Genomic DNA, 72,089 nt, shown 5'->3' with positions numbered 1-72,089 from the left:
CTGCTGTTTGGCTAAATGTGATTCCCCATTATCCTGGCTCCCTGAATGTGGGCTTTCCATCTCCTTTACCTTCCCTACACACTTGCCTGTGAGTGCAAGCTTCCAGCTGTCTACACTTTTTTCCTCCATCTGGGAGCGCTCATGTATTTGCACATATTTAATTAATACATCCAAGAAAATGTCCACATGCTCAATAGGAGCCAACAGACTGAAGCGGTGGCCAAAAAAGACAGGAGAAAATTAAGCTGTATTAGTAAAAACAGGGCTGTGGCCAGGGCAAGGAAGCTACCAGATGCTGTGTGCTCAGGACTGCCCAGGCTACATCAGAGTCTGGGGCCATTTGGGACCCCACAGGGTAAAGGAGATCCGTAGTCAGACGACAGCCCCAAACATGGTGACCTAATAAAAGAGAACTGCAAGTGTCAACTTGGAGAAGAGAAAGCATCCAGTGAGTTTAGGGGAAATCTTAACTTTTCCAAATATTAGGTTGCAAATGAAAGAGGAAATAACCTTAGTAATTGTTGCATCAGTTACTAGGTGCAGGTTAAAAAAAAAAACTTAAAAAAATAGAACATGGGCGCCTGGGTGGCTCAGATGGTTAAGCGTCTGCCTTCGGCTCAGGTCATGATCCCAGAGTCCTGGGTTCGAGTCCCGCATCGGGCTTCCCGCTCCTTGGGAGCCTGCTTCTCCCTCTGTTTCTCTCTGTCTCTCATGAATAAATAAATAAAATGTTTAAAAATAAAATAAAATAAAAAAATAGAACATAATGAAAATTAGATTATAAATGAAAAGATCTCACATAAAACATAACAAGCAATTAGCCCGTAAAGTGTTCAAGGAGGGAACAGCTGACCATAGGTCATGAAACTGGGAAGGACTTGTCCTGGGTGACCCCGTGAGGCTGTGATACCTAACCCTGTCTCTAACTAGGTATTGCTTTTCAAGCTCAGGTGCTACATCCTCACAGCATCAATCTGTCCAATATTAAAGTCGTTCTTTTTCTCTTGTCTTCATTTTTGCAGATCAATATTCCAGTCCATTTTAGTTATTAATCATCTTCTATTTGGACACCAATAGAAGGTTTTTTTTCTTTGTAATGTTTTTCTCTGGCGTAATCCAAACCCAAGTGATTACATCTCAGTCTTAGACACTGCAACATCCTCCTAGCTATTCTTTCTTACCACTATTCTTCCTAAACTGTTGATTTTTATTTTGTTGATCCCTTGCTCATAAACCTTCACTAGCTCTTCATCCTTTGCAAAATAAAACCAAATTCTTTACCCTCGAGTTTCAGGTCTACAGCTCTCCAGCACTCTGTATGTGTGTGAGAACCCCAATTAGATATGAGGTCCCTGCCCCACCACTCCACGCCCCCTTCTATGCCCCTGCAGGACTATTGCCTCTATCATCCCATGAGTCATCAGGTATTGCTTAGTACATGTGGCACACAGCCCAATTTCCTACATGTCCCCGTCCCTCAATTAATACCTCTTATTTTCATTTCATATTACTCACCAGTTCATATTACTGACCAGGCTTATGTCATGGTGTTGTCAATTTTATCTCACCCTACAATTTGGAAGTGGAGAGAAAGTATGTTATTTATTTTGTGTATAATTGTTCTGTTGCTCAAGCGCTCCTACCTGTGGGTTAATGCGAGGGAAGAGAGAGTGTGCAGAAATTAATTTAAAATCAGCCTGTTTAAACTTAAGTTTATCAAATCATTGTAATAGTTCTTTAAGTAAGTCCTTTAGTCTCTTTTGGGTAAAAACACTCAGATCCTCTCTCTCCTCTCTCTCCAAGATGGCATACAGGCACATGAGGCAATGGGGTATGGCTTATACCATCCACTACATATGATATACCGTATGTATAAACATGGCTTCCACCACAGTGGAGGGGAAGATGTGGAATCCTCAGACATGCATGGGCAATGTTGCTTGACCACTTGCATGCTATCCACCCTGCTTGTATCCTAAGATGAAGTCTCTGGTTACCATAGCTTAAGATCAGCCCAGTACAGTCTTGGTTGGGGCCCAGTGGTGCTTCAGTCTCTCTTGGCTCTCAAAGACAATTTAGACCCCTCTGTGTTTGAGTATGACTCACATTTGTCCATAGTGTACATGTTCCATCTATGTGGCTCCTTTAAGAGCCACCCCACAACCCTCCACAGTGATACCTTCTGGAAAGTTCCTGACCAGACTCTCAGACACTTTCATATCTACCCTGTGCCACACAAATACTGTGAGTGGCATGGGCAAAGTCGCTGTCAACCCCTTTTTCTTTTTGACCACATTGTTCTGCCAAGCTTATTGCAACTTGGCTGCACCTCAGGTTGGCAAAGTACAGCCTATGAAGCAGCCTCTTTACAGACTACCCCCCCACCAAAAGGACAAATTGAGATACATGTATAAACACTTTACTTTCCTTCTTCACTTTCTCTTTTGCATCCCATTATCACTTGAGGACTTTCTTTATCTAGATCTCCATTACTTAAACTTTATGACTTAGAACTGTAGTTCTCAAATATAGTCTACAGACCAGCAGCTATCAACATCAGCTGGGAAATGTTATTAAATGCAAACACTAGAGCCCCATCCCAGATCTACTGGATCAGAAACTCTGGCCATTGGTTCCAACAATTTTTATTTTATCAAGCCTTCCGAATGGTTCTGATAAATGCTAAATTTGGGAACTATTGATCTGAACTATCAAATTTGGTTTATTACATGACAAACAGGGAAGAAAAGAAAATTAGTGAATCCTTTTTCTGACAATAGCTGGGTTTGCAACACTTGCTGCAAATCCTTTGTTTGAATGTCAGAAGCTGAGTATTACCTAGATTAATCTATTTGTCCATTTTCTGAAAACAGGGGACAAAAAGAAGAAATGAAAAGAAAAAGAAAATTTTCCTCTAGGCAGATGAATACCTCTGAAGACCAGGGCAAGAACACACACACACATACACACACAGAAAGGGAGAGAGAGAGAGAATAATTATTTTTTAAAATACGAACTCCATTTCACTTGCAATGACTTACACAAGAAGAGGACAGCATTTTTTTTTTTTGCTAAAAATATTACTATTATCAATTTGCATTTAAACATCTTATTGTTTGGTGTGGTATTCACAAAAATTTTAATAGTGAACTTTCCACTTTTAGTCCAAATATTTGTCTTTGTCTCAACAACAAATAATGTTGTCATTGAGATTTTAACCATGATTTCAATTTCTTTTATTTTAGCAATTATGTTTCTATGTTTAGGAAGGACCACTCTTGAATCATATGCTCCTTAAATTCAGGTCCTCCTTCAAAATTGGGCCCTAATCTACATTTCCAAATTTATTTCTTATTCACTTCTTTAGGATTTCTCTATTCAAACCACAAAGTTTTATTCATATTATCTTTCAAATGTTTCCTGTTTCCAGACATTTGAATATGCCACTTTTTCTTAAAATATCCTCTCTACTTTCCTATCACATATCTGGACCCTACCCATCCTTCAAACCTTTTTCATTCTTTATCCATGAAACTTGCTTTGACCATTCCAAAATTATCTCTACCAACAAACTTCTATTGAGTTAATAGTCTTTCTCTTAAGCATCTGGTGGGTAATTGTTTTTAAATTGCTTGGGAATTATTAATTTTTAAAAATGTAACATAAAATAATACTTTATGTTGAAAATTACACTTTAGCAGGAAGAAAAAAACAAAGACAATATTGCTCTTCAAAATCCTGGTAAGAGAAGAAATCAAGAACCAGCACCTAAAGAAAACATTGCCCAGGAAAGAGAAAAAAACTTGTCCATTCTTGGAGCCAATGAAAATAACCAAAGTAGCAAAACCCAAACTCTTTTTGAAAACAGACAGACAACAAATGAAGATGATAGTATTAATAACAAAGGAAATGCCCACAGTGACCTAAAGATGTCCATTTATCCTGAATCCACCGGGAAAAATGGGGCTGAGGATGGAGACAATGCTATCAACAAACTACGTGACCAAGAAGAATATGGTACAGCTCTCATCAGAAATAATATGCAACATATAATGGAGCCAAGGACTCTGACTGAACTCTTGGCAGAAGAAAACAAAGAGAAGAAACCCAGGAACCTTCTAAGCAAAATTCCAGCAAGTGTGAACTATGTTAAAGTCCCCTCAAAAGATAGGAAGAATTATCAAAGAGATCCCCAAGCCCAGAATAGTCCAGTTAAAAGCAAAAGCACCTACCATACGCAACACAACATTGGCTATCCAAAACAGCTCCCCAAAGTCAAAAAAATCCCCAGTGATTTTGAAGGCAGTGGTTACCCAGATCTTCAAGAAAGGGGCGACAATGATATCTCTCCTTTCAGTGGAGATGGTCAACCTTTTAAGGACATTTCTGGTAAAGGAGAACCTATTGGTCCTGACCTAAAAGGTGCAGATATTCAAACAGAGTTTTCCGGCCCAAGTGAAACTGGTACTATCGGTCCTGATGCAAGAGGGCCAGGTTATAATGAGATCCCAGAAAAAGAAGAAGGTGGCAGAAGTACCATCGGAACCAGGGATGAAAATAGAAAAGGGACAAGCACTGCTGATGTAAGTCTAGTGGAGGGCAGCAACGGTATCATAGGTAGCACCAACTTTAAGCAACTCCCTGGAAAAGAAGGAAACAGAGTAGATGCCAACAGCCAAAATGCTCACCAAGGGAAAGTAGAATTTCATTACCCTCATCCACCCTCAAAACAGAAAAAGAAAGAAGGCAGTAGTGATGTTGCTGAAAGTGCTAATTATAATGAAATTCCAAAAAATGGCAAAGGTAGCAGCCGAAAAGATACGGAGCCTTCTAACCGGAATCAAGTAATCTCAACTGAAAAACAAAGATTTCCCAGTAAGGGCAAAAGTCGGGGCTGGCTCTCTCCTTCTCATGATCTTGATAATGAAATTAAAAATGAAATAGGTTCCCATAATGGCCTCAATAATGAGGAGACTATAATAACACCGAGCAGAAAAAATCATTATGTACCCCACAGACACAATTCTACACGGAATAAGGGTGTGCCACAGAGGAAAGGCTCCTGGGGTTACAGAAAACCCCACTCCAGGAGAAGGTTTAGCCCCTCTAGGAAGCATGACAGCAGTGAATCATCTGACAGTGGCAGTTCCAGTGAGAGTGATGGAGATTAGCCCACTAGAAATTCCCAGCGGGATAAAGCTTCAGATATCTAGTCATCTGTAACCTAACAGAAAAGGAGAGCCACCTGAGAGCAGACCAGATGAGAAAGGGCGGAGCAGAGAATTGAGTAAGCCAAGAAAACTGGCCTCCTGGGGAGATTTGTTGCTCTCGTGATGGTCACAGTATGAGGTTCTATTCAAAGTCATGACGCTTTTTTTCAAGAAGAAAAATTAATTAAGGTTATGTGGAATAGGTAACATTTGAATAGATGTCATTTAAAACTAGTTTGTGAGGGTCACAAAAGCCTTCGTTTGTTGTTTGCTTTATAGATATGAAAAGCAACAATATCGCTCATATGATAATCTGTAATTAAATCATCCATTAGAAAGTCTGTTGTCCGTGGTGCTTTATTTCAGAGGCAACAAGATTAGTTCTGCCTCTGGCAAAGGCGGTGTTATGAAGTTTATCTGTTGAAGAGAGCTTAACCGCATTCCCTCATCCCACTGCGCTTCAGCCGACATTTCCTTCTTCTTCTGACCTCCCTGTTTTCTAATGGAGATAGCCTGCTTCCTATCTTTCTACACTCCCTTCCTGTGTTGCACATTATAACTTCCTATAAGGCAAGTTTTATTCCTGGAACAAATTTCCATGTGATTACTTTTATTAGTTCTGCCTCCTTCTAGACAAAGAAGGGAAGGGGATGAAGGGAGGAACGAGGATAATTTGAGAAGGAGAAGCACAAGTGCAAAGACAAAACCAAACTTACTTTGGCAGGTGGTATTCATTGGCTGATCCCAAATCACTTCCAGTTTCTTTCTTTTTCCCAATCTTTCATATAGATGCTTTTCCAGCTAATGGCCTTAGGACACTGTTCTGGAAATTAGACCCAAGCTGCCTGGTAAGGGAGGGGAGTGAAATTCTGGAAGGCTTTTGCTCTTCCTGGTAAGAAAAGCTTTTACAGCTAGTACCATGCTTCCTCCTTTCTTACCCTAGTCTTCTTTGCTCGACATTAACATGATGCTCGAGGGTGCAGCAGTCATTTTGTAACCATGAAGAAAAGGTGACAGGTAACAGAAAATATACATTTTGGTCTCTGCCCCTGGTTCCTGGCATAGAACTCTGAAAACCCTTATAATTTCCTAAGTGATAAGAGCACTAGGAACATCTTTTGTTCTAATATTTGGTCTTTGACCCTGGTTCCTGACACAGAGCTCCTAAATGCCTTGGAATTTCCTGGGTCTTTTGTTCTAATGAGGTGACTCTTGGTGGGCTCCTAGATGGGGGCTGGTCATGAGATAGGCCAGATTAAAAGCTTGAAATTTTCAGTCCTATGCCCCCATTCTCCAGAGAGGGAGGAGGGACTGGAAATGGTTAATTATGCCTATGTGATGAAGCCTCCACAAATATCTCAGACGTCTGGTGTTCAGAGAGCTCTCAGGTTGGCGAACACGTGGAGGTGTCAGGAGATAGCCTACTCAGAGAGGGCATGGAAGCTCTGAGCCTCTTCCCACATACCTTACCCTTCACATGTCTTCCATCTGGATGTTCATCGGTATCCTTTATCATATCTTTTTACAATAAGCTGGCAAACAGAGAGTAAACTGTTTTCTTGAATGCTGTGAGCTCCTCTAGCAGATTAACCGAACCCAAGGAGAGGTTTGTGGGAAACTCTGATTTATAGCCAATAGGTCAGAATCATAGGTGACAACCTGGACATACAATTGGCATCTGAATTGGGGAAGGGGGCAGTCTTATGGAACTGAGGCCTTAACCCGTGGGATCTGATGCTATCTCTGGGTAGATAGTGTCAAAATTAAGATAAATTGTAGGACACACAGCTGGTGTCACAAAAGTGCTTAGTGTGAGGGGAAAACCCACATATCTTGTGTCAGAGGTGTTGTGAGTGTGGTAGAAGTGTGAGAGTAAAAGAGACACACAGGAGAATTGTAGGTTTTCTAACACAAAAAGACAAAATAATCACAGAGATACCACTAAACCAGCTCCATCAGTCTCCTGCCCCCAGAATGCTTGTTCTGTGAGTAAAATAATTCTCTATGTGTTAACTGTTCTTTTTTTTTTTTATAGCTGAGTTGAATTACTAATTCACATACCTCTCTATTTCTTACATTCTTCTAAATGAGAAGGGCCAAGAGAAGAAGAAAGAGGTAGAAGGCAGAGCAGGTTGTCTATTACTTCTCTTGTCTCTCTAAGATAGAAGTTTCCAGACAGTAGAAATAATGACTGGTACATTCTGGACGGCACCTAGACTATTGAGTTGAATAATGTATATAACACAAATGAAAAACATCAGTATCAATACAACATCATGGTGCCTTCAAAAAATCTAAACTGTACATTAGGTTGATAGAAGGTACTTTTTTTTGCTAAATAAAAGTTGCAATATAAGCTATGGAAAAAATCAGATTCTCCACATACACCCAAATAATAATGGCTAACATGTGCCGTGCTCTGTTACAACCTTTAATCTGCACACCGCCCAGTTATATGGGTACCATTACTATCCCCATTTTACAGCTGAGGAAACTGGGCCACAGAACTGTTAGTAAGTGTCCGGACAAGCTAGGATTTGATCCAGGCAGCCAGGCTCTTTGCTCTTAAACACTCACTGTACTACCATACATCATATAGATAGATATACATAATACAGAATACGCACTACATATATGGATGGAAGTATATATATAGACACATATACACGGAGAGTGTGTGTATATATCCATATACACATGTGGGCATGCGCGTGCGCACACACACACACACACACACACACACAGCAAGAGAGAACCTGAAAATAGAACCTGAAAACAAGGAATATCTTCTTTCCCTCACTTAGTGTCCATCTTTTAGGTATAACAGTAATAAGTGTCAATGAAAAGAGTTAACATATCACCTAATAAATTAGTCACCATTAGAATTCCAGAATAAACTCTTCCTAGTACTTCGCTTTTTTAAAGATAAATACAATTTTGGTGCACACGTACACACACACACACAACTTGAGGCAATTAATGAAATGAAGAAAGCTATATCAGAATTTAAATTGCAGAAAAATGAATTGAAATCAACCTGCTATTTACATTCTAGATTATAACAGACTTTTACATGTAAATGGTCTGATCACATGAAAAACACTTGGCATTGTAAAGAAAAAAAAAAAATGAAGTGATAGAGAAAACGAATGTTTTCTTTGGGTTTGCAGGCAGGACTTCCAAAGGCTGTCAGTCTTAGTCTGCTATCTAGTGGAGAAATTGTACATTTCAATTCTCTGGCCAGATGTTCTTTTTTCTCACCAAGCTTCAGTATTGTGCACATTCACTTAAAACACTGACAATGTTCAGATTTTCATCCATTTAAGGGAAACTGGAAATGTTTCAACATCTTCAATGCCTTGCCAAGGGATTCAGACATACAGGGTTGAGTCCAAAACTGAAGGACCAGATATCTGGAAGCCCAACCCACAGTCAGGCCGTGGGTCTGTGCTGTGTCCAAACACACATTTCAGCCAGCAAGCTGCACTGCTTCACTTTTTTAAAAAAAACAAACATAGATTTCCAAAACAGGGCAGAAAATTCCAGCTTCACAAAGCTGCCTTTTATGCAATGATTGAAATGTGCATATTCTGCCACCTTGTGCCCAAAAAGAAAAAATTGCTCCAGGCTCTGGCATTTATTTCAATGCTGGCTACTCCCTCCAACCTCACCCTCCTAGATTTCTCTGCTTATAAGTATCTACCTTGATTTTGCAGCTAGAGTTCTTCTGTTTTTACCAATCTAGCTAGTCGGGGCGATGTATCTGATTCTGTTTGGCATAACGTTCAGCTCTGTCGTAAAATGTTTACCGAATGACTACGTTTTACAAAATTCCATGGGGATCAGAAGGAGAGAAGAGATGCTTCTGGCCCTTATCGAGACTATTATTTAGTCAAGGAGAAAGGCATACAAAAGATACAAGGCGACTGTGGTAAAATCAATAATAGAAATATAAATAAAGAGATTATAGGAGTTCTGAGGAAAGAGATGAACTCTAGCTGAAGGTAAGTGCAAACATATAGTAAAGTTCATTTTCCTTAAGGTATTATACACGCAGAGGGGCTTCAGGCAGTCAGTTCCAACAGGAAAATGAGGGCCTGATAGTCAATAACCTTAAATGGTACTGTATATATTTTAGAGCTTAAGAAAGATCACTCCAACCATAGGGTGGGGAAGTGGTGGTGGGTGAGAGGCGTAGGGGGAATTGGAAGGCAGAAGATTAGCTGTAAGAATACCTAAGGACCATTTCTATAATCTAGAAGAAACATAACATTGTCTCTTCACTCAGTATATTAGGACCTGCTTTGAACTAAGTAGGTACTCAAGATGGTAACAGTTGCAAAGACACTTTGATGCTTTCAGAGAAGCCCACATTTCAAAAACAACTTCCAATAGGGTAAACTCTGCTAGTCAAGATATTGATACCTAGAATCACAGGTGTTAAAATATACTATTAGGGGCACCTGGGTGGTTCAGTCAGTTAAGTGTCCAACTCTTGATTTCGGCTCAGATCATGATCTCAGGGTTGTGAGACTGAGCCCTGCATCAGGCTCCACACTCAGCTTGGAATCTGATGGAGATTCTCTCCCTCTCCCTCTGTCCCTCCTCCTGCATGCTCTCTCTCTCTCTCAAATAATAAATAAATAAATCTTTTTAAAAAAACATAATATTAGACAGCCCAAAGGAAAAGGAGAAGAAATAGATGGGTCTGGATAAAAGTCATGGAAAGGGGATTGGGAACAGAAGGGTAAGTGGGGAATAAAGGCTTACAAAAAACTTACTGGAGAAATCTGGAAAAGAAGGAAAACAAAACTCCAATGTAATCTCAAGGCCAGAAACCCAGATGAGAAAAAACTAAAAATGATGAGTGGATTAACACAATAACTGCAAGAAAATCTACAAGAACATATGTGGTTTTAACTTTACAGAAGAAGGACAGGAAGAGCTGCAAGTGGACCATTTTATCGAATGGCTAGTACTTTAAAAATTCATGAGGGTAGTGTAGAATAGCATATGTGCTCCTTATTTAGAAATATGGTTATTGCTATATTTAATATTAAATAGATTTTTACTATTGTTAGATTAATAGATTAATAGAATTTAAGCAATTTTAATTTTACAATTTTTATTTAAAACAGTAAGATAGAGAAGACTCTGAAAGATCTGAGAGAGACAAAGAAAAGATTAAAAGTGTAAAGAAAACTGCTAAGGAAAATAAGAATAAAACACTGGGTAAAATATAAGATAAAAATGAAAACAATTTTATGAATATAAGTTAGAACATTTCTGTGAAGTAGTCCTTTCTGGGAACATACAAATCCTGAAAAATCTTAAAACCCAAATACGTCATTAACCAGGAAAGAAATTGGAAAATGTTTTCAAAGAATTACTTCTCAAAATATCCCCATTGCCACATGGCTTTGTTAGTATAGTCTCTCATACTTTCAATGAATAGATAACTGGCATGATACATGCACTGTGCACTGTTTTGGAAGTAATGAAAAAGATGGAAAGCTGCCCACTTCATTATATAAAGCTAAGATGAGCTTGATATCAACCCCGTAAAAAATGATCAAAATAAGAAAACAGGCAGACATCACTTATGAACACAAATTGGAAAAATCTAAGCAAATTGAATCGCAAAAGTACTTAAAAATTTGTTTTACCTTTTTAAATGAGTATGGTTGACACACGTTACATTAGTTTCAGAGGTACAACTTAGTGATTTGACAAGTTTATACATTATGCTATGCTCACCACCAGTGTACCTACCATCTGTCCTGTTACATTGCTATTACGATATCATTGACTATTTTCCTTATGCTGTGCATTTATTCCCTTAATTTATTCATTCGATAACTGGAAGCCTGTATCTCCTACTCCCCTTCACCCATTTTGCCCTCCCTCCACCCGCCTCCTCTCTGGCAACCATCGGTTTGTTCTCTTATTTATAAGTTTGATTCTGATTGTTGTTTGTTTATTCATTTGGGTTTTTTTTTCTTTTTCCATTCCACTTATGAGTGAGTGAAATCATTTGGTATTTGTTTTTTTTTTCAGTCTAATTTATTTGACTTAATATAATACCCTCTTGGTCTATTTATGTTGTCTCAAACGGTATGATCTCATCCTTTTTTGATGGTTGTGTAATATGCAACTCCATGTGTGTGTTTGTGTATAGATATACCACATTTTCCTTACCCATTCATCTATTGATGAACATTTAGGTTGCTTCCATGTCTTGGCTATTACAATAGTGCTGCAATAAACATAGAGTGCATATATCTTTTCCAATTAGTGTTTTCATTTTCTTTGGGTAAATGCCCAGTGGTGGAATTATTGAATCATATAGTATTTCTTTCTTTTTTTTTTTTTAAGATTTTATTTATTTATTTGACAGAGAGAGACAGTGAGAGAGGGAACACAAGCAGGGGGAGCGGGAGAGGGAGAAGCAGGCTTCCCGCCGAGCAGGGAGCCGGATGTGGGGCTCGATCCTAGGACCCTGGGATCATGACCCGAGCGGAAGGCAGACACTTAACGACTGAGCCACCCAGGTGCCCCTCATATAGTATTTCTATTTTTCATTTTTTGAGGAACCTCGATACTATTTTCCACAGTGGCTGTACCAATTTATATTGCTACAAACAGTGTGTGAGGGTTCCTTTTTCTCTACATGCTTGCCAACACTTGTTATTTCTTGCCATTTTGATTGTAGCCATTCTAACTGGTGTAAGATGATATCTCGTTGTGGTTTTGATTTGCACTTCCCTGGTGATTAGCATATTCTCATGTGTCTGTCATCTTATGTCTTCTTTGGGAAAGTGTCTGTTCAGGTCCTCTGCCCATTTTTTAATTGGATTGTTTGTTTTTTGGTATTGAGTTGTATAAGTTCTTTATATATCTTGGATATATCATTGAATATACCTTATTGGGTATATCATTTGCAAATATGTTGTTCCATTCAGTAGGTTGTCTTTTTGTTTTGTTGATGGTTTCCTTTGCTGTGCAAAAGCTTTTTATTTTGATGTAGCAAAAGTACTTTTTTTAAAAATTAGTTTCAGAGGTAGAATTTAGTGATTCATCAGTTGCATATAACACCCAGTGCTCATTTCATCAAGGGCCCTTAAAGAGTCATTCAGTACAATCAAAAAGAATTTATCCTGGAAGTACAAAAGGACTTCTTTAAATAATATTATAGGGCACCTGGGTGGCTCAGTCAGTTAAGCATCTGCCTTCACCTCAGGTAGTGATCCCAGTGTCCTGGGATCGAGTCCCGCATCTGTCTCCCTGCTCAGAGGGGAGTCTACTTCTCCCTCTCCCCCGCCCCCTCTCCTCTGATCATGCTCTCTTTCTCTCACTCTCTCTCTCAAATAAAAATAAATAAAATCTTTAAAAGATAAAAAATATTGTAAATATTTAATATTATAATATTAAAATATTAATGTTTAATATTCTAAAATATAATTCTATTATATATCACATCAATAGCTCCACTTTCATCAAAAAATAATGACATTATTATTCATTCAACAAATATTTGAGTAGAGTTGAGTTCAGTTCAGATCTGTTGACTACCTACAATGTGGCAGATACTGTCACTGGTGCTGAGGATGCCCTCACAGAACTGACATTCCAATGAAAGAAAGACAAGCAGTATACAGAAAAAAAATAAAAAGTATGTTAGATGGTGATAAATGTTGTAGAAAAAATAAAACAGGGAAGGGTGATAGGAATTGCTATTTTAAATTGAATGGTCTGAGAAGGCTGCATTGAGGTGACATTCAAGCAGAATCGAGGAAGAAGAGGGAGCTCACTATGTAGATATGAAGGAAAGAAGCTTTTCAGGCAGAATTAAGAGCAAGTATAAAGGCCCTGACACAGTATCCTGCCTGGTGTTCTCAGGAAAGCAAACATGGTTTGAGTGGATGTGCAAATGGGCAGTGGTAGGAGAGCAAGTCAAAGCAATGGGAGCATAAAAGACAGAGCCTTATAGATTAAGAAATGAGATAGAAATCTAGTTAGAGATTGTGGACAAAAAATGGATGGCCAGACTTATCTTAAAAGAATAATTCTGGCTACTGTGGTGGAGAACAGAATGTAGTCTGGTAAAGGTAGAAGCAGGGTAAAGTCTGAAGGCTGTCCTAAAAATCTAGATGAAGGAGGTGGTGAGAAGTGGTCAGATTCTGTGTGTGTGATCAAGTAGACACAATTCACTGATGACTGGATTTGAGGTTTTAAAAGAAAGAAAAAGGGCACAAGCGACTTTAAATTTTTGGACTGAGAAACTGGAAAAATACAAAATGCCATTTTCAAATACTCAACACCAATTTCTGATTTTCAGATTATTAGTAAACAAGGAATACCAGGAAGTGGTATACTCCTAAATATGATAAAGAATGTGTATTTTAAAAACAAATAATTTTATGAATAACAGTGAAATACCAGTGGCATTCAGACTTAATTTTAAAAACCAAAAAAGAGTTTATAATGGAGAAAAATCCAGAAAACACTAAATATCCTTCATAAATAAATTGAACAAATTGTGGTACAGTTACATAACGAAATTTTTTAATGGCTTAAAATATTTAAATCTGTGGTAAAAGGATACATTAAATTAACAGAACAGGATACCAAACAGAATATAAAGCCTGATACCAGTTCTCTTTTCTTTTTACATTAATGCTTATAGTAGCTTTATTCACAATTGCCAAAGCCTGGAAGCAACCAAGATGTCCTTCAATACGTGAATGAATACAGAAACTATGGCACATCCATACAATCAAATATTATATTTAATGATAAAAAGAAATGAGTTAATACCAGTTTTCTTAAAATGTATATAAATGTATGCCTGCGGGGCGCCTAGGTGGCTCAGTTGGTTAAGTGACTGCCTTTGGCTCAGGTCATGATCCCAGGGTCCTGGGATCGAGTCCCGCATCGGGCTCCCTGCTCAGCAGGGAGTCTGCTTCTCCCTCTGACCCTACCCCCTCTCATGTGCTCTTTCTCTCTCTCTCTCTCTCATTTTCTCTCTCTCAAATAAATAAATAAAATCTTTAAAAATAAATAATTAAATAAATAAATAAATGTATGCCTGCAAAAAGGACTGGAGGGAAAATGCATTGATGCATCTGTGATTTTTCCTTTACATTTTTCTATATTCTTTGTAAACTTACGTATTGAATTTTTCTTTTCTTTTTTTTTTTAAGATTTTATTTATTTATTTGAGAGAGAAACACACAGCGAGAGAGGGAACACAAGCAGGGGGAGTGGGAGAGGGAAAAGCAGGCTCTCTGCTGAGCAGGGAGCCCAATGTGGGGCTCGATCCCAGGACCCTGGGATCATGACCTGAGCCGAAGGCAGACGCTTAACGACTGAGCCACCCAGGCGCCCCTCTTTTCTTTTTTTTAAGGTTTTATTTATTTATTTATTTGAGAGCTAGAGAGAGTGCATGTGTGTACATGTGCAAGCAGGGAGGGGGCCGAGGGAGAGGGAGAGAATCTGAAGCAGACTCCACGCTGAGCACATATCTCGATGCAGGGCTCGATCCCAAGACCCTGAGAGTATAACCTGAAATCATGAGTCAGATGCTTAACCAACTGAGCCACCCAGGCACCCTGAATTTTTCTTTTCTTTTATGATTAGAAAAACTATAAACATTATTTGGACAAAGAAACACATGCAAACTGATTTAAGGCTTACTCTCACATGCTTTTAGTAAGTGATAGTAGAACAAGCAAGAGTAAGCTAAAGCTGAAATAATAAAATCTCATCTACTCAAAACTACATCATCCCTGTAAGACCATAAGTTGGAGAGTCAGAGTGGAGACTCATTTCCATTGGCTATAGGGAGGCTCGGGGAGGTCTGAGGGGGGCTCTCGCACCCAGATTTCTCTATCTTCAATGATTGCTCAATCTCCCACCTAAAACATGTTTGCCCAATTGAGGGGCCTTCCCTAGAAGGGGCTCATTCTTTCCAACAATCTGGGTCTCTGTGAAGAGAGAACTCCAGCACTAAACAGGTCATGAAAGCCAACTCTGTAGGAGAACACTACAGACTAATGGGTTATTGCTTACAAATTCTGCTAACTGAAAATTCTATTAAAAGGGGATAGTCTCCTAGGACCCAAACATTTGGGAAACGTAAAGTAGCAAACACATCTCAGATCAGCCCATTGTGACCTTTTGCTCTTTTTGCACTTTAAACTTTTCCTTCTTTGGTTCATTCTTTGTTTCCTTATTACACTTCCTGTCTCTTTTACAGAGACATAGGTTGCAGTCATATCCTGTTAGAATGACTGATATGTACATGACCTGATGGCTTGCCATAGCTCTAAAGCCACCAGATGACTTTCTACATTGTGGTGAATGAGGGAAGCCACGTCTACACACTGGGAACAAGTTCTGTTTCACAAGAGCTTGTCTCAGGTTCCACGTTTGAAGAGTGTCCTGTAAGTTGACTTTAAATCATATTTTCGTGGGCATTCTATCTCTTCAGTTTAGACTGAAAGCATTCCCACAATGCCAGATTAATACAGAGGAAATCTGGACTGGCCACAGACCTAGAGGAGACCTAGGAAGCTGATTTGAGGGTCACTGGGAAGACGCCCCTGCTGGTGATTTCAAACTTTGGTTGTATTAGAATCACTTCAAGAATATGTTAAAAATGAAAATCCTTAGGTCCCATCCATGGCCTTATGTCACAAACAATACTCTATCTACTCACTAATGCAGAGTTTCTAAGACTGACTCCAGACCATTGACTCAGAATCACCTCTTTGCTAAAAATACAGCAGCTTTTCTCACATGATACATTTAGGGTGTCAGGGTGTCAGCATATATAGAACTACCTCATTCTTTTTAAATGGTCATTTCAATGCTTGTATTTACTGTCATTTTTTTTAGCCAAACCCTATTGATGAACATGTGCATAGTTTTTAGTCAATCATTATTAAAACCAGTGTTACAGTAAACATCTTCGATTGTGTATCTTCGGATATTAGCAGGAGGGTAAATTCTAGCTGTGCCAAGCCTATTTTAGTATCAGAGATACAAAGATGCAGCATCAAGTTGCATATGCCTAAAACCCAGTTTTTAGAGCAAGTAGGTAAATATTGCACTTTACATAAATTTGCTTCTGCAACACTTCATCCCATACACAGTATGTTCCCAGGGCAGTTAATTCCAAACACTGGTGGTAGACTAGGCCCAGAGTAATCATCTGAAGATCTTTAAAATAAAGCAGAACCTCTGGAGCCCTGTCTCCAAAGATTCTGATTCCAGTCTCAGGTGGGTGTCAGGAATCCATAGTTGGGGAAAACTTCCAGGCCATACTAACGTACAGCGAGGTTTGAGAACCAGGAGCCTCCTAAGTTGAAAACCAGAAGACAATCACTAGATGGCAACCTTACTCACTTTTTTTTTTTTTTTAAGCACTGATGCAAAATTAAACAGAACACTTGAGTCTTTTTTCTTCTTATTCATGTTTAAATTTGCAGACATCTCCCTATAGGAAGTTATTTTTTAAAATATACAAGCAGGTGCCTCTCTTTTATAATGCCATATCCCATTATTTTTGAATTCCATAATCAAAACACAAGGCCTTTTTTGTTTGAATAATAATTCCCCTGGAAATTTTTAATCCAGCTTTCATTTGCACACATCTCTCCTATAAAACCCTGAATTTCCTGCTTCCTAAGATAATAGCTAGAGTTTATCTTAATGAAAAATATCTCTTTTCTTTTTTACTAATGTCTGGATCTCATTAACAACAAAGACAGCTGTGCTCTGTTTTGTGAGGTTAAAGCCCCTGATTAACACTTGCCATTCTCTTCCTAACTCAGCCTATAAAGGTGCATAGGTTCTTGGAAGGAATGACCTCAGAGGTCATCTAGTCCCAGTGCTCACCTAAAGCAGGATCACTTTCTTTTATCCCTGATAGCTGGTCATTTTGCCATTGCTTAAATACTTACAGTAACAGGGAACTCACTACCTTACACTTCTGGTTCTAGGCAGAGTGATTTATTCTTTTACCACGTGGCATTTTTCATGTTCTCTACCCTTTTCCTCATCAAATTAAACACTTTTCAATGACCTTTCATGTGACCCGTCACCATGCTTGTCACCTCCAATTAGTTGAGCACAATGCCCACATATCATCCACACGTCTTAGCATACAATGTGACAATTACCTCCCTTATTCTGGCCACTCCCTCCTATTAATATGGATTCTGTAGCATCTACAAGATGCTATGCCAGTGCTTGGCCCAAAATGCAAGCTGAATTAATACTGGTTTCCTTTGTTTTCTAAATTTCTAATCACATAAACACTACCCTCCTTCCATTCGTTGTTTGCTTGTTGCTTGCTCCATAAGAACCAACACCAGACCAGCACTGCTCCTTATACTATATTATATAATTTATTTCCTGAATCAAAATGCATAGAGTAATATTTATAATATTGTTTAATCAACACTTTTTGGATCTGGATTTTATGATCCTATATATCAACTATCGCTGCCAGTTTTTTGAGATGCAAATGTCAAGGAGCAAGAATTTCCTGTTCCCTTTCTAGCTGGACTAAGAATCATATTGACAGCAAAAAGTCGAATTTAATTTTGTATGTATGGGGAATCCACACACACATGGAAATTCCAAAGACAGGTAACATGAGGTATGGGGGTAGGGATCTGGGACTTCAAAGGGAAGGAATGCAATTTGCAGGAAGATGAAAAAGAGTAAATGTTTGGTAAACAAATGTTTGCTGGGCCACTGAGAAACAATGGCACACAGAGGACTTTGATCAACCAGGTGTAGCTAGGTTCCTCCCTGTCTACCATGCCTAGTTCATAACATAATGTAGTTATCTATTGTGATAGCTCTCTTCCTGGAGTAGGTCCTATATATCTCAATTCTTTTTAGGCAGTTGAAGAGGAAGTAAAGAGTGTTTCCTGAATCTGCTGGGTTTGATTACATTTTAACTCAAAATAATCTTCATGCTAAAGTGGCCCATCTTGCGGCCACCTGCTCTTGACCCCTACACAAATATATTATTGTCTTTTAACATTCATTTCAGTTATTTGTAAGAATTTTGAACAAGGCAGAAGCTAGGACAGTGCCCTGTTGCATGCTAATGTTGGCTCCCCTGTGCTCTTTGGTATTTTTTAAATCCATATGACCGGTAATACTATTAAAATTAGAATGGAAAAAAAAAATAGGATGGCAAAATCAGAATAGTGGCAAAGCTATGCAAAAAATGGTGATAATGTAGATTAAAAAAATCATAATATCCTCTTTCACCACTTTTTTCCAACATCATATGGGAAGTCCTTATTAATGCAATAAAGCAAAAAGGAGGAAAAGATATATATAGATATAGATATAGATATAGACATAGTTATACATATACACACACACACATACTGGAAAGAAAGAAAGAAAACTTTTTTGCTCACAGATGCCATGATCATCTGTATAGAAACCCAAAAGAATCAACCAAAAATCAAAACAAAAACTAACTGCTGAAACTACTAAGCAATGACAGCAAGGTTGCAGGATATAAGTTAATATACAGGAAATCAACTGCTTTCCTATATAGTAACAATGAACAAATGGAATTTGAAATTAAAAATGCTAATACAATTTACATTAGTACCCCCCCCTCAATTAAATACTTGGGTATAAACCTAACAAAATATGTACAGGTCTATATGAGGAAAACTACAAAACTCTGATGAACAAAATCAAAGAATAACTAAACAGATGGAGAAATATTCCGTGTTCATAAATAGGAAGACTTAATCTTGTCAAGATGTCAGTTCTTGGGGCGCCTGGGTGGCTCAGTTGGTTAAGCGACTGCCTTCGGCTCAGGTCATGATCCTGGAGTCCCGGGATCGAGTCCCGCATCGAGTCCCGCATCGGGCTCCCTGCTCAGCGGGGAGTTTGCTTCTCCCTCTGACCCTCCCCCCTCTCATGTGCTCTCTCTCTCGCTTTCTCTCTCAAATAAATAAATAAAATCTTAAAAAAAAAAAAAAGATGTCAGTTCTTCCCAACTTGATCTATGGAGTCAGTGCAATGTCAATCAAAATACCAGTCAGTTATTTTATGGGTATTAACAAACCGATCTTAAAATTTGTATGGGGAGGCAAAAGACCCAGAAAAACAAACACAATATTGAAGAAGAAGAACAAAGTGGAGGACTGACACCACCTGACTTCAAAATTTACCATAAAGCTACAGTAATCAAGACAGTGTGGTATGGCAAAAAAATAAAAAAATAAACAAATAGGTCAGTAGAAGAGAATAGAGAGCCCAGAAATAGACCCACATAAACATAGTCAAGTGAGTTTTGAAAAGGAATAAAGACAAAACAATGGAGCAAAGATAGTCTCTTCAACAAACGATGCTGGAAAACCTGGATACCCATATATAAAAAATTGAATCTAGACACAGGGTTTACACCCTTAACAAAAATTAACTCAAAATAAATCAGAGACTTACATGTAAAATGCAGAACTATAAAACTCCTAAAAGATAACAGAAGAGAAAACCCAGATGACCTTGGGTAGGGTGACTACTTTTTAGATACAACAGCAAAGGCATGATACATGAAAGGAGTAATTGATATGCTGGACTTCATTAAAATTAAAAACTTGTGCTTTACAAAAACTGTCAAGAGAGTTAAAAGACAAGACACAGACTGGGAAAAATATTTACAAAAAGACACATCTAATAAAGGACTGTTATCCAAAATAAGTAAAGAACTCTTAAAATTCAACATAAAAAAAACAAATGACATAATTAAAAAATGGGTCAAAGATCTTAACAGACACTTCACCAAGGAAGATATACAAGTGACATACAAGCATATGAAAAGATGTTCCAAACCACAGGGCATCAAGAAATGCAAATTAAAACAATGAGATACCGCTATGCACTTATTAGAATGGCCTAAATTTGGAACACTAATAATACCAAATGCTGGCCAGGATGTGGAGCAATAGGAACTCTCATATAATGCTGATAGAAATGCAAAATGGGGGGCACCTGGGTGGCTCAGTCGTTAAGCGTCTGCCTTCAGCTCAGGTCATGATCCTGGAAACGAGCCCCGCATCGGGCTCCCCGCTCTGCAGGAAGCCTGTTCTCCCTCTCCCACTCCCCCTGCTTGTGTTCCCTCTCTTGCTGTGTCTCTCTCTGTCAAAAGAATAAATAAGATCTTTAAAAAACAAAAACAAAAACAAAACCAGACTCTTACATACAGAGAACAAACTAGTGGTTACCAGACAGGAAGTAGGTGAGGGGATAGGTAAAATAGATAAAGAGGATTAAGAGTATACTTACTGTGTTGATCACTGAGTCATGTATAGAAATGCTGGATCATTATATCATGCACCTGAAACTATTATAAAACTGTATGTTATTATACTTCAATTAATAATTTTTTTAATTAAAAAAAGTAGAGTAGTGTGAATTTTATTCATTTATTCAACAAATACCTATTGTGAGCCAAAAAGATACCAAGCATTGAGGGTAAGCAAAAAATTCTGCTTGTAGGAGTTTAAGATCTAGGGTAGATACAGGCCATAAATAAAATAAATAAAATAAAATATATAGTTTGCTATATAGTGCCAAATACTAAGGAAAAAGACTAGGGAAGGAAGGTTAGGAATGTGTGGGAAGGGCTAACATTTTACATAGGGGGGCAAGGAAAATTCTCAATGAAAAAGTAACTTTTGACTAAAAAATGAAGGAAGTCAGGAAGCAAGCCAAGATGATATCAGGTGAAAGAACACTGCTGGCAGAGGGAACAGCAAATACAAAGGCAGGATTGTGCCTGCCTAGCATGTTTGAGGAACATCAAGTATGACTTACATGGCTGGTGAAAAGAGAGTAGTCAGAGTAAGAGAGGAGGTCAGAGATATAACGAATTTGGGGCAGGAAAGTGCCAATACATAACACTGTATCGGTCATAGGAAGTACTTCGACTTTCACTGAGTGGAATGGAAAGCCATCAGAGTGTTTGAGCAGTGAAGCTCCATCATCCAGACCTACATTTTAAAAGGACCTCTTGGCAGTCCGGTAGAGACGGGTGAAAAGGTAGAAGCAGTGCGACAGCTTAGGAAGCTATTGGGACAATCTAGACAAGAGGTGATGGTAGCTTGGAGTAGCCGTGGAGTGAAGGATTTGGATTCAGGGTGTATTCTGAAAGTAGAGTGGACAGAATTTGCTGGTTGATGGGATCTGGAGGATGAAAGACAGAAAAGACAGAAAATGACTCCAAGGTCTTCAGCCAGAGCAACGGAAAAAAAGAGCTGCACTTCTGAGATGGGCAATTCTGTTGGAAGAGAGGGTTTAGAAGTAGTGCGTATCAGAAGACAGGTTAAGTTTGAAGTGCCTGTGGCAGAAGTGGTTTATGTCCCTCATCTGTCCTCTTGTCCACTCCACTGCACACCTGCCCAACTTCCACTTCTGGAAATTTACATCTTTGCCTGAGGATGCTCTTTAGCCACAGGAGTCTGCTTTCCACCGAAAGTGGCTAGATGTGCTAGGGAATTAAGATCCTCCAGGAGCAGCTGTCAACCAGTAACTGACAGGATTTGGGGTATAAATACCCCAGTTCCCTCCCCCTTCAGCTGGAATAAGTGAGGCTTGTGTTTTACACTGGTCCCCAGAATTCTCTCAGCACTCCATTTGCCCAGAGGGTAGCTGGTTTGATAATGAATGCTTTATTGTATTTCTTCATTTCTCTGTCTCGTTTCCCCATTTCCTTACCTTTATCTCCCCTGCTCCAAAATAAAACATAACAACAAAAATATAACAACAGAAAAAAAAATCTGCTAGTGCCTGCATCCTTTCTGGTACAGCTGAAATGAAGATAATACCTATGAGACACCCAAAAGGCAATGTCATAGCAGCAGATGGACACCCAATCTCTAAAACTTACGGAAAAATCAGGCCAGAGATAAATCTGGAAGTCATCAGCATGTGGGCAGTTTGGAAGTCGTAAGAGTGGATGAGATCATTAAGAGTGAGTAAAAATAGAAAGAAAAGCAGAATGGGTTGGGACCTTTGGTCACACTCAAGTTTAAAGGTAGGAGAACTGGGGAGGAACCAGCCCAAAATGCTAAGAAGCAGCAGCCAGGGAGGTCAAGAAGAAATTTAGGCAAATGAAGAAAATATTTCCAGGAATTAATAGTACTGATTCCAGGGTCTCACTGCAGATCAAAAGAACCAGGGTCTCTGTCGGTTCACACAGGAAGCTTGCATTTTTGAAGCCTTATCAGATATTCCTTAAGCACAATAGGATTCAAGAAATACTGAACCTTAGAAACTCCTATCTTCTCAGGGGCACCTGGGTGGCTCAGTCGGTTAAGTGCCTGCCTTCAGCTCAGGTCATGATCCTGGAGTCCCGGGATCGAGCCCTGCATCGGGCTCCCTGCTCAGTGGGGAGCCTGCTTCTCCCTCTGCCCCTCACCTCTCTCTCTCGCAAGTAAATAAATAAAAATCTTTTTTTAAAAAAAGGAAACTCTTCTCTTCTCTTTTTTGGGGGGTGGGGGAGGCAGTTGTGGTGTAGCTAGCATGGCACAGATAAGCTTTTATTCTTTCTTGGTAAGTCCCCAACATTATAGGTGGGCATTTAAATTGACTTCTCAAAAGCTCACCTGCTACTTAAGCATATTGTGTCCTTGTAATTAGAGGTTACATCTATGTACAATTTTGAACTAGCTAAATATGGATCTTTTTCTCTGTAGTTGAGGTTATCCTGAGCTGATCATGTTAGTTGCTAGGTGTTTCACATTCTTGAACTAGATCATTTACCCAAAACAGGTCTATAGGAAATTTGCTCCTTTTTAAGATGTGAAATCAGATCAGATAGCAAGGTTTCAGCTTACTTTTGTTCTACAGATAATTTTTTTGCAATCATGACTAATAATTATACTAATAAGTCTGATTTTTTAAAATTGTCAGTATTTACTCATCCAAGTGAAATCTCCTTGAAATAGTCCTCTTAGGAAGCCATATGCTACATTTCTGAAAATCTTTAGAAATACCCTCAGTATCCATGACAACTACATTTGACTAGCATATCTTCATTTTTTTAAGTAGTCTTGATTTTAGAATTACTTATGCTGATACTAATGATAGTTAACACCTTTTCATGATTTCCTGTAAACTGAATGTGTGCCCCCAGGTTCATATGTTGAGACCTAACCCCAATAAGATGGTATTTGGAGATGAGGCTTTGGGGGGTGATTTGGTCATGAGGATGGAGCCCTCTTGAATAAGACTTTGCGCCTTTATAAATGAGAGCCCAGAGAACTACCTTGCCCCTTACCCCATGTGAAGTTATAGGAAGAGGGCTGTCTAAAAACCAGGAAGCAGGCTGTCACCAGACACTGAATCCGCTGGTGCCTTGACCTTGGACTTCCCACCCTCCAGAACTGTGATAAATAAATATTTGTTGTTTAGCCATTCACTCTATGGTACTTTTGTTAGAGCAGCCTAAACAGACTAGGCCAATGATTCTCATAAACGGACTCTACAGAGTAGTCTCAAGAAGGTTTGCAACAAAATGTTACGATGTAAGTTTAATAGGTGAACATAACCACTTATAGAAGAAAACTCTCAAATGGCAGGCTGTTATTAGCAGAATAAAAAAAAACTGCTATAGAGTTCCCCAAAGAGTCAAGAGCAGTCACATAATTTGCAAAGCCCAGTACAAATGAAAATGCAGGGCCTCTTATTCAGAGGGCAGGGGGAAGGTGGTGTTAAAAGTATTAAATTATAAAGCTGCTCAAGCACATGCTCCCTGCTCACCAGACTTCACTTACAGAACACAAGTTCAAAGATCATCATTAATTTAAAGATGGCATCAGTGGAGCATTAGTCCAAGTGCGGGTCCCTTCTGAGTATGGCGTGTATGTGGTAGCAAAGGCCACTCACCCACAGAGCCAACCTGCCCAAGGAGCCAGCCCTGCAGAGGTCCCTGCTATTCAGATTCTACCGGTTTCCACCGATGCATAGAAAAGTTACAGACTGTCTTCACCTCCTCGTTCAGTTATAAAACTTCTTGTATTTTTAATCTTTGTTTCCTTGTAGTAAAAGAATAAGAAGATTCGGGATGTCAAGAAGAGGTGTACTAGTTAGGGCAACACAAGCAGGACCTCTACAGTGGGCTGAGAGGCAGGGAACTACCTGGAGATAACACCTTCCAGGCTGGCTTACTAAGGCAGGCCAGGAGGTCAAGGACATGGAAGTTTATTTTACCTCAAGTTCCAACAAAACAGCAACATTTCCCCTGTGGGTGGGTTTCAGCAAACGTCCTAAAGGCCACCTAATACAAAATTTCATGGGAACAGAGTGGGACAAACCTAGCATCACCCCTACCCACTCTTTGTTTGTCCGACCTCATTTCCTAGACTTCCTGTGGCTGCCATGTCTAATTCAAGAGACAACCACGAAAGTATGGGTTATTAAACAACTTAAGGTTAATTTATATTCTCATCATGTTCTAGCTTTCTGCTAAAATGCACATGTGTTATTTAAAGGGGTATACCATCTCTGAGTTTCTTTAATTCCCTGATACAGTGCAGTTTCCTGTGAACGTTGTCTTATCTTTTCAATGATAATTTTCTCCCTGGGGAGGAGGGGACACTTAGTTCTTTTCTATCTCCTATATTCTTTATTATAGCACTAAGCATGGGACTAATTACATATTGAATAGAGTTTAGCTATATATCACAACTGGATAAAAATGTGTAGAAACTATATATAAATGTTCCCTTCTCCCCTCCTCTCCAAATGCAGCCTATTTATTTATTTATTTATTTATTTTTAAACAGACAGCTTGTAAGTTTATCCTCTGGCCAGTATTTTTTAAAATATTTTATTTATTTATTTGACAGAGAGAGAGAGAGAGTGAACACAAGCAGGGGGAGCGGCAGAGGGAGAGGGAGAAGCAGGCTCCCTGCCTAGCAGGGAGCCGGAGGTGGGGCTCCGGGCTCGATCCCAGGACCCTGAGATCATGACCTGAGCCAAAGGCAGCTGCTTAATTGACTGAACCACCCGGGGGCCCCACAGCCAATTTTAAATGTAAATCTTGGGGCGCCCGGGTGGTTCAGTCAGTCAAGCATCCAACTCTTGATTTCAGCTCAGGTCATGATCTCAGGGTTGTGAGATCCAGCCCCCTCATTGGGCTCAGTGATGGGCATTGAGCCTGCTTAAGATCCTCTCTCTGCCTCTCCCTCTGCCCCTCTCCCCAGACACCCCTTGCTCTTTCTTTACCTAAATAAATAAATGTATATAAATATTAACCTTGATGCATTTTCCTAACTACTACAGTACAGGATAATTTACAGTGTTACTCAAATCTGGTATATGCCAATGCTAAGAGTATTAGAGTGAGGTTACTATATTTCTATATATACACTATATAAATCCATCAATTTCCAGGCCCATTTATGATACATCACAGCTTTACTTAAATCATTTGGAAATATTTTCTGAAATTCTTGGAAGAGTTTCAAAACAAAACAAACTTTATTTTAACTGATATTAATCACATAACAGTAACAGGAGAAAGTGAGGCTATCATAAATCCATTTTTACAATACCAGGTGTTCTATCGACTTCCCCAGAACTCTTCTGTCACTCCTTCCCTCGTACTAACACTAGTCCTGACCTCAGGCTGTGCCAGTTATATTGTGTCACAACTTAGGTCTAAGCAATAAAGAACAATATTTGTTGTGTGAGGGAAATAGCAATTACTGAAATAAAATTTGTATAATACAATAACATTTTAGAATGACCTTGAGGAAGAAACTCTTGGACCAATGAGTTGAACTTTCCGTGAAGCTTCTCAGACAAAAGAGAAGAAGGCAGATTAGTGAAGGAAGAAATTAGAACAGTAAGGACAAAATTTCCCCAAAGTGAGCATGAGGTAAAAGATTTTCCAGTCACAATGAAAATAGAATTTGCTGACAAGGTCATGATCACATCAGACAGCTCACAACTGGGAACAAGGAATTTACAAAAAGCATTATTTATCTTTAACTACAAATCTGGAATGTTTCCAAGCTACATCTGGGAAATGCCTGCCTGCCCTTGACCAGTATATTGCTCAATTTTCCCTCTTATATCTCATTTACCACACTCATGCCACCTTAAGGGTAGTAAGGAGTTCACTGACATGAGGTACCTAACATAGTAAAAGACTCATAGGAACAGAGTAGAATGGTGGTTTGCCAGAGGCCGGTGGGGGGCGCTGGTGGGGGGGGGTGGCAAGGGGTAGTTGCTCTTTGATGGATAAAAAGTTTGAGTGAGGCAAGGTAAGTTCTAGAGATTTGCTGTACAACATCGTGCCTATAGTTATCAACACTATATTGTACACTTAAAATTTGTTTAAAAGGGTAGATCTCATATTAAATGTTCTTACTACAAGTGTTTTAAAAGTAGTAAGGAAGCACTCAATTGCATTTAATTCTAGCCATATTTTGCTCCTTTAACTGGTATAATTGATTCAGGTGATTCAGATATTCATCATTGGTAAGGCAGTCCTTATTAAATGAATTGGAACATCTGTGCTCCTAATTTAATGCAAAACCCCCATGACTTTCTGATCGTTGGCATTATTTTTGAGAAGTCCACCTGGGTATTTGTACTGTAACGGATTAACACACATCCTCACACTATGGTTCAATGCAGTAAACCTTCCCTGACAACCAAAAGATTTTATTCACAATACAATGAATGATTTTGAGTCCATCACTGACAGTGGGAAATGGCCTGGTTCCTTTGTAGATACTAGATCTTTGGACTTCCCTGGACTGGTGGCATTCACATAGATAGGTGTTTAAGGTTGCACAAAACACAATCTAATGCCTTTGAAACAGCTGGAAGGAACACGCTCCCTCCAGACCATGCAGCCTAAAGGGATTCTGGGATAATTAAAGAGTAACCCAAATGAAGTCCAGGGTTTATGGGGTCCAGTCTCTTCAGGTGCTGCTTTCAAAAAAACACAGCTTTACTTAATTGTCGTGGGTTCTAAATAATACAAGCTTAAGGAATTGTATTATTGGAAGGGTGCTAGACAGCCTATGATAGCCACATTTCTGTAGCATTTTACACAAGATTGAAAAAAAGCAGATTATTCATCTCAGAGAATTGACTTTCTTGATGACACCACTGAAGTTCAAAAGTCAAAACTAGGTAGGTGTAATTCTAATCCTTACTTGCTTCTTTAGACCATCATCAAAGGGAATTCAATTCATAATCCAGATTATTTTTAAAATTCCCTTTTCCCATTTCTCGTTCATTCATTTCTTCTCTCTCACAGCTGCCCCCCCCCATACCCCCAGTCTTTCTTGCCACACTCCCCTGAATGTTTTCCCTGAAGCCCACTGACTTACTAGAACCTTTTATTCTATCTCTTCTCATTTTTTTCTATACGTAGTAAATCTAAACTTTTAATTCACAAACTCTCCTCATTCATACTTTCTCCTGTTTTTTGCCTTCCTAATTACCCTGGTCTACATCAGTGTTTCTCAACCTTCTTTTTAGTATTGCTTCCCCCAAGGAAGCTTTTTAGACATACTTTTTCTTAACTCCCTCCCATGAAATTTTAAAGTTACAGATATACCATATATTTGCTTACATGTTATATACATGTATATATAATACAATAATCTCTGTGCTTTATTTTATATATATATGTGTGTGCATGTATACATACGATCCACACATACACATATATATGTATATATAAAGTAAATGTCTATAGGGGAGGCTTCATGTATAAAGCATGATTTTTTATCACCCCTCCAAGAACCAATCCTCCCTCTTGGGAGCAATATCAACATCATCTCAGCTGAGAATGCATGGCTACAACATAGGTAGGACAGCAAAGGGGAGCAGGAACTGGTGGGCAAGCAGCGCCAGCTGACTGCAGTTTCTTCTGTGAGAATCCCAATTCGACTCCCTTTCTGCCTATTTTTTAGTCACTTGGGTGTACCAATCTAGCCCATGCCTGTCCTAAGCAAAACTGTATAATCTGGCCTCCCTTCTTAGCTTCTGTGATACTTCATTCAAAAATCATTCTTGGGGCCCCTGGGTGGCTCAGTCGTTGAGCGTCTGCCTTCGGCTCAGGTCATGATCCCAGGGTCCTGGGATCGAGCCCCACATCGGGCTCCCTGCTCCGCGGGAAGCCTGCTTCTCCCTCTCCCGCTCCCCCTGCTTGTGTTCCCTCTCTCGCTGTGTCTCTCTCTCTGTCAAATAAATAAAAACAAAACAAAACAAAATCATTCTTACTCCTGCACCCAATAAATGCCTACGCATTTGGAATCTCACCTCCTAGCTATCCTTGGGGTAATTTTTGCATGTTATAGACTAATCCCACAAAGTTGATATACTACTCCTGTGGAAATCATTTGCATCTCCCTCAAAAAGGAAACTATCTCCCCCACAGGCATTAAGTTTTGCTGGTAGTTCAGACGCCATAGAAAGCAAGCAGGGAGATGATTTGGAACAAAAATATTCTCTAACTATCCCTCAAATCATAAAAGAATAAATCACTGAGGTGACCCCTACTCTGCCTCTTCACACTGCTCAGGATGACTCTCTTACCCATCACCGCTCTCCCCGATAATATTACCTAGTCTTCTAGACCAGAAGCTTGTGAGGGAAGGGGGAGCATCATTAATAGCTTTGTAGTCATTATACCATCTAGGGCAGGACGTTGCATATTGCTGTCACTCAATGGAGCTAACCTGAATTCCCAATTCCATATATTTCTCATTTTAAGAAGTAGTCCTGCCTGACTTCTGGTCCTCAACCTCCTCATCCCTCAGCTAAAAATAATAATCCCTATTTCTATCTTCTCCATATGCCTAATTAAGATTTCTATGAGAGACAGCAGTGTGGTGGCTGTACTTTTCAAACTTATTTTTGCCTCCAACACATAGTAAGCATTACATTTCACATCATGACCCGATCCACTTACAAACAGACACACACACAGAAGTTTCACAAAACAATGTTATGTGGGATGTACCCTGCTAATTTCTATTTTATTTCTATTTTTTTAAGATTATTTATTTATTTATTTGACAGAGAGAGACACTGTGAGAGAGGGAACACAAGCAGGGGGAGGGGGAGAGGGAGAAGCAAGCATTAGGTTCCCTGCTCAGGGGCTTGATCCCAGGACCCTGGGATCATGACCTGAACCGAAGGCAGACACTTAACGACTGAGCCACCCAGGCGCCCCTCTATTTTATTTCTTAACACCATCGTTGTGACCCACTGAATCATTCTCAAGACCTAGAGTTGGCTGTGACCTGAAGTTTGAAGAACAGAGGGTAGAGGTTGAGGGCATCTCAGCGTTTTGAGTGAGAATCTGAAATGGGTCCAAACTTGGGCACTTTGATATTGAACAAATGATTTAGCCTCTCTAGGCTTTGGTGTTCTCTCCTTTAAGATAGAAGTAACAATAGTACTTACCTAGAAAAACTATTGTGGGAGATTAAATAATGCATCCAAGGCCTTTTGTTTAGCATAAGACATACAGTAAATGTTAATAATTGTTAGCTCTTAGTATTCATTCTTTGAATTCTTTTGAGAAACTTGGAAAAAGAAGTTATGTAAATGTAAAATATAATACTTATATTTCACTCACTATGGGCTTAACTCTGTTCAACAATTTTTTAAAAGATTTATTTATTTATTTTAGAGAGAGCGCACATGAATGGGGGGGGGGAGCGGCAGAGGAAGAGGGACAGAATCCTCAGGCAGACCCCCTGCTGAACGAGGACGCCAACATGGGGCTTGATCCCAGGATCCTGAGATCGTGACTTGAGCCAAAACCAAAAGTCAGATGCTCAACTGACTGAGCCATCCAGGTGCCCCTGTTCTATAATTTTATGTCTTTAATTTCATTCAATAATTTTATATGCCTATAAATCTTGTCTTCTTAGCTGTAACAACTATGTTGGAACTCCTCATAAAGTTTTTCTTCTGCTACATGTAGCATTAGCCCAGAGCTGAGATTCAAGTACTATTAAAGTTCTCATCTAGCTGCTCTTTTTGCAAATAATTTTTATAACATGTTAAGGAAAATGATAATGTAAAATAGATTAGGGAGTAGGGAAAGGGTAAATGACTTGCAACTTTGCATTAGTACCTCCAACAATGGCTGAAATTTATCTTAAAAGAAGATAGCTTTCATTACTGTAATATGGAACTTTTCCCGAACAGTAACTTAAAATAAATATGAGAACCTCAAGTCATAGAATCATGGTATTTTTGAGAAGTGCCACTTAGAGTGAAAATGTCTTATGAAAACAAGTACTCTCCACTTGCTTTGCCCTCATAAATCAGGAAGCGGTATTCCAAACTGATGTAGGAAAACAGCGAAAACCAGTTTCTGAAGATTATAAAACCCTATATTGCTAGGCTCAAAGGTGTAACAAGATTACACCCTAAGGGAAGAATATGATACTGTATTATGCCAAAAATGCATTTTCATGACGGCATTTTATAACAAATAATAATAATAATAAAACAGTAAAATAATGCCAGAAAGAGTAAAATCAATAATTATTCATTGAACACCTCAACTAAAAACTGTGGAGAATTAAAGAGTCAAGCGCTCAAGAAATTAACAAGTGCTTGGACAACTAAGATGAATACATGTAAACTTCATTAGCAAATTGAGTTAAAGAATATGTCGAGACATGAGAGACATCACAGAGGAATGCATGGCTGATTGAATAAGAGAGGGAGAGATCACTGTGGGTCAAGATGCTAGGGGAGAGTGAAGTTTAAGACTTGACACCAACTGCTCTCCACAATTGTCCTTGTGGAAAAGGACTTAGCACCATCTGTCTAAACCCCTGCTGGGAGGAGTTAGTTAAAGGGTTACTGGGTATGTTAGGTTCACTATGAACTTAACCCTTGACTAGACCTAGGACATAATAGGGCAATGAAATGTTTGAAAATTCTCATGACTTCTGTTGTTTACAAATTGGAGAAGAATTATATATTTTATTGTCAGTGGATGCCACCCTGGCATCCATTTAGGATCCGCACAATTCCCTCCCTTTTTAAATATAGTAGTTGTGTATTTAGAATTTGAGGTTAGACACATGTTAAAATATGACACAGTCTTTCCTGCTGGATAGCTCAGAACACCCAGTTATAATTATGTAAACACTGAAAAAATGTTACAGAGGAAGTGAGAGGTTTACATATTAAAATGAACACTAGCATTACCAATGGTACATAAATATAATTTAAATCTATTCTAAGTAAAAGTTCAAGATTTGTTCCAATCGTTTCTGCCAAATTTTGTTCTCACTTTGTGCTGGAATTTTTGAAGAGTAGAAATGTCTTAAAGTAAGATTTGTGTTTTATGTTATCCAAGAAGGTGATTTCTATTAGTAATTGTCCCCTGGTGACATCTGGAGCCTTGACAAGAGTAATGAGGACAATGGGACTAGTGACTAAGCATTATTATATTGATTTTTCAATGTATCCTCTTTTGATCAGGTTTTCAGGGGACTTCCTGAAGTTGACAACCACAGCAGCCCACCAAAGAGGAAATGATTTGGAAAAATAACAAACCCAATGCTAGGGAGGATAATTTGCAGTTAAATATAGTATGTATATATCTAAAATTACTCTGAAACATGCTTAAAAATATTAATAGCTAGACAAACTATCAACCAATCAACTAACAATTTGTTGGCCTTGGAGTAAATAAAGAGCCTTTCAATTTTCTTTTTAATTTAGTTATTTACTTTGGAGACTCAGAGTACAACCACAGATGAAGAAAAAACATCAACCCTTTGAAGGTTTAAGCAAACACTTTCTGTATGTGCCCAATGTGAGTGTGAGTCCACATGAGAGAATCAACCAGGTGCTCTGGGCAACAGGTCTTGTATTCACACAGCAGATGCCCTAGAAAGATAGCAGAAATATTTTCCTCTAATTGAACACACAGCTATCACAACTGTGCTCTTTAATTTAAAACCTAGGAAGATGAGTTGACTGTAAACTCAATATGAACCAAAGGTTGGACATGTGTTAAAAGGCTAGGAATTATCTTAGTCCATTAAATATATCCTCTAGTCAGATAATACTTGTATCTTTTTTTAAAAATTTATTTATTGTTATGTTAATCACCATACATTACATCATTAGTTTTAGATGTAGTGTTCCATGATTCATTGTTTGTGCATAACACCCAGTGCTCCATGCAGAATGTGCCCTCCTTAATACCCATCACCAGGTTAACCCATCCTTCCACCCCCCTCCCGTCTAGAACCCTCAGTTTGTTTTCCAGAGTCCATCGTCTCTCATGGTTCGTCTAATACTTGTATCTTGATGGGCTGGAAAGCCAATTGCATGAAGAATGAAAGCGATGTGTTTGCTCTCTTTGTAAAAGAGAAGATCATCGTAGGAATAGTGGCAGTGACTTCAAAAATTTTAAGAGCTAATATATATTAGGAGTAGACATTGTCTATTTTATGTAGAGGGCAGCCCTTATAAGTGGAAATTAGAAGAAAGATTTCAGCTCAAAGAGAGAAGAACTTTTAAATTAGAGTAGAAATGATCTCATAATAGTGAATTCCAACACAACTCTACAGGTTTAAGCTAAGAATGCATGCCTCTCAGGAAATACTAGAGTGCTGATGGAAAATTACATCAGAAGTTCTAAGGATCTGAAATTCTGAAAATGAAAAAATTTTTATATTCCAAGTCTCATTGAATCTTATGAACACAATCTAAAACTATTAACTAAAGTGAAGTTGCTAGAACTCACAGAATTGGACAAAATTTAATACAGGATTATGGGAGAGTAGAAGTCTTATAGGAAATTGAAAATACTTTTTCTGCCAGTTCCTGGATTTGAAATGTTTCTAATCAAAAAGAAAGTGCTGAATATGAGCATGATTATATTTACTAGTCGGCTTATTTCAAAAAGTACATTATTCTGTCATTCTTTTGAAATCTAAAAGCACCCTGCTCCTTGAATTGAAATATTTTATTTAGACACAACAGTGAAGGAACCTGTAGGCTGCACTTTGGTTTAAAAAACAAAACACACTGCTTTTGCCAGTTTCAAAATATGGAAAATTGTAAGCAGCACTGTTGGTTGCGCTAATCATAAGACTTATGATTCTCTGCACACTGCTTAGACTTGTTGCTTTCCTTTGCTAAATATAGCTGGCTTCCTGCTATTTTCACAGCTGACTGGAGAATTTCATTAGGAAGGTGGAAAGCTAACACTGTCACTCTGATGAATAAAGCGGTCAGCTGATATCTCTCCTTGCTCCAGTGGAAAAATTTACAAAGACTAGAGGTGCTGAGAGACAGAATGGAGTTTCATTAAAATGGCCAATTAGTGCAATAAGCAAAAGGCAAAAGGTGACAGCCTCCCTCCCACTGTTTTCCCTTATCAGGCAGGTGTTAAAAGCTCTAGCTGAGAGTTTGAAAGGGGATGGTCTTCTCTAGCTCAGACCTGGCCTCAAGGATGATTTCATGCCTGGAGCCTTATAAAATATGATTAGCTATCACTCTTCCCTGACCCTATGAATGAAGTTCGGTGAGTCTTGCCTCCACAGATCAACTGCAAATTTTCAGGGACTTCTTGTCGCCTATAAAATAAAACCCACAGCCCCAACCGAGACTTCAAGGTCCAGATATATCTTTCTGACCATACCTGCATTTCTCCCCTTAACCCTTTACCCCAACCAAAGTATTCTGCACATCTTTACCCCAACACACCTCTCCATCTTTGTCATCTTTGTCTGGAATGCTGATCTCATCTGTCCCATCTATCCCAATGTACCAAACTCTGGCTCAAATCTCTCCATCTCATCTCTGATTATCCTCCAGCTAGAATTCAGTGGTCCCTTTATCACTTATATGTCATGCCCTAACCCAGTATCCTGAGCTCCTTCCAAGTGATATGGATCATTGATCAAATGAGCCGAAGTTCTTAATTGCTGTCCACTATCATTGGTTAGTTATGTTCAGGTTAAAAGTGAAAGTATCCCTCATGACTTAACAGTTGCCAACCGTAAGATCCTGCATGTAAATGAAATGTCCTCACAGAAATATTGAATTTGCATCAGATTATTTTTCCCCATCTGATCTAAAGCTATAGATTATTTGTTAGATTTGACTTCTATTTGAAAAATAATGCTTTCTCATTTTTTTAAATTGTAGACTCACGTACAGTTCGTTATACTAGAATCCCATTCCCCGCCTAGCCACAAAAGCTGAGTTCACAGATTATGAAGTCTCTATTTCAATACATAGAGATTTACTTAATACTTTGTAAAAATTGCATAGTAGTTCATCATATGAATATAAAATTATTTGATCAATCTTCTGCTAAAGGAAATATAGGGTTTTTTCCCCCAGCTTTTTTATTGTAAGTAGTACTTTAATGAGCAATTTGTTCATATATCCTTGGAAATTATCTCTGGGATAAATTCCTAGAAGTGGAATTACTGGCTCATAGGGTTTTCTGCATTTTTAATTTAGAGAGATCTTGCCAAATTATACTTTAAAAACAAGGCTAACAAACTCTGAAACCAATAACTTATAAGTTGTTTTGGTACTTACTAGTTGAAATGACTAATTCATAAACTTTTCTTATGACTTAAAAATATTAATGCACCACACTTTTAAAAAAGATTTTATTTATGTATTTGACAGAGAGATAGAGAGAGAGCACAAGTAGGCAGAGAGGCAGGCAGAGAGAGAGGGAGAAGCAGTCTCTCCGCTGAGCAGGGCGCCCGATGTGGGGCTCGATCCCAGGCCCTGGGATCATGCCTGAGCGAAGGCAGCCGCTTAACCGACTGAGCCACCCAGGTGCCCAAAGCACCACATTTTTAAAATGCACTTGATTAAGAAGAAAGATATTACTTTGGTTCTTACAGTCTAGGAATACATGACATCAATTCTACACTCATGTAGAAGTGTCAAGGAACTTGTTGGTAAAAGTCTATGAACATTAATTTGAGTTGTATTTGAAGATTTGTGAAAAAACTGAGAACTTCCTAGTAACTAAGGAAATATGAATAGGGCTTTGTTCTTGTTAGGAGAAGGAAGAATAGGATGTAAGTCTTTCTATTGTCAAAGGGAGATTAAAAGTCAATGAAATAAATATAATATTAACCATCCTACAACCCTAATGAATAGATCTAGACATGTTTTTTTTTTTTAATATTTATTTATTTATTTGACAGAGAGAGAGACACAGCGAGAGAGGGAACACAAGCAGGGGGAATGGGAGAAGGAGAAGCAGGCTTCCCACCGAGCAGGGAGCCCGATGCGGGGCTCGATCCCAGGACCCTGGGATCATGACCTGAGCCGAAGGCAGACGCTTAACGACTGAGCCACCCCGGCACCCCTAGATCTAGACAATGTTCATCAATCCCTGTTAACCTCAAAAAAAGACACTATAGCATTTATCTCTTGATTAAAATACACAAAACCACCTATGAAATACTTTTGATCAAAGTCAAATCTGTATCTGACCAAGATTTAAAGTCTAGATCTGATCACCAATTCACAGAAAATACAGAAACATATTAGACAATAACACAAAGATGCAATCAGCAAAAATCAGGAAAATGACCCATTTTTTAAAACAAATACATAGAGGGAGAGAAGAGAGAAAGAGCATAGATATTAAAAGAGACTTACAGAGATGTATGGGCAGCGTTTGGATCCTGATTCAAACAAACTGTAAATAAAATATAAGATAACTGGGAAAATTTAATATTGACGAGATGATTTTTTAAAGATTTTGTTTATTTGAGAGAGAGAGAGAGAGAGAGCACTCAAGCAGGGGGAGGGACAGAGGGAGAGAATCCCAAGCAGTCTTCACCCTGGGCTTGAAGCCTGGTGCAGGACTTGGAGCCTGACGCAGGACTTGATCTCACCATCCTGAGATCATAACCTGAACTGAAATCAAGAGTTGGACACTTAACTGACTAAGCCACCCAGGTGCCCCTAATATTGACTAGATAACTCATGAAATTAATAAAGTATTGTTATTTTCAGGTACTATAATGGTATTGTGGTTATTTTTTAGTCTTTTTTTTTTAAGAAATACATAGTGAAATATTTAAAAATGAAATTATATGATGCTCAAGATATGCTTCAAAATACCCTGGGTGGGAAGAGAAGTGGACTGAGGTATAGAAAAAATAAGAGTGGCTAAAAGTTAATTGTTGAAGCTGGTTGAGATGTACATGGAAGTTCATTGCATTACCCTGTGTATTTTCTATGTTTTAAATTCTCCACAATCAAACATTCAAAAATCAAAAAGGTTTTCATTAAGATGTTTTGAAATGTTCCTTTGTAAATGTTCCTTTTGAAATACCCCTTTAAAGAGAATAGCTTTAGGAAATTTGAAGGCTCTTACATAATGGCCACAAACTCATTGAACACCCAGAGGCTTGCTTCCAAGCCTTCTGCCTGTGATTTTAGACAAGAGTAAGAACAGGAGCCAGATGGTATGGAAAACATACTTACAAGTGGGTTCATGAGCAAAATGAAAGCTATAATTTAAGGGAAGGAACCAACAGTCCTCTTTAGCTTTAAAAATGTTTTTGAACTCAGAAAGGGGCATGTATAGCACTCTAACACAAACGTGTAATCTTTGGCCCAGACAAATGGATGCTCTTGTAGACAATGACAATGTAGAGTTTGTCATCTCCTTCAAATGGAATTTCTTCAGTTGCACCATCTCACCACATCCTTCCTTAGGGGGTCCTCTTTTTCCTCTTCCACTTTATGCATTCTCCATCCCCCTCCAACCTATACCAAAGGAAAGAAAACATACTATTTTCTTTGCCTAGCTATTCAAACATATCCCTGCAAGAAATCACTTTTTAAATACATAATACATTGGATTGCTTCTGACCAGTCTTATTAATGAAATCTTTATAGCAGTCAAAACCCAGGCTGACTAGTTTATCAAAAGACTGAAAATAGTGCCTCTCTACACGGTTACTAGCAGTAGTAACCTTGTTTCCACAGTTTCTTGGCTTATTTTTCTTTTTTAAGATTTCATTTATTGATTTGACAGAGAGAGACACAGCGAGAGAGGGAACACAAGCAGGGGGAGTGAGAGAGGGAGAAGCAGACTTCCTGCAGAGCAGGAAGCCTGATGCTGGGCTCAATCCCAGGACCCTGGGATCGTGACCTGAGCCGAAGGCAGACGCTAATGACTGAGCCACCCAGGCGCCCCTTGGCTTATTTTTCAATTGAATCTCAACACCAGGTGACCTTCAAATGTGCCCTTAATTTCCATTCGATCATCATATTACTCCCTCTACTTCTCTATTCCATTAAGTATATGTAGAGTTCACCAGTTAGTTATCATACAGTGTAATATTAATTTCAGGTATAGAATTTAGTGATTCATCACTTACTTGAAAAGAAGAACAAAAAATAGAGAACTATAGAGAACACATCCCCAGAGGGCAGGTGGGTGGGGGATGGGTGAAACAGGTGATGGGAATGAAGGGGTGCACTTGTGATGAGCACTGGGTCTTGTATGGAAATGCTGAATTACTACATTGTACACCAGATTCTAATATTACACTATCTGTTAACCAGCTGGAATTAAAATAAAAACTTAAAAAGAACTTCTGGAAACTAAAGAAAAGACAAAGAGAAAATATTAAAAGCATCCAGAGGAAAAAACCCATCATTTCTTTGTACGGGAAAAACAACTCTAATGGTAGATGATTTCTCATCAGAATTCATGGGCACAATATTTTTTAAGGCTTAAAAGGAAGTAACTGTCAACCCAGATTCCTATATCCAGTGAAAAGATCCTTGAGGAGTAAAGAGGAAATCAAGATACTCTCACATGAAGGAAAACTAAGAGGATTTGTTACCAGAAGACATACCCTAAAATAATGACTGAAGAAAGATCTCTAAACAGAAAGGGAATAGTAAAAGAAGAAATCTTGAGATATCAAGAAGGAAGAATGAGTACAGTAAACAAAAATATGGGTAAATATAATTGACTTATGCTCCCCTCATAATTTATAAGTAATGTTTGATGATTGAAGCAAAAATTATGGTTTCACTGAAGATTTCTACCCAACATTTAAAAAAAATTAACACCAATTCTACACAATCTCTTCCAGAAAGTAGAAGAGAAAACATTTCCTAATTCATTGTACAAAACTGGTATTACCCTGATATCAAAACCAGACAAAGATAGTACAAAAAAGGAAAACTACAGGTCATAATCCCTCATGAATAGAGATCCAAAAATCTTTAACAAAATATTAGAATATATAATTAAACAATAAAAAGAACATGAAAAAGTAGGTTCATGAGGAAATTGAGACTTGAAGAAAGTAAGGGATTTATCTCAAGTCACAAAATTAGCAGTATGGAGCTGAAATTAGATCTTCCCCTCTCCAAGTCCCTGCATTCTTCATCACACCAAACCATAGTACACAGGAAAATAATAATATTTTAAATGTGTAAAGACATTTGAAAATTTTAAATGGCTTCTGCATATATGTTGCATTTTGGAATCTTTGAAATGATCCTATGAGTTCAGAAGGGCAGACATTAATCTTTCTACTTTACACTTAAAGAAGCTAAAATGGCAAAAAGTTAATGACTTGCCTAAGGTCAACTGACAAATTGAGGCTGAAATCAGGGTCAAAGCCAAATCCCTATGTTTCACAATACCAGACCCCCTCTGGTGTCCCTATAAAACAACAAGGTCATCACAGCCTAAGGAGTTGGAGGAAAATCTTCACCAGCCTCAGGAAGTGGCATTGGGCAGGGAAGAGGGGGTGACACAGCCATGACTCAGAACTGACTGGAGCCTGGAGGGCAGGGAAACCCACCCTTCAGGTGAGGCAATAAGCCACATCCTTGACTATTTGTGTGAGCATTTAGAAGAGTTCCCCTACTACCTTCCTGAGGAATTTTTCTTTGGCCTAAACTTGTCATTTTTGGTGGAAGCAAAATACCTTTCTCAGAATTTTAACTAGATAGCCTTTCCTTGACTTCTTGACCTGCAAGTGTTTCTCAGCCCTCACATTTTGAGATGCCCCTGTGCGCCCTGGAGGAGGAAATCCTTCCAGGATGTTGATACTATTTATAGGATAAAGGTCAGGTAATAAGAATAATAATATAAGAAAGATAAAATGAAGAACATGAACTGAGAAGGAACTAACATTTGAGGGCTTACTCTCTGGCAGGCATTACGCCAAGTTCCTTACGTGGGTATTTAATTCTCACAACACCCACGAGGTAGGTGCCATTGTTGTCATTTTGCAGACGAGGAAACTGAGGCTTAGAGAGGCTGGGCATTTTGCCTAAAGTCACAAAGCCTGCAAGTGGCAGAATGCAGATTTGAAGCCAGGTTTTCTGACTCCAGAGACTCAAAATACTAGCTCTGCTGGGTGGGACATCCTTTGAGCACCCAGAAGGTACATTCTTCTTGAGAGAATGAACAACTAAAGGCCCCTATCAGGTGCAACTACTCCTAGTATTACTAATACTAATAATCATAATTAACACTGAGTGAGCACTTGTGTGCCAAGCACTGGGTGAAGACCTTACACCTATCACTCCATATAATCCTTACAACAATTCTATGAGGTAGCTATTATTAGTGCAATTGGCAAACAAGAAAACTGAGAAGCAGAGAAATTAAGTAATTTGCTCAAGGTTACACAGCAAACAATTGGTTTAATCCAGGAAGTATAATTACAGTACTATCAAATTTTTTAAAAAGAATAAAATTTTCAAAGGAGAATCTATGGTCAATTAACAGAATCAAGCTTACCCATTCAAGAAGCATCAAATACAAATGTTTGTATTGAGAGTATTATGTTCTAAACCAGCTAAGTGAACTAGTTCTTGGCAAATCCTGAAGACAAATCTAATTGCGATCACTTATGAGACGTGTCAACTGGAAAATTTCAGTGTTCCAAATGTGGCCAAGTTCCAAGACCCTTACAAAGTACCCACTGATGACAAATTTTGCACATTTTTCCCTATGCACTTTGTATTCCATACCATAATTTGCTCTTTACTTAAAAATATTAGAAAGTCATCTCATCTATTCATAGGCAAATAAAAAATAACCTGGATATTTCATAATGTCTTACAGCAAAGGTGGCAATCTTGCCTAAAGGAGCAACAAAGAAAAACAGACTTTAAACTGTGTTTGGGTATTGAGGTTCTCAGAGCTGGACCTCAATATTTCTATACTTTTTTTTTATTAACATATAATGTATTATTTGTTTCAGGGGTACAGATCTGTGAATATTTCTATACTTTTAAAGAAAGCAGGAGAAGTGCTTAAATGTACCAGTAGTTTTCTGTTGCTCTAGGTGGGTGACAGACTTTCTTTGGGGAAAGTCTGGGTTTGGCACAAAAGTCCATGGGTCTTTGGTTATGCAAAAGCATTCTGCGGGAGGGAGAAGAGAGGGGATGGAGAGTCAAACAACTCTAAGTGTTCATGTGGAAGGTGAACACCTCCCACATGTGGCCTCTGTGACTTGGCAATGTTAACTTGAGGGTGGTCATGGACAGTTGATTTCCCTTGGGAATGATGAATCTAGAACACATGAATAGAAGCACACCCTCTGGAATGGTACCTGGCCCACCACCAGCTGCACATGGGGCATACAGATAGATGACCCTCAGCAAAGGCATGAGGCTAGTAAATGTTACAAATATCTTGGACTTGTATCTATTGCTATTTAATCTAATACAGAGTTTCATGGTTTTCTTCCTTTTCTGCATTATAATTTCCCCTGTAATTCATGAGACTTTTGAAAAGCTTTCCAAGTGCTACTACCTGGTGGTACTTATGCTTTGGGGAAGTAAGGAAGCGACTCACAGCCACATTTGGGGAAATCCGTAAGGAGAGAAGAGGAGAAGACTGGAACGTTAGTTCTCTTAGAAGCCTGCTTCTCCCTCTCCCGCTCCCCCTGCTTGTGTTCCCTCTCTCTCTCTGTGTCTCTCTCTGTCAAATAAATAAATAAAATCTTAAAAAAAAAAAAGAATTAGAAATCCCTGGGTTCAAATCCCTGTTCCATCCATTATTTAGCCTTTCTGAACCTCAATTTCATTAACAATATACCAAATTTTATGTGGTTGTTGGGATGAAATCAAGTAATGTACATTAAGTGACAGAAAATTTTGATTTAAGTTAGAAATGAACAAAAAAACTAAGCAACTAACCAAAAAAAAAAAAAAAGGATTTTAAAAAGGAGGTGTTAACTGAGGGAATCCTTACAATCATTCATTCATTCAGTTCTCTGACAAGTCCATTAACATGATATACTCCATATATCACCAAAAACAATAGTGGGAAAACCTCCATTTTCTTTAATATTGACTGTTCAGCACAGTCCCTCATTTTTCCAAAATGTGTATTTTGTATCCTATGAATATTTCCTGGTAAACACTAGGAAATAAAGAACAGTTCTGCCAAAAATAAAGAACAGTCAAGTGTTCCTTTTGTCTTGGTCCTAACCAATGCAAGATGAAGAATTGTTCTCTTTCAGGAAAAAAAAATATAGCTTCTCTTCAAAGATACTAGGAAAAAAGGGGAAATAATGTGTCTGTGAATCTTATTTTGATCAAGCACACCTGCTTAGATAGCTTATCTAAGTCTTACCCTTCACACTTATCTCTATCTGAGCTTCCCAATACCTACACACACAAAAAGGAATGTATCTATCTTCCATTGATATAATTTTAGGGAAAAACAAAATACCTTAGATCACTTACAAAAAAACCCAGAATCATAGTTGGGTTGCTTTCATTTTTGTCTGTTTGTTTTTTTAAGTAAATCAATCTCCACAAGTCATCACTTCCTTTTGGATACTTCTTAAAGGACACAGAATGGCAAAAACTACCTTCTCATCTAGGAATTGAACCGTATTAAAGGAAAAATAAAGTGGAGCAGGGGTATTCCCTTTTTCATGCTCCTTTTTTTAAACTGATGGTGAGATCTTGCTTGGCCTAAACTCTTTCCAAAGAAACAGAAAGCTGCCCACATAAAAAAACTAACAATTTAAAATTCTTACCTCCCTTTTCCTCATTCAAGCTTAAAATATTACCAGTATTAATTTCAGTGCTCTGCCTAGTTATTAAATCACAAACCACACTGGCTGGTGAGAAACAAAGAAAGAAAAGAGCCATTATTCCAGTCAAACCAGACAGTCGCACAAATAGCTCTGTAAAAGTCAACTAAATTATGATTTTCACTCCTTCCTGAGTCAGAAGGGAAAGTTTCTAACTATCCAACTATGCAAGTTTGGGGTAGAAATTATTAATTAGACAAGTAAATAGAGCTTACTTGAAAGAGATAAAAGATCTGCAGAGAAAGTATACTTGGGTTGGTAATGATTTGCCAACTTTTCCTCTTCCAATGAAAATGCAGTACAGAGTCCAGAGAGGCTGGGATCAAATCGGGCTCCCAGACTTGTCTCCTACCCCACATTATTGCACACCACAGAATGCCACACTCTGCCATTCTGCTCTATTTTGCTGCCACCATGTCTTTCCTTCTGCCTTGCTCTCCTTCCTCATCCCATCTGCTCTCCATGTATTCCCACTCCCACCCTCCTTCAACCACAAAGGACATCTCTCTCTCTCCAATTCTCCCAAAGTATTTTATATTTCCATATCTCACTTACCCTAATTCTTCCTTCTGAATGTTAGCTGGGGGCATGTTCCCTACTAGACTGTAGAAAAGTCTGAGATGATGAATCTGTCTTTTCTCATCCATTAGTTCCCTCATGTGCTTTGAACATGAACAGTATATTTTAAATTCTTTCTAATGTATGTTCTTTTTTTTTTTTTTTTGAGGGAGAGAGAATTCCTGCTCCTGTAATGTTTTCAATCTTGCTTAAAGCACATATATACAGAAAAGGCTAATTAATAGTATAAGGTAAGTGCCAAATGGGCCGCCAGACAAGCTTATAAATACCACACAAACTCTTATTTGTACAAAAGCAAAAGCAGGCACCCACAGACAGGATTTAGGTAGGTAGACGGAGAACAGGCCAGCAGGTGGGGAGAACACCCAAAGAGAACAAGGAATGGGAGGGGGAGTACATCAGTCGACCCAGAGTCAAGAGTTTGTTTAGGGGAGAGTGGTCCTGAAGAAACATCCAGAAAGGTCCAAAACAGATTTCCATCCCCAACGCCCCCACCCCTGCATGCATGTTCACACACACATACACATACACCAACAATCCTTCCCCAGCCAATGCCTCTTCCTTCCAAATGCAAATACCTCCAGGAGGTTTACACATACTGCTCATTTAGTAATGTAGTTACATCTACTGTGTGTTCTTTTATTAGTAAGCTAGGTTTCCTCCCTTCTCCCCCATACACCACATACTTTTAAAGCCAAGAATAAGGCTGGAATAGGAAGATTAGATGAGAAGAGAAATGTGCAATTGCAAGTGACAGGCAGAGGAAGGAAGCAAGGAGGAAGACCCTGGTGAGAGGAACAAGGATACAGGAAGTCAGAGATGTATGGTCCAGACTTCCCTGAACTTCAGCCCAGGAGGCAAAGAGCTAGAAGACCTAGAGAAGTTTCATGAAGAGATGGAGACCTCCTAGAGCCGAATGAACAATTGCCCGGCTTTCCAGGGAACAAGCCAAGAAGACATAAAGACTCACAGGGAAACACAACGTCCACAAAGATGCTCCCTCAGAAATGACAGAAATGTGGTGGTGTGCTGTTATTGGCCAGACAGGCAGACCAGTTAGCACTTGTGCTTCTCCCCTGGCTCTCAAGTGTAACCGAGGAACCCCAAAATTCCAACGTGCCCCAGAGTAGGGACAGAAGAAATAGTTAATCAGAGGGCTGGAAATCTTGCTAAAGGACAGCCATATTGAATGAGGATATATGTATATCCTGTATCTCCTATATATATATATAGGAGATAAAGGAGATATATATATATAGACCCAAGAGATAAAGACTATAGGATATATCCAAGATAAGGACTGCACAGATGACATGGCAGAGATTCAAGGGACTTGTAATGTCAGCAACAGCCCAGGTAAGGCCAAGTCAGCCAAGGAAGACCACTGGGTCCTGACCCAGCTGAGAGAATAGGTCGCAAATTCACCAGCTGCGGATTTTTTCAGCCAGAGGACAACAGGACGTTTAGCTTCCACCCTGAGGCCCGAGTGGACACTGCAAGCAATACAGAGGGTAGGGATTCTTCCCTTGCTTTAACTAAGCAAATTAGTCCTGTAGCCAAGTATAATTGATGTTATGTGAGAACACTCTCCCAAAAGGACCTACTCTTGCTGATCTAGGAAATTTATGTATGTCAGTGTCACATGTGCGATGGTGTGTCAGTGTCAACTTTTGGGTGTCTAACTCTCTGACAAGTAAACGGATCTCCCAAAAGAAGCTTGTTCCCAGCTCCCAGGTCAGAGAGTCTCAGTTAATGACACATGTGAGGCACCCCCAATCTTGGTCTATTACCAAAGACAGAATCGCCTCAAGAGGCCATGTGTACCAGACCCGATCAGGGTCCATTTAGTTCATCATAGTGCCACATTTTGTTGTGTCAGTCCCTTGATATTCTGACCCGGCATTTTGCCCAACCTGCCCCACCTAGCCCAGGGAACTTATATCACCTTCCCAACGATAGCAAGATGTTGTATAAACAGAAAATTATTTAAGAAAAAGAAACATGAACTGAGAGTGCTATAGGTAAATTAAAGTTCAAGGCCATCATTTCTGTAGGCTAGAAAAAAATTATAGTCTTGGCAAGTATGTTCTCCTCATCTTAAAGTAGGACCCAGATCCTTATCCTCCCATTACACAAAAACAACAGCAAACAAAAAAAATTCTTTGAGCAACAGCCCCCCAAAATGCAAACTTTACCAAAGATTTAATGGGAGATATTCAGAAGTTGACATCATAGGCCACACAGCAAAACAGCATAATGGAAATCCCCACTCAACATTTCTATTTTCTTATAAATTCCTTGTCAGATGCCAAGTTCAGGTGTTTCCCCCACCTCAATCCTTCCACTAGACCATCTTTAAAACCCCCTCTAGAGGTTCAACTCTGTCCCTAAACTTGCAAACCTAATCAGAAATGTGAAATCCTAAGTCCTAAAATGAGCCCAGTGGTAACTGAGGAAGAATCTGTTGCTCTTTCATCATGGTCTCAGAGATCTCTTCCTCATCCCTCCACTCCAAATAGATTGCAAAATATTCACCCCAAAGTCATGGATTTATCCACCTCTATTAAATGTAAATTAGATGCTGCCTATAGATTTATAATTGTGTTATGAGCAAATGGTTGGGAAGATCTGGGTTTATAACTTAGATATGGAATTTAAAATTAGCAAAGTGATTATATCTTCTCACCTGCTTGACTTTATCTCCTGCCTAATGTCACAGAGATCCTTTCTGCTGGGCCATAAACACTCACTACTCTGTACTAATACCACACTGAATGGCTGAGCACAATTGTAGTTGCTCAAGAGCCATTGCTGGTATAGTATAGTCTCTCCTCTAACTGCAACATTGTTTATTTTCACACATACATTCTTCCAATCTGCATCACATTTTCATTTAAGTCCATTTTAAAGCACAAAAATGTGATCTTGTACTTAACAAATGTCTTATTCTCACAACAGAGTCCAAATCAGAAGCTCTATAGAGAAAAAAAAAATTAGGGAATTTATTAGTAAACATCATTTTCTGATGTGGGGTATTCTTAAAAGTTTCTGGGTTTTGCCCTCAGACAAAGCTAAATTTGAATATCATTTTGCCGCTTGTTAAATTCTTGATCTTGTACACATAGGTCTCTGAGCTGCAAAAAATAATAATAAAACTTATTACTTGGAAGAACAACAATAACAATTGAGTTACAATAAAGTGTGTGAAGACTTGTGTGGAGATTTAATGAGATGATGAATTTAAATTTCTTAGCCCAGTGTCTGGTGCATGTAAGTCAGTACATGTTAGCTCTTATGAGCCAGGCACTGGGCTAAGGATTTAATGTATATTATTGTATTTAATCCAGACAACCCTGGGACTTGGGCATTACTATTCCCTCATTTTAATTAATGAGGAAGCTAAGGTAAAAAAGGTTAAGTAACTTACCTGGGATTGATTATTAATAATTAATGAAGAGGAAATCTGATGCCAAGTGAAATAGGGATAATATTTCCTACCTTACAGTATTGTTGTCAGGATTAAGTTAGTGAATCCTGTAACATGGAGCATATAGTAGCCATTCAATACATTTTCATTTTCTTTCCCTTTTTGCCTTTACAGAACCCATGTTTCACATTCCATCCCATTAAATAACAAATTATTAATGTTATCCCTTAGTATTGCTACCTCCAAAAAACTTATCAACTTTTGCCAAGAAATTTTTTTGAGTAGGACTTTCATATTCTCATATAGAGCATGGCAATATGTATCTGCATTTTCATATTCCCAAAACACACCAGGATAAATCCAAACCCTGAAGTTTAACATTTCCTCATTGTCAGAATAGATATTCAGATGGTAACCCAAGTAGCAATTTACTCAGATTCAATAGATTTCTAATAATCACTAAGTAATTCACAGACAAAAAATACTGTCAAGAAGATTGATTTATTATGTAGGATTATTTTTTAAAGGCTCATTTTCCTTTTTAACCATCCTAAAATCCAGACATTTTCATCTTCCCCCAGTCCCAGGCAAATTCAAGCCTACTTAAATTCTTTTCTCCTGGAGAATCTTCCTTTTCTGAGGTCAATCTTATTCCCTATTCATAAGTCTGCAATGGTTCCCTGCCAGCTGTTAAATTAATTGCAAATCTTTAGTCCAACATTAGAAGCCATCTATGACCTTACTCAAAATGAATATTTGTGCCTTAATCTCACTCCCTATTTCGTGTACCCACTCTGTACCAAACTATTCCCTCAAACACCCATTTAGTGTATTTACTCATGATATTCCTTTTATCTATAACGTCTTCTTTCCCCATCCCATGCCAGAAAAGCATTTCTATTGACCTTTTTTCTGTATTTTCCAAATCTTCATAAATATTTTGCACATGTTTATTAAGGAATAAACTTAATACTTGATAACTTTTGTTGCCACCTTGAATTGCATCTTTTTTTTTTTTTAGTCTAAGCCTTTTTCCTTTTATTTAGAATAACCTTTTTTTTTAAGCAATTTCCCCACCCCCAAGTTGGGCCAGTAAAGATTACATGAAAACTGGCACACCTATTGGCTGGAATACAGATGCATCAAATGAGGATTTAAAAACTTTCTGAGCGAAAAGTAGAACAAAAAGAAAAAAGAATCTCCTAGCATTTTCCCCAAAGGTTTCACTTTCCTGCCACACACACTCTCCAAAGGACCGCTAGAGATCCAACTCTATGTCAGCTTCTAGGCTTTGTTGTAGAGGGAATCCACTACTTTACTCATGTTCTGAATTGTTTCCAGAGCAGCTTCATAAGTTTTATCTACTGGGGGTTCATCGAAAATAATCAAGACACCCTCCCCCTGGTCCAAGATCCCATGTCAAGAATCATCTGTGACAATTTCTTTTCCACGTTGGCCTTGGAGAGTTTGATGAGGCTAGATATGTGTTCAATCTGAACTCAGGAAAAAGCCTCAATGACTCAGATCAGGTTCTGTTCCAGTAAGTTATCATACAACTTGGCCAAGTGTGTACTGATGATTGGGTCATCCTGGAGCTCTGCCCGATAATCTGTCAGGGCCTTTTCAAAATCTGCCAGTGATCTGTTCTTGCTAGCCTGACCACACATTTTAATGCTTCTGTCTGTCTCCCCGCATACTGAAGTGCAAGCTTCCCGCTCACCAAAGCCTGGACATCTTCTGGGTTGTTGAGCATGATTTTGCACAGCAACATGTACTTCAGAGATGTGATGGCCTTTGGGCTATGGATGGAGTCATAACCCTCAAATACCTCATAGAAATAGGAGTATGCAGTTTTCCAATCCTTCTCTTTTGCTGCATGGATAATACCTGACTGCATATCCAAGGTGGCCTGCAATTTAGGGGGGCAGTAGATAGCATTTGCTGTAGTTCGAGCAGAGGTTAAGGCAGCTCGGGCTTTTGGCGGGTTGCTCAGGGCATGGTGTGTTTTGTTTTCTAAAAGCTGTACTTCCACCAAAAGGGCTTTGTCATCCATCTTTTTCAACTCCCGCAGCAGCTGAGAACCCAAATGCAATGCTTCCTGGTACCTCTTGGTATCAAAGTACAAAGACACCAGTCTTGCCTCCAAGGCTTGGTGTAAGAAAGTTCGTTTCTCTGATTTGGCCCAGTCGATGCACTCTAAACACAACTCGACCTCCTGCCCTGTAGCTGCTTCCATATCAAGAAACTGATCAAGAAGAGATCGGACCAGACGAACTGCTTTAGCCTTGCTGATGGAATTCAAGGGTCGCACTTACTTCAGGAGTCCTCCAAGCTCTGCAGCTTGTCCAGTCTTCGCCAAGAGAGACCCCAGTTCCAGGATATTCTGCTCTTTGACCTGCACTGCCTCCTCATCATTCTCCTGAATGTCACACTTCATGATGGAGTGGAGAATGTCTATGGAGGCCTCCCGGTCGGTGCTGAGTAGAGACTGGGCTCTCTGGAACTCCACCACTGCCACCGCCGCCATGTTACCACTTTCACACCGTCCTTACCTAATACATTTTCAAATAGATCACTCCTGGATAAAAGAACATTAATGATTTTTATGTGTCAGTCTTGCCTCTAACAAGTGTGTCAGACTCTTATTAGGTATTTCAGCAATTTCCTGCAGAGTATATATTTTTTTTTAAATAAATTTTTTTTCAAAAAAATAACAGTAGCAAACATTTGCATACTATTCATACATACAGGAACTGTTCTAAATGCTTCATGTAGGTAAACTCATTAAATCTTACTGAAGTAAATTTTTTTAAACAATTTTATTTATTTATTTGACAGAGAGAGACACAGTGAGAGAGGGAACATAAGCAGGGGGAATGGGAGAGGGAGAGAAGCAGGCTTCCTGCGGAGCAGGGAGCCTGATGCGGGGCTCCAGCGGAGGACCCTGGAATCATGACCTGAGCCAAAGGAAGACGCTTAACCGACTGAGCCACCCAGGCACCCCAGTAAATTTTTATTTTTAACCCTGGTTCACAAATGAAAAAACAGACACACGCAAAAATGAAATAGCTTGGAAGAAGTCCCCAAACCAGGAAGTAAGGAGATTGGGATTCGAAGTCAGTCTAGCTCAAGAGTCCACATTCTTAACTTTAGAGCATATTGTGTGAGCCATGGAATCAGAGAGACTTGGGTGTAGGTCCTGGCTCTTCTAAATTGGGAAAGTAACTCGCTCCCCATGTTTCAACTTACTCATCAGGAATATGAAGTGAATAATAGCTACTTTACAGAGTTCTTCCAAGGACTCAGTGAGAAAGTATGTGATTGCATTTTGTACAGTGTAGCATAAAAATAATAGCTACTAGTACCATCGTTCCCTTCTCTCTCCAAAGAGTTTTGTTCATCTTTTTCTGTTGAAATCCCACACATCCGTCTCTGAACTACCAAGAACTCTGTACTTTTCTCTTGGTAGTTAATCATGTACCTTCCTGCCAACCAGCTATTTGGCACCAATCTGATCTTCCCTGCTAGACTGTAGCCTCCTTGGGGACAAACACTACACCTCATTTATTTTGGCTTCCCCACAACACCAGTGCATTGTCTTACACATAGAACCTGCTCAGCAAATATTTGTTGAAAGAGTTTTCAAATGCACTAGTTGTAAAAAATATAAATACATCTGAGTCTGGTTTCCATCAGCTTATTTACAAAACCATGTGATCATCTCAGAACTGCAAATTTCCGCAAGAGAATCAACTTACTTTCCATTTACACATTTGTAGGTATTCATATAGTCCAATTACTACAAACCCTTTGTATGCTCTATAAACAAATTACCCATTAGCTTCCAGTTAAAAAAAATAGTCCCTGGTTATTTTATGTGAAAATGGGTTAATCACAGGGACCTGCCTTGTTTCATTCACATGAGACAGTGGCTTTGGTGGAAGGAAACAAAAACAGAGAAGCTATGTTGAAATCATTGTAAGAGGAAGAGAAGCTCTCTCCTCTGAGTGGTGCAGCCTTCATTGCATCACACCCAAAGAGGTTGATTCATTTCCTCCCCTCTCCTCCACCACCTTGAAAGCCTTTTCTCCTTTCTCCAGCTCTTCCTAAACCCCTCCACTCTCGCCACTGATTCAGTGAATCACAGAGAGATCACCCAACCAACCAGGAAGAAAATCTAAAGTAGGAGAAGAAGAAATACGCTGGGTTTTGGTTTTTTTGTTTTTCAATTAGAGAAAAATAAAGGGAACTCTTCACTGGGAGATTTCTATAATTATTAGTACAGTTGATCATGATAATCTTTTTAAAAATCTTCTTACTGAGGTATAGCATATATACTGCAAAGCGCACAAATCATACTGTGCAATGCAATGAATTTTCACATATATATGCAGGGTGTATGCATGTAAACCATGTAATCCCATCCAGATCAAAAGATAAAATGCTTCCAACACCCCAGGAAAACCCATGCCCCTTCTCAGTCAATAGACACCATCTGCTTCCACAGAGGTAACTATTCTGACTTCTCTCACCGCCGATTTGTTTTCCTTGTTCTTGAACTTCTTGTCATTGGACATGTCATGTCATGCCATCTAGCATATATTCTTTTCTGTCTGGCTTCTTTCAGTCAGCATTATGTCTCTGAGATTCATTCATATTGTGTACAGTAGCAGGCTCTTTTAATTACTATTTCGTATTCCATTTATAGATTTTATGAATAAAGCTGCTATTATGAATGCAGAGCTATAAATATTCCTGCATGTCTTTTGGTAGATACAATGGAAGTATTCAAAGGCCTTTTACCTAATCTTCCTACTTCTGCTTCTTAACCTCAGTTGCTACCATTCCAGGAATCTCCCTAAGTCAGCCTGGACCCTGGCACCCCACAGAGCTCTCAGAGGATCCCCCACTGTCTATAGAGTTTGTTACAACTCCAACCCAGGCTTTCAAGGACCTCCATGATTTGCCCACATTCTACCTCTCCAGGTTTATTTCCTGTCAAATTTCAAGATTTATTACCCTCCCATAGTCTTGGATTTACGAATCCAAATGGCATATTTGTATCTTTCAATGAAACTCTAAAGTTTTGCATTCTATTTTTATGAATGTTGCTGTTCTCCATATTTCAACCTACTGTTCTGAAAAACAGGCTATACCAAAATGAAATTTACCAAGGGAGGGAATTCAAGTAGAAGTAAAATTGTCCTTCTTATTTTTGGTTAACACATCAAATTCTGAGTTTATAATTAGGACGTATGTAGTACGGAAAATGCTTCAAGTTCCTTTTGCAAAGATATATTTTTTCCACTGAGGAAAGAAAATGGGTAACCTAATTTCAAAACAGAGAAGTTGAACTCTGCTATAATGGGGCATTCATTATTGCAAAATGTTCACTACCGCTTCAGGATGATCTGCTGTAGAGAGGTGACCAGGAAGTGGAGACTCCAAGCTATAAATATTCTCAGAGAACTATGGAGCATCTGCTTTTAATTTGTGCTTGGTTGGCTTATACATCAGACAGGAAAACATCTCTGGTGTTAAGAGGTTTGAACAGATGCCATAGAGTAAGTCCCCAGTTCCGAGTGTTTGTTGTCATTTTGGTTAGTGAACTCCACCTACCAAAACAAAAATGAACAGAGTGCTTCAGAGGCTCCCCTTCAGCTTTAACCTTTAAAGAAAGAAAAAGGGGAGCAAACTTTTTTGCCTGCTCTCCCACACAGATAGGTTTTTAACCAATGATCTAAGAAACATTTTTAACCCTTTACATATGCAAACTCTGTAGTTTTTACACATTATTTAAGTCTGGAGTTGACTCAACCTTCGTTTTGTTGTCTCCTTGCCCTGCTGTGGTTATTGTTGCATTCTAGATCTTTGCCAGATTTGTATTTAACCCATTAAGCTGATTAATGTTCCATTTGATCATTTTTATGAGTAAATGCAATGTTTTAACAGCTTAAGAAATGGGGGTAGCTATGGTTGGATCTAAAACTTAGGTAGAAGTTATCACTTAAATCAGAAAAATTGAGTCATATTACGGGAGGTCAACCACACAAATTCTCTGCAGGTATCAAATTTGTTCTCTTGTTGAACAACAGGTTAACCAATAATTTGGTGTAACAGTTTCTCAGCATGTAGCTTGTGTGAAAAACATCTTTCTAAAAAATAACCATAATTAATATATTCTGACCTATGTATACATTGAGTGGATTCCACAAAATATTTAACTTTCTCTAGTCCAGATTTTAAACAGTTCTCCCAAGACTTGGACCTTTATTAACTCTTTATTACCAGAGAACAGTCTTTTATCCTGAACTTTTGGGTATTTACTTGTTGATTAACTATATTTAGTTAATATTTACCAAAGATTCATTATGCATTACGTACTTAGATGGGTAGAAAATACAAAAGATGCATAATAATTCTAGTCTTCAGAAACCTTTGTTGTTGTGCTCGCTTCGGCAGCACATATACTAAAATTGGAACGATACAGAGAAGATTAGCATGGCCCCTGCACAAGGATGACACGCAAATTCTTGAAGCGTTCCATATTTTTAAAATAAAAACAAAAAAAGAGAGAAACCTTTGTTGAATGGTACAGAAACAAAACTAACATCTATGGCAACATTACAGGACTAGTGAGTTCTAAACAATGCAAGAACCAAAATTTTTCAATAGGAAATTGGAGAACGTAAACATTAATATGATCTGGGGGAAAAGAGAGTCTTGGGAGAGTTTGGACTTGATCTGATCCTTAAACAATGGAGGGGTAGGAGTGGCTAAAGGGAAGCTGAAAGACATTAGCTCCAGATGTGAAAGCAAAGGGCAAGAAATAGACTTACTCTATCAGAAAAACAGTGAGAGGCAGGGCTGAAGAAATGAGGGCTTACTTGTTCAGATTCCTGAGAACCCTCTCTGAAAGCCATTTGTTGCCTATTTTAACCTCTTTTCTCTTTTTTTCTTTTTTAAAAAATTATTTAAATTCAATTAATTAACATATAGTGTATTATTTGTTTCAGAGGTAGAGTTCAGTGATTCATCAGTTGTATATGACACCCAGTGTTCATTACATCCAACCTCTTTGCTCTTGCTGGAAGATTCCCATAGTTTTTTCATTAGGGCAACAAACAGCTCTCAACGGCCTACATGAGAAAGCAAAATGACAGAGCATTTAGGTTTCCCAGATAGTTACTAAACAATGTATATTTTAGAAGTAGATTAGTGCCTTACTCCCTTGTCCAATCTTTCAGGTGCACTCTGTTTAAAAAAGAAAAAAAGAAAGGTGGCGACATCTGCATGATTAGTGATGATGGCCAAACTTTATTTCAGAGATGCTAAGGATAATAGCACAGAATGTAGGAGACATGGCTATGAAGTCACGGGAGTGATTCTTTCCTAAACACAGTATAAGGTAAAACTTCAGATGGTTTTGTCACCTTCAAAATCATGCCCTTGAAAAGCTGTGTGATTATTCCAATGATGCTTCCATTCTTCAAGACATTTTTAGAACCCTTCTCTTTGAACCATTCCAGGAGCCTGTGATGAAGTTTTTAAATGATCTTCTTTCCCAGAGACAAACCCTCTACCCTTACCTCCTGCTCTCTGTATCAACATCTGCCTCACCTTGCATGCTGAATTTTTCCTGCCCAAACTGGTGCATCTTCCTTATTTTGTCCCTAGCCTCTGCTCTGTCCTTGTTTTATCTGTTAGTCCCTTCCCCAGGGTTCAGGAAATTCAGGATAGGGGGAGAGGATACATGGCCTGAATCTGAGGAGGTATTCTAAATTAGCAAGAAGACAGTGAAGTAAAATAGAGAGAAATCAGAGATAAGAGAGAACTAAAAAAGGTGTAATCTTAACAACCACCACAACCAAAAAATACTTCGGCAATGGATGGATGGCTAGGCTAGTGTGGGAAATGGGAAAAGGATAGAACATATCAAACAACACAGGGAAAGCAGCACAAACACTAGAACTTGTGGTGGGAAGTATTAGCATTATAAAATAAATATGATAACAAATATGCCTAAGGGAGTATTCAGATTCTCAATTGACTCCTAATTTATCAGGCCAATTTCTATCCACTTGCTCTGAAGCCAGTCTATCTCTGCCAAACTCTTCTAGTTTGGGGGAATGCAGAACTGGAAAATGGAGACTACCACAGAACCCAAGAAGCAAGAGGAAGGGAAAGACCTAGCAAAAGAGGAAATTGGAGCGGGCAAGTGAGAATCTGGAGTGTCAAAGAGTACGAGATGTGAAAGAATGGGGATCCAAGAAATATCCCAAACAGGCCATTAGTTGTATGCACTTTATTGCTTTCTCAAGATATGCAATCAATACATCGAATACCTTTAAAACATGTTTGGGTGAGAACTCTGCTTCTTGAACGGAACGCCACTCTGAGACTGGACCACATGTGAGGGCTTGGATAAGGTTACAGAAACAGATGCAACCACTACATCGCACTAGGCTCTGAGGTACTCACCTGTGCTCTCTCACGGGGCAGGACTACAACTTTTGTTGCTGCTGGCCTGGCACGGAAATGGACACACTCTCCAGTCTATGAAAGCAGACTGCTGACCAGAATGCTGAGTAGGCAGATGCCTTAGATGCTGTGACATCTATGGAAGCCCCCGGGCAGGACCTAGGACTAGAGACGACAACATCAATGGCACCGAGTCACCTCCTTCTCTTCTTTGGTGAGCTCACTCAACCTTGATGGGGGAAAAACGCATGTCCACGTATGCCTGGTTTCTAATCTTCTCATCATGCTTATCCCAAACCACCTTTTCCGCTCATAGGAGAAATAAAGGGAGTTTGTCATACTCAGTAAGCCTGGACGTGGAGGGCTTCTTTACACTTTCCACTGCTCGATAAATGAATGGATATTAATGGAGTTTGTGGAGCTGCCCTGCAAAAGCAGACAATGGAGGCAAAATAGAAATTTTCCATCTTGTGACTAGAACGAAACCTAAACAGAACCCTAAATACCAGGATGATGTGCTATGTTCTCTTGGGTATTTTTTTCTTTTTTCTTTTCTTTACTTTTCTCACTGCACTTGCAAATTTTAGGTTAATTCTGCAAGAATCCAAATACCCACAGTGCTTTACAGAACATACTGTCTTCGAACAAACACAGGCTCTACTATTTATAGCTGATTGCTTCACCACTTGCTTGTCTTGCCTGTCTCTTGAATGTCCCTTGCCATAAACAAAGCAGATGAAGATGGATTTTCTGTGCATCTTAAACATTTCTTTATTCTCTCAAATGCTGATAAAATTGAACCATCCCGGGAATTTACATCATGAATGTCACAGCAGTTGGAGCATCAGACATGTGACTCACTGTGATGTCACTTCTCTTAGTTACCTCCAGCCAAATTTGTTAACCTCTACTTAAGTGTTCTTGGTCAAAGGTGCCCTGCAACTTAGCTAGAGTTAATGGGTATGTAACTGACATAAACATTAAAAAGGAAGATTCAGACAAAGACATCATTGAGCCAGAGCCGTTGATTCTACTGTCCCTGTTGAAAGAAAAGTCATTTCTGTCGCTGAGTAGTGAATACATTTATACCCTGACACCAGATATGTCTAAATGCTTGTGAACAACAATATAGATGGAAACCCTGGACAGAGTCAGGAAATGGGAACAAGAAAGAATTAAAAACCCATCTTCAATTGCCCATATTTTTTAAAAAGAAAGAAAGTAGAAAATCAAAACCTATTTATGTTGCACACATGCAAAAGCTGTGTGGGAAGATGAGGTATTCCTGATGAATGAGAAAATGAAGCTTGGAACTTTTAAATGAAAATCAACTATATTTTTTCAATATATATCTGGATCTATGACAATAATCTATGCCTTTTATATAGAATTGAATCAAATCAACAAAATTGAAGAATTCAGCACAAATGTAATTAGAGGGAAATATTTGGAAGACCCCCAAAATATAACACTGTAGTTAAAATTAGATATACTTTAGTTTGGAAAAATATCTTAAACTCTATTTAAGGTTTATAAATCTTTTTTTAATGTCTTACGGGGGGAGCTTTTAATGATTTTCCTGAAGATTATATCTAAATGAATTAATTTTAATTCTCCCTAAACAGGGATAATCCACAAGAGTTATGGTGGACAATCGACTGATTTACCCAAATGCAGCCACTGCAGTCCCAATTTGAATCCTGGTTGCACAGCTCTTTAGGCACACCTATTATTGGCTTACAAGTAAATCACTGTACTTATAATTTCACCTTTACACCCACTGAAGAGTCACCTGTCAAAGGACTACTGATCGGTTTTCACTACCGAGGCTGAATTTTAAAACTAGTTATATAGGGAAAACCAGCTTTTCTTAGCTTTTGTGCTGTCCATTTATGAGGACATTAAGCTTACTAGAAAGGAAAAGGACATGTCTCTTCTTTCCTCTTCATAGGGCCTGACTTTCTGGTGACCTTGCTCCATCATATTAAAATAAAAAAATTTATTTTAGTGAAGCTGGTTCAGATAATCTCTTTTATCTAACCATGAAAAAATTGGAAGGCTCAACTAAAGTCATAGTAAATGTTAACCTCTACCAGGAATTGAGGCTGCAGTATTCATTCACCCATAGAATGGGGAAACTGCATTTTATGAATTCAGAGTCAGTGGCCTCTATCATGTACAGAATATGGGGTGACGTTAAGAATCTGAAATAGTTAAAAACCAACAAATAATTTCTTTTCTTGTCTTTATAATGTTTTGTGTTCTCTTTTTATTGATTTGATTTCTAACTTGGTGAATCCCTAATATGTTACCTTAGAGCTTTAGAATTTTAGAATTGGAAGGGATTATCTAAGACGGTGGCCCTCTGATTTTTAAATTATGTGAACTAGTAAAAATTTCCCAAATTGGATGACTGGTTTAAAGTTGCCAACTTTATATTTTGTCTGATACACTAAAAAACAAGACAGAACAAACAACTCTCTCTCTCTCTCTCTCTGTATGTGTGTATAGAGAGAGAGAGAGAGAGATTTAAGAAATTGGCTCATATGATTGTAGGGAATGGCAAATCCAAGATCTATAGGATAGGCCAGCAGGTTTGAGTCAAAAGGTTTAAAACTCAGGCAAAATTTCCATGTTGCAGTCTTGAGGCAGAATTTCTCCTTCTTCAGGAAACCTCAGCCTTTGCTCTTAAGGCCTTCAACAGATTGGATGAGGTCCAACTGATTGGATTAGGTCCACCCATATATAAGCAGAGGATAATTTGATTCATTTAGTCAACTGATTGTAAATGGGTTTTTTTAAGATTTTAATTTTAATTTTATTTATTTGAGAGAGAGAGAGAAAGAGAGACCACACAAGCAGGGAGAGCGGCAGGCAGAGGGACAAGCAGGCTCCCCACTGAGCAGGGAGCCCACGTGGGGCTCGATCCCAGGACCCTGGGATCATGACTTGAGCCAAAGGCAGACACTTAACTGACAGAGCCACACAGGCACCCTGTAAATGTTAATTACATCTAAAAAATACCTTTACAGCAACATCTAGACTGGCATTTGACCAAACAACTAGGCACCACAGTCTAGCAAATTTGACACAAAAAAGTAATTGTCACAGTCACAGAGTTGATTCATTTGGCTGGTCAAGTCTCCTGACTTCCTATAGTACACATTCAATCCTACTCCCTTGGCCCCAGCTCCACCTCAGTTAAGCTAATGCTACTTCTTTTATATATCATTCAAGATAATTTAGAAGATTAAATAAGATTATTTATATTTTTTAACCTAACAATACCAAATACATAATAAGACTATAAAAACTAAGACTTTATTTTATATCTGTAGTGATTATAAATTAGGATTATAGTTCCATAATTTTGTACATTCCCATATTTGAAAGCAAAGTAACAGTGTCAGGCAATGCAGTAATTTTATTAAAATTGCAGATGATGCAAAATCAATGTTTTTAAATTATTTTGTAATGAAGTTAATAAAAAAGCATTATACCAAATTATATGGAGGTAATTATCTCAAAAAAAGAAAAAATATATTTTAAAAAAATCTATGCCCAGTTAGAAGATTTAAAGACACTATTCCAAAATATTAGTTATATCTGATGGTGACATTATGGATACTTTTTTCCTTTTGAATTTTCCTGAAGTTTAACAAAGTTCATATATTTACTTTTTTGTAATCATAAGAATGAACTACATTTTTAAAACTAAAAAACAAAAAGAAGTCTAATATTATGTTTGTGTCAGTATGTTATGTCCACATGCTTTTAAATTTTTCTAAATAACACAGTTGTATCCACTCAAATAAGTTGACATTTTCATTTTGGTTTCATCATGATTGTCTGGTTTGATGAAAATCCAAATCACATGCCAGTGAGTAAACTCATTGACCTACATGAGCATGTTCCATAAAAGCTTTTTAAAAGTATATATTTGTGTTTCACAAACATTTGAGAAGCAGTAACTTTGGGAAGAGAAGAGCAATATCCCTTGACCAATATTTGTGTAAAATGCATGTGCCAGAAATTATAATGACAAAAAAAGAACCCTGATGTCAAAGATTTTAGCAAATTATACTCTGTACTCTAGAAACACTTTCACTGGGAGGAGACCATCAATTTGAGTGGATGTGTACTTTCTGTTTTTACAATGCAATGTAGGCAGATTATTATAAAAGTGCATGCAGCTGTGTGAGTTTTTAATGTTTAAACATTAATAAGTGTCAAGTGTGTTTTAAGTTAATAGTACTTAGAAATCAGAAAAAATCATGCATTTTATTTCACTTCCCATGAGTTAATTTTACAAAGAAAATGGAAAGCTAAAACAACTGAAGAATTTATAGGAAAGAAAAATGGAAGTAACAGTGTCAAATTCTGTTCTGACTTTAACTGATATTAAAGAGAAAACAGATGCCTGGCCCTGTTAATAGAACTTTGGATCACAGTAATGAACAGCCTCCATGAGGATTATATGGGCCAGCTTTTTTTAAGTATTATTTATTAAATAAAAGTATTATTTATTTTAAATTTTATCACAAATGCATGAAAAGATAAAGGACATAAGAATAGAGAAGACAAATACAATATTGTAACAGTTGGGATTTAAAAAACTCAGCCCAAATTGGCTTAAAGAAAAGGAGAATTCATTGGTTCATACAACTGAAAAATCAAGGGGAAAGGGGAGTTTTGGCTTCCATTTGTAGCTGTATCCAAGAATCTGAATGATGTCACAAACACCTGGTCTCTCTCCATCTCCAAAATTTGCTCTTCTTCATTTTTAATTCTATTACTCAAAGTCCTCAGCTGCAAACAACAGAAACCAATTGTGGCTAGTTTAAGCAGAAAAATTAATTTATTAAGGGATTTTAGCTAGCTTACCGCATTTTCAGAAAGACTTGAGAACCAGATTTGGAGACTTGTAGTCAGAAACACAACCCCAAATCATATTAAGACTCAGCCCACTCGAGAAACCTGGACTCAAGAGTTCTAATCCCAAGCACTGGGAATTCTTTCTAGAACCACTGCTTTTGGTGCTTCTACAGATGGGATAAAGTTGCCAGTGCCTTCTCAGAATAGAGTCCTTTTTCTTGCCTCACGGGCTTCTAAATAAAAGCCTGGCAAGAGTGGGTCCGACTGACAGAGCTAAAGGACACACATATCCTAGGACAAGAGAGACTAAGAATGTAAGAATCCAGCTCTTGATAATTATAATAATTACAGTAATAGTAATAACAATATATGCCTAACACTGGTGTGGTGATAGATGTAGATACAGATATCTTCTTCTCAATAACCTTATGCTCTATATTACTATTACATCCATTTTACTAATGAAGGAACTGAGGCACAGGATGTTAAATAATTTGGTCAAGTTCAGATATTTGGTTGAGTAGAATGAGATTTGTACCCATGCAGTCTGACTCCAGAATCCATCCTCTTAACTACTTACCAATGTGTAGGTACTATTTCATTTCCTGGAAATGGGTGTTGGAGAGAACAAACTGTACTCATTCTCCCAGCCTTCCTTGCAGCTGAGAATGGCCATGTGACCTAGTTCTGACCAATGAAACAAAGGGAGACTTTGCTAGGATAGCCCTAAGTAGAACACCTTGCCATCCTTTCCTACCTTTGCACTTTGTCACTTAAGGATCTAACACCTGGAACAACTGCTGCCATTTTATAACCATGAAGAGATTCATTGCTATCACACTGCAGACAGTTAAAGAAAGCAGGAAAAGAGGCTGGGTCCTTGTTGACATCATCAAGATACTGAAACAAACCCAGAACTACTTATATCCAGTGCCTTAAACAACAGAAAGACACCACAGGGATTCAATTAGCAAAATCCACGTTGTTAACAACCTACTGGACCAGTTTTTTGCAACAAATAAGTTGCAGGGTTAGGGTTCTAGGGGGTGCATGGGGAGAGACCTATATATCAAAAGATACTTAAAACAAATGAAATGGAGACTAAAAAAATTAGAAAAGATCAATGGAAGTGAGAGATGGTTCTTTCAGAAGATAAACAAAATTGATAAACCTTTAGGCAGACTCATCAAGGAAAAAGAGAGAAGACACAAATAAAATCAAAAATGAAAGAGAAGTAACAACCAACAGCATAGCAATACAAAGAATTATAAGAGAATTATAAGAAAAATTATATGCCAATAAACTGGACAAGCTGGAAAAAAGGACAAATTCCTAGAAACATACAATCTTCTGAAACTGTATCAGGAAGAAACAGAAAATTTGGACAGACCAATTACTAGTAACAAAATTAAATTAGTAATCTAAAAACTCCCAACAAACAAAAGTCCAGGACAAGATGGCTTCATAGGTGAATTCTACCAAACATTTAAGGAAGAGTTAACAACTCTCCTTCTCAAACTATTCCAAAAAATAGAAAAAGGAAAGTGTCCACATTTATTCTATGTAAGGTATCAGGCTAATGCTGGATTTTGCTAATTGAATCCCTGTGGTGTCTTTTATTAGTCCTCCAATTCTATATTTCCTGTAAATTGAGAGTTAAAGCCTTGATCAGTTTCTGTCGTTTAAGGCACCCAGTGTGTGGTATTTTGTTACAGCAACGCTAGGAAACTAATACAGTGGGTATATGAGTGCTCTGTAGGAAATGCTAGGGTTATTAGTGCTTTCAGCCTCAAGTGAAGTGTAGAAGACCAAAATGACTTAAAAATTAGGACTGGATATAAGTAGTTCTGGGTTTGTTTCAGTGTCTCAGACACGTCCGCTGGAGGCTCATAGTTGAGGCTGGGGCTTGTGAGGCCCCCATAGGCCGAGCTCAGGCCACCTGAGTAGCCACCGGTGGTCTTGGTATGGATACTCATGTTTTGCATCCCAGACTCCAGCTGGCTCTCCTTGCCCTTCAGCAGCTTGCGGTAGGTGGCAATCTCGATGTCCAGGGCCAGCTTGACGTTCATGAGCTCCCAGTACTCGCGCAGCTGCCGGGCCATGTCCTGCTGGGCTCGCTGCAGGGCGGCTTCCAGCTCGGCCACCTTGGTATTGGCGTCCTTAATGGCCAGGTCCCCATGCTGCTCAGCATCAGCAATCGCCACCTCCAGGGCAGGCCTCTGGTTTTTGAGGGCCTCAATCTCAGCCTGGAGTCGGCTGGTGCTCTGGTTCATCTCAAAAATCTCCGTCTTCGTGTGACGGAGGTCATCCCCATGCTTCCCAGCCAGAGTCTGCAGCGCCTCGTACTTGATCTGGTACATGGTCTCGGCCTTAGCCCGGCTGCTGTTGGTGATGTCCTCGTACTGGGCCTTGACTTCCTCGATGATGCAGTCCAGGTCCAGGGAGCGGCTGTTGTCCATGGACAGCACCACGGACATGTCTGAGATCTGGGACAGCAGCTCACGGATCTCCTCTTCATAGAGCTGCCTTAAGAAGCTGATCTCGTGGGCGCCTGGGTGGCTCAGTTGGTTAAGCGACTGCCTTCGGCTCAGGTCATGATCCTGGAGTCCCTGGATCGAGTCCCGCATCGGGCTCCCTGCTCGGCAGGGAGTCTGCTTCTCCCTCTGACCCTCCCCCCTCTCATGTGCTCTCTCTCATTCTCTCTCTCTCAAATAAATAAATAAAATCTTTAAAAAAAAAAAAAAGAAGCTGATCTCGTTGGTCAGCCCTTCCAGGCGGGACTCCAGCTCTACCTTGTTCATGTAAGCTTCATCCACATCCTTCTTGATGAGGACAAATTCATTCTCCATGTCTCACGCTCTTTGGTCTCCTCCTCATATTTATTCTTGAAGTCCTCCACCAGCCCCTGCATGTTGCCAAGCTCCACCTCCAGCTTCAGCTTCTCCTGGCCCAGGGTGTCCAGCTGCCTCTGGAGGTTGCTGATGTAGCTCTAGAACATGTTGTCTGTGTTGCTCCGAGTGGTTTTCTGCTGCTATAGGAGGCTCCACTTGGTCTCCAGAATTTTGTTCTGCTGCTCCAGGTGCCTCACCTTGTTGATGAAGGAGGCAAATTTGTTGTTGAGGGTCTTGATCTGCTCCTTCTCTTGGGTGTGCACAGCTTGGATGTTGGGGTCCACCTCCAGCTTAAGGGGGCTCAGCAGGCTCTGGTTCCCTGAGACAGCTGTGATGCCCTCCATGCTCCTGGCCCTGCTGCTGTAGCCCCCCGACCACACTCATGCTGCTGCTCAGGCCATCCCAGAAGCTGCTGCTGCTGCTGCTGCCACCCACCCAGGAGAAGGCGGAGGAACTGATGCAGGAGCCAGGCCCACTCGTGTAGGAGCGGCTGCTGAAGGCCCAGGGGCCAGCGGTGGACATATTGTAGGACTTCTGGGTCACCCTGATGGACATGGTGGAGGCCGGAGTGGAGGCTGGAGTGGAGGCGAGTAGGCTGAACCTGACAGACATTCCAGAAGGAGCTGAGAAGCTGCTTCTAGGTGAGCTACCGATAGCATTTTTCACAAAACTAGAACAATCCTAAAATTTGTGTAGAACCACAAAAGACCCCAAATAACCCAAGCAATCTTGAGAAAGAAAAGCAAAGCTGGAGGCATCACAATTCTGGACTTCAAATTTTATTACAAAGCTGTAGTAATCAGAACAGTATGGTACTGGCACAAAAATAGACATATAGTGCAATGGAACAGAATAGAAAACCCAGAAATAAACCCACAACTATATGGTCACCTAATCTTCAACAAAGCAGGAAAGAATAGCCAATGAGAAAAAGTCTCTTCACAAATGGTGCTGGGAAAACTGGACAACAACATGCAAAAGAATGAAACTGGACTACTTTCTTACACCATCCACAAAAATAAATTCGAAATGGATAAAAGACCTAAATGTAAGACCTAAAACTATAAAAATCCTAGAAGAGAACACAGGGAGTAACTTCCTTGATATCAGCCAAAGCAACTTTTTTCCAGATACCTTTCCTGAGGCAAGGGAAACAAAGGTAAAAATAAACTATTGGGACTACATCAAAATAAAAAGCTGCACAGTGAAGGAAATAATCAACAAAACCTAAAAGCCGACCTTCAGAATGGGAGAAGATATTTGCAAATGACATATCCAATAAAGGATTAGTATCCAACATATATAATAAACTTAATAAACTTACACAACTTAACATCCAAAAAACAAATAATCCAATTTAAAAATGGGCAGAAGACATGAACAGACGTTTCTCCAGAGAAGATATACAGATGGCCAACAGACACATGAAAAGATGTTCATCATCACTTACCATCAGGGAAATGCAAATCAAAACATTAATGAGATATCACCTCATACCTGTCAGAACGGCTCAAATCAACAACACAAGAAACAGCAGGTGTTGGCAAGGATATAGAGAAAAAAGAACCCTCTTGCACTGTTGATGGAAATGAAAACTAGTGCAGCCAGTCTAGAAAAAGTATGGAGGTCCCTCAAAAAAGTTAAAAATAGAACTACCCTATGATCCAGCAATTGCACTACTGGGTATTTACCCAAAGAATACAAAAACAGTAATTCAAAGGGATACATGCACCTCTGTTTATAGCAGAATTATTTACAATAGCCAAGAGTTGGAAGTAGCCCTAGTTCCATCGATTGATATATGGATAAGAAGATGTGCTATCAATGGCCAAACTGTGGAAGGAATCAAGATGCCCTTCAACAGACAAAAGGATAAAGACGTGGTAGGGGAGGAGGAGCAAGATGGTGGAGGAGTAGGAGACCTAAACTTCGTCTGGTCCCAGGAATTCAGCTGGATAGCTATCAAACTATTCTGAACACCTATGAACTCAACAGATCAAAGAAAAGAATAGCAGCAACTCTCTGAACAGAAAAGTGACAACTTTCTGGAAGGGAGGACGTGTGGAGAAGTGAATCCAAGGTGATATTTGGGAAGATAGACGGCGGGGGAGGGGGCCTCCATCAGCCCTACTGGCAAGTGATAGAGCAGCGGAGCACAAAATCGGAAATTTTAGAAGTCCGCTTTGCTGAGGGACATCGCTCCAGTGGCTAAGCGGGTGGTAGAACCCTCTCTGGGACAGTGTGGTCTCAGGACCCTTGGGGCCACAGAAAGACCACGGGTGCCTGAGTGCAGCAGAGCTCCCAGGTATCAGAGCGGGGAAGTCAGCTGCAGAGAGGGAGCCGAGGTGCGGGCTCTCAGCTTGGGGTTGCCATAAACTGTGATCCGTGGCACAGTCAGGCCACTGCTCTTCCAGCAGGGACCCAACAAGCGGCAGATCCGGGGAGACTCACCTTCCTCCCCCAGGAGGAGCAGCGCAGGAGTGCACTGCAGTGATCTGCTGGGTTTGGAGACGCCACACGGGGTCGGGTGTCAGAGATAGAAATGCTTGGTCACAGGCCGGGTGAGCACGGGAGTGCGTTGGAGACCGGGGAGATGGGAGTGACTGACTGCTTTTCTCTGGGGGTGTACTGAGGAGTGGGGCCACGAATTCTCAGCTCCTCTGGGGCAGAGACTGGGAGGCCGTCATTTTCACTCTTGGCCTCCAAAGCTGTACTGAAAGCTTGCAGGGAACAAAAGGTCCCGAGAGCAAACCCCAGCAGATTACTTAGCCCATACCTGGCAAGGGCAGGGCAATTCCGCCTCCGGCAAAGACATTTGGGAACCGCGGCAACAGACCCCGCCCCCAGAAGATCAGCAAGAACAGCCAGCCAAGACCAAGTTTACCAATCAATGAGAATGGCAGAACTCCAGCACTAGGGGAATATAGCACATAGAATTCATGGCTTTTTTCCCTCTGATTCTTTTAGTCCTTCAAAGTTAATTTTTTTAATTTTCTTTTTTTCTTTTTCATTTTTTAAAATTTTTTCTTTTTCCCTTTTTCAACCAACATCTTATCAATCCCTTTTTTTAAATCTTTTTTTTTTTCATTTTTAGAGTCATATTCTATCCCTTCATTGTAGTTAACCTTATTTTTGGTAAGACCAGAAAGGAACAGAGATAAGTTGTTCTCTCTTTAAAATTTTGGGATACAGTTTCTTCTAACAGACCAAACTATACCCTAAATCTCTAGTGTATGGCTTTGTTCTAGTCTCCTGTCTAATCACATTCTCTCCCTTTTTTTTTTTTTAAATTTCTCTTCTTTCTTTTTTCAGCCAACTTCTTATCTTATCAATTCCTTTTATAAAATCTTCTTAATTTTCATCTTTATAGTCATATTCCATCCCTTCATCATATTTACCCTTATTTTTGTACATATGTAAGTTTTTCTTTCTTTAAAATTTTGGGAGGCAGTTTCTTCTAACAGACCAAAATATGCCCAAAATCTAGTGTGTGGCACTGATCTATTCACCAGACTGATCATATTTGATCATATCCTCTTTTTTCTTTCTTTCCCTTTCTTTTCCCCCAGTTTCAGGTCTCTTCTGATTTGTTTAGTGTATATTTTTCTGGGGTCATTGTTACCCTGTTAGCATTTTGTTCTCTCATTCATCTATTGTCCTCTGGACAAAATGACAAGATGGAAAAACTCACCTCAAAAAAAAGAACAAGAGGCAGTACTGACTGCCAGGGACCTAATCAATACGGACATTAGTAAGATGTCGGAACTAGAGTTTAGAATGATGATTATAAAGGTACTAGCTAGGCTTGAAAAAATCATGGAAGATACCAGAGAAACCCTTTCTGGAGAAATGAAAGAACTAAAATCTAACCAAGTTGAGATCAAAAAGGCTAATTTGGACCCAGAAGAAGAAGAGAGAGAGGGGCAGAAGGCATATTGGAGCAAATTATAGCAGAGAACTTCCCTAATTTGGGGAAGGAAACAGGCATCAAAATCCAGGAGGCACAGAGAACCCCTCTCAAAATCAATAAAAATAGGTCAAGACCCTGACATCTAATAGTAAAACTTACAAGTCTCAGAGACAAAGAGAAAATCCTGAAAGCAGCTTGGGACAAGAGATCTGTAACCTACAATGGTAGAAACATTAGATTGGCAACAGCCCTATCCACAGAGACCTGGCAGGCCAGAAAGGACTGGCATGATATATTCAGAGCAGTAAATGAGAAAAATATGCAGCCAAGAATACTATATCCAGCTAGGCTGTCATTGAAAATAGAAGGAGAGATAAAAAGCTTCCTGGACAAACAAAAACTAAAGGAATTTGCAAACACAAAACCAACCCTACAACAAATATTGAAAGGGGTCCTCTAAGCAAAAAGAGAGCCTAAAAGTAACATAGACCAGAAAGGAACAGAGACAATATACAGTAACAGTCACCGTACAGGCAATACAATGGCACTAAATTCATATCTTTCAGTAGTTACCCTGAATGTAAATGGGCTAAATGCCCCAATCAAAAGACATAGGGTATCAGATTGGATAAAAAAAATAAGACCCATCGATATGCTGTCTGCAAGAGACTCATTTTAGATGCAAAGACACCTCAGATTGAAAGTGAGGGAGTGGAAAACCATTTACCATGCTAATGGACATCAAAAGAAAGCTGGGGTGGCTATCCTTATATCAGACAAATTAGATTTTAAACCAAAGACTATAATAAGAGATGAGGAAGGACACTATATCATACTTAAAGGGTCTATACAACAAGAAGATCTAACAATTGTAAATATCTATGCCCCTAACATGGGAGCAGCCAATTATATAAGCCAATTAATAACAGAAGCAAAGAAACACATCGACAACAATACAATAATAGTAGGGGATTTTAACACCGTCCTCACTGAAATGGACAGATGATCTAAGCAAAAAGATCAACAAGGAAATAAAGACTTTAAATGACACACTGGACCAGATGGACTTCACAGATATATTCAGAACATTCCATCCCAAAGCAACAGAATACACATTCTTTTCTAGTGCCCATGGAACATTCTCCAGAATAGATCACATCCCAGGTCACAAATCAGGTCTCAACTGGTACCAAAAGATTGGGTTCATTCCCTGCCTATTTTCAGACCACAATGCTTTGAAACTAGAATGCAATCACAAGAGGAAAGTCAGAAAGAACTCAAATACATGGAGGCTAAAGGGCATCGTACTAAAGAATGAATGGGTCAACCAGGAAATTAAAGAAGAATTTAAAAAAATTCATGGAAACAAATGAAAATGAAAACACAACTGTTCAATATCTTTGGGATGCAGCAAAGGTGGTCTAAGAGGAAAGTATATAGCAATACAAGCCTTTCTCAAGAAACAAGAAAGGTCTCAAATACACAACCTAAGCCTACACCTAAAGGAGCTGGAGGAAGAACAGCAAATAAAGCCTAAACCCAGCAGGAGAAGAGAAATAATAAAAATCAGAACAGAAATCAATGAAATAGAAACCAAAAGAACAGTAGAACAGATCAACGGAGCTGGTTCTTTGAAAGAATTAATAAGATTGATAAACCCCTGGCCAGACTTACATAAAAGAAAAGAGAAACGACCCAAATAAATAAAATCATGAATGAAAGAGGAGAGATCACAACCAACACCAAAGAAATACAAACAATTATAAGAATATATTATGAGCAACTCTATGCCAGCAAATTAGATAATCTGGAAGAAATGGATGCATTCCTAGAGATGTATAAACTACCAAAACTGAACCAGGAAGAAGTAGAAAACCTGAACAGACCCATAAGCACTAAGGAAATTAAAGCAGTCATCAAAAATCTCTGAACAAACAAGAGCCCAGGGCCAGATGGCTTCCCAGGGGAATTCTACCAAACATTTAAAGAAGAATTAATGCCTATTCTTCTGAAACTGTTCCAAAAAATAGAAATGGAAGGAAAACTTCCAAAGTCTTTCTATAAGGCCAGCATTACCTTGATCCCAAAATCAGACAAAGACTGCATCAAAAAGGAGAATTACAGACCAATATCCCTGATAAACATGGATGCAAAAATTCTCACCAAAATACTAGCCAACAGGATCCAACAGTACATTAAAAGGATTATTCACCACGGCCAAGTGGGATTTATTCCTGGGCTGCAAGACTGCTTCAACATCTGCAGAGCAATCAATGTGATACAATACATTAATAAAAGAAAGAACAAGAACCATAGAATCCTCTCAATAGATGCAAAAAAAGCGTTTGACAAAGTACAGCATCCTTTCTTGATTAAAACTCTTCACTGTAGGGATAGAGGGTACATACCTCAATATCATAAAAGCCATCTATGAAAAACCCACAGCGAATATCATTCTCAATGGGAAAAAACTGAGAGCTTTCCCCCTAAGGTCAGGAACACGGCAAGGATGTCCACTATCACCACTGTTATTCAACACAGTACTAGAAGTCCTAGCCACAGCAATCAGACAACAAAAAGAAATAAAAGGCATCCAAATCGGCAAAGAAGAAGTCAAACTCTCACTGTTTGCAGATGATATGATACTTTTTGTGGAAAACCCCAAAGACTCCACCCCAAAACTGCTAGAACTCATACAGGAATTCAGCAAAGTGGCAGGATATAAAATCAATGCACAGAAGTCAGTGGCATTCCTACACACCAACAACAAGACAGGAGAAAGAGAAATTAAGGAGTCGATCCCATTTACAATTGCACCCAAAACCATAAGATACCTAGGAATCAATCTAACCAAAGAGGCAAAGAATCTGTACTCAGAAAACTATAAAATACTCAATGAAGAAATTGAGGAAGACACAAAGAAATGGAAAAACTTTCCATGCTCATGGATTGGAAGAACAAATATTGTGAAGATGTCAATGCTACCTAGAGCAATCTACACATTCAATGCAATCCCTATCAAAATACCATCAACTTTTTTCAAAGAAATGGAACAAATAATCCTAAAATTTGTATGGAACCAGAAAAGACCCCGCATAGCCAGAGGAATGTTGAACAAGAAAAGCAAAGCTGGTGGCATCACAATTCCAGATTCAAGCTCTATTACAAAGCTGTAATCATCAAGACAGTATGGTACTGGCACAAAAACAGACACATAGATCAATGGAACAGAATAGAGAGCCCAGAAATGGACCCTCAATTCTGTGGTCAACTAATCTTTGATGAAGCAGGAAAGAATGTCCCATGGAAAAAAGACAGTGTCTTCAACAAATGGTGTTGGGAAAATTGGACAGCCACATGCAGAAGAATGAAACTGGAGCATTTCCTTACACCACACACAAAAATAGACTGAAAATGGATGAAAGACTGAAATGTGAGACAGGAGTCCATCAAAATCCTAGAGGAGAACACAGGCATCAACCTCTTTGACCTCAGCCACAGCAACTGCTTCCTAGAAACATCGCCAAAGGGAAGGGAAGCAAGTGCAAAAATGAACTATTGGGATTTCATCAAGATAAAAAGCTTTTGCACAGCAAAGGAAACAGTCAACAAACCAACAAACCAAAAGACAACCGACAGAATGGGAGAAGATATTTGCAAGTGACATATCAGATAAAGGACTAGTGTCCAAAATCTATAAAGAACTTATCAAACTCAACACCCAAAGAACAAATGATCCAATCAAGAAATGGGCAGAAGACATGAACAGACATTTTTCCAAAGAAGACATCCAAATGGCCAACTGACACATGAAAAAGTGCTCAACATTGCTCGGCATCAGGGAAATCCAAATCAAAACCTCAATGAGATACCACCTCACACCAGTCAGAATGGCTAAAATTAACAAGTCAGGAAACGACAGATGTTGGCGAGAATGTAGAGAAAGGGGAACCCTCCTACACTGTTGGTGGGAATGCAAGCTGGTGCAGCCACTCTGGAAAACAGTATGGAGGTTCCTCAAAAAGTTGAAAATAGAGCTACCCTACGATCCAGCAATTGCACTAATGGGTATTTACCCCAAAGATACAAATGTAGTGATCCGAAGGGGTACATGCACCCCGATGTTTATAGCAGCAATGTCCACAACATCCAAACTATGGAAAGAGCCAAGATATCCATCAACAGATGAATGGATAAAGAAGAAGTGGTGTATATATATACAATGGAACATTATGTAGCCATCAAAAAAAAATGAAATCTTGCCATTTGCAATGACGTGGATGGAACCAGAGGTATTATGCTGAGCGAAATAAGTCAATCAGAGAAAGACATGTATCATATGATCTCACTGATATAAGAAATTCTTAATCTCAGGAAACAAACTTAGGGTTGCTGGAGTGGTGGGGGGTGGGGGGGGTGGGGGGTGGCTGGGTGATAGACATTGGGGAGGGTATGTACTATGGTGAGCATTGTGAATTGTGTAAGACTGTTGAATCACAGTCCTGTACCTCTGAAACAAATAATACATTATATGTTAAAAAAAAAAAAAAAGAAGATAGTAGGAAGGGAAAAATGAAGGGGGGCGGAAATCGGAGGGGGAGGTGAACCCTGAGAGACCGTGGACTCTGAGAAACAAACTGAGGGTTCTAGAGGGGACAGGGGTGGGGGGATGGGTTAGCCTGGTGATGGGTATTAAAGAGGGCACGTACTGAATGGAGCACTGGGTGTTATATGCAAACAATGAATCATGGAACACTACATCAAAAAAAAAAAAAAAGATGTGGTATATATATATATATACAATGGAATATTACTCAGCCATCAGAAGGGATGAATACCCACCATTTGCATCGACATGGATGGAACTGGAGGGGATTATGCTAAGTGAAATAAGTCAAGCAGAGAAAGACAATTATCATACGGTTTCACTCATATGTGGAATATAAGAAACAGTACAGAGGATCATAGGGGAAGGGAGGGAAAACTGAATGGGAAGAAATGAGAGAGGGAGACAAAGCATGAGAGACTCTGGACTCCTGGAAACAAACTGAGGGTTACAGAACATGGTGGGGGGATGTGGTATTAAGGAGGGCATGTGTTGGGATGAGCACTGGGTGTTATACACAACTAATGAATCATTGAACACTACAACAAAAACTGACGATGTACTATATGTTGGCTAACTGAACATAATGAAAAATAAAAAAATTTTTTTTTAATTTAAAAAAAACCTAAAATGTTAAGCAAAGAAGAAGAAGAAGAAGAAATATACAATAGAATATTTTTCACCCATAAAAAAGAATGAAATCTTGCCATTTTCAATGACATGGATGGAGCTAGAGTATAATGTCAAGTGAAATAAATCAGAGAAAGACAAATACCATTTGATTTCACTTATGTGGAATTTAAGAAACAAAATAAACAAAGCGGGGAAAAGAGAGAGAGAGAAATCAAGACTCTTAATTATAGAGAACAAACTGATGGTTACCAGAAGGGAGGAGGATGGGGGCATGGATTAAATAGGTGATGGGGATTAAGGAGTACACTTGTAATGAGCACCAGGTGATG

The 72,089-nt window shown here is 39.0% G+C and overlaps 1 protein-coding gene, 1 non-coding gene and 2 pseudogenes across 3 annotated transcripts in view; 2 read left to right on the top strand and 2 right to left on the bottom strand.

Annotated features, from left to right (window-relative positions):
• The window catches only part of MEPE (matrix extracellular phosphoglycoprotein), a 13,132-nt gene extending 7,961 nt beyond the window's left edge, over window positions 1-5,171 (top strand). For both annotated transcript variants that reach the window (XM_021689870.1, XM_021689875.1), the window contains one exon: window positions 3,699-5,171. In XM_021689870.1, the coding sequence (XP_021545545.1) occupies window positions 3,699-5,171 (1,473 nt within the window). The remainder of the gene's footprint in view (window positions 1-3,698) is intronic.
• A 42,465-nt stretch (window positions 5,172-47,636) lies between these two features.
• Window positions 47,637-48,891, bottom strand: LOC110580226 (annotated as a pseudogene).
• A 3,919-nt stretch (window positions 48,892-52,810) lies between these two features.
• Window positions 52,811-52,917, top strand: LOC123324128. Its single transcript, XR_006539621.1, has one exon. It is a non-coding gene; the product is annotated as a U6 spliceosomal RNA (small nuclear RNA).
• Window positions 52,918-59,837: 6,920 nt separating this feature from the next.
• On the bottom strand, window positions 59,838-63,166 carry LOC110591398 (annotated as a pseudogene).
• Window positions 63,167-72,089: the final 8,923 nt, after the last annotated feature.

The sequence above is a fragment of the Neomonachus schauinslandi genome, chromosome 2, assembly GCF_002201575.2.
Source record: "Neomonachus schauinslandi chromosome 2, ASM220157v2, whole genome shotgun sequence".
In the NCBI taxonomy this organism is placed as follows: Eukaryota; Metazoa; Chordata; class Mammalia; order Carnivora; family Phocidae; genus Neomonachus; species Neomonachus schauinslandi.
Note: the sequence above shows the minus strand (reverse complement) of the source record. Positions and strands in the feature narration are given on the sequence as shown.